Below are 72,089 nucleotides of genomic sequence, written 5' to 3'. Positions count from 1 at the left end.
CGGGCACACCACACTAGTAGTTGAGCTAGCACAGGGAAACACAAGCGAGGGGGGCGGCACAACTTCCGATGAGGAGGGAATGCCTGGCAGAAGGGGGGGGAGAAAACCCTCGAGGGGGGAAGTAGGGGGGAAAACAGGGGGGGGTAGAGGCTGAGGGAGGAAGGCCTGTAGGGATGTGGGGAGGGGAAGGGAGGAGTGCAGCAGACCCAGTGGAGAAGTTGAGGGGTGGGGAGGGGGTAGAACGCTGACTATGAAAGATCACACATGGCGACAACGGAAAATAAGGGTACAGCAAACAGCCATCTTGGAGGGCCCCCAAACAAAGGGAAACCCCGGAGTGCAGAGGCACATCCACGATGTGTACACAACAATGACGGCCATCTTGGTTGGCCCGTGGACAAAAAGAAACTGTGGATTGCAGGGACGCAGCCAGATGGTGATTATGGTTGACCCCGCAGGAGGGGAGGGGACAGAAACCCCCCATCAAAATAGTCACCTGGAATGTCAGGGGACTTAACAACCCTGTGAAACAATCCAGAGTCTTCGCCCATCTGAAAAGTCTGAGAGCCGACATAGTCCTCCTCCAGGAGACACACCTGAGGGAGAAGGACCGACTGCAGGTAAGAAGGGGCTGGGTGGGACAGACTTACCAATCGTGCTACGGCATGAGGGCTAGGGGGGTGGCCATACTGCTCAATAAGAGGACAGCATTTACAGTGACGAGGATGGCTACGGACCATGGGGGTCGCTATGTCATGGTTAGCGGCGTCCTGGAAGGGGCATCAGTGATCCGTGTAAACGTGTACGCTCCCAACAGGGACGGCACGAAATCCATGATGAAAACCACGGCGGACATCCCCGACATAAACTTGCACCGACTCATCATGGGGGGGGGACTTTAACTGCGAGCAGGACCCACGGACAGACAGATCCAACCCAAGTCGGGGAAAAGAAGAAGCATGGTGAAGGAATTGAACGCCTTCATGGAACAGATGGGGCAGTGGACCAACGGAGGTTCACACACCCAGGGGAGGAGGAGTTCTCCTTCTTCTCTGGGGATAAAGAATGGTGAATAATTTCCATAACATTCAACTTCCCAACTAGCAACCCGTTCCTGCCCCACCCCTCATCCCTTCTGTCCAGGTACATCTTTCCCTTTCTGAATAAGTTCACTTCTAAACTTAATAAAAACACAAAAAATAAATAAATCATAACTGCAGGCCTCACAAAAAATCCAGAAAAGCAACAGACCTTCCTTTGAAGTTCATTTTAATCCCAATTGTCTTTAAACACCAAACTTATGATAATATTCCTTCTTTTCCCTCTTAATGGAGCTCTGCTATCATGATATCTCCTACAAGGCCAGCAATAGTCAATTGTTAAGAATGGAATAGAATTCCTAGAGTGCTCCTACAGAAGGAGGCCATTTGGCCCATCAAGTCTGCACCGACCCTGTGAAAGAGAACCCTACCTAGGCCCACTCCCCTGCAATATCCCCATAACCTTGTAACCCGACCCAACCTGCACATTTTTGGACACTAAGGAGCAATTTAGCATGCCTAATCCACCTAACCTGCACATCTTAACTCCTCGGACATTTGCTAAAGTGTTGGGACTATGACCGTACAATAATGTTGAAAAGTTTAAATTCAATAGAACCTTCAACTATTTGAACTGTTGAGTACAAAGTGTTTGACAGTTCTCAACCATGTCATTCCACATCAGCAGATACACTTGAGCGTGCAGAGTAGGCTCACCCTGTCAAAAATTGCTCAGACTAACCACCAGAGAGATCAGGGGCGACATTCTCCGACCCCCCGCCGGGTCGGAGAATCGCCGGGGGCTGGTGTGAATCCCGCCCCCGCTGGTTGCCAAAGTCTCCGGCACCTGAGATTTGGCGGGGGCGGGAATCACGCCGCGCCGGTTGGCGGGCCCCCCAGCTCATTCTCCGGCCCGGATGGGCCGAAGTCCCGCCGATAAATTGCCTGTCCCGCCGGCTTAAATTAAACCACCTACCTTACCGGCGGGGCAAGGCGGCGTGGGCGGGCTCCGGGGTCCTGGGGGGGGGGCGCGGGGCAATCTGACCCCGGGGGGTGCCCCCACGGTGACCTGGCCCGCGATCGGGGCCCACCGATCCGCGGGCGGGCCTGTGCCGTGGGGGCACTCTTTCCCTTCCGCCTCCGCCACGGTCTCCACCATGGCGGAGGCAGAAGAGACTCCCTCCAATGCGCATGCGCGGGAATGCCGTCAGTGGCCGCTACCGCTCCCGCGCATGCGCCGCCCGGATATGTCATTTCCGCGCCAGCTGGCGGGGCACCAAAGGCCTTTTCCGCCAGCTGGCGGGGCGGAAATTCGTCCGCCGCCGGCCTAGCCCCTCAATGTTGGGGCTCGGCCCCCAAAGATGCGGAGCATTCCGCACCTTTGGGGCGGCGCGATGCCCGTCTGATTTGCGCCGTTTTGGGCGCTAGTCGGCGGACATCACACCGTTTCCGGAGAATTTCACCCCTGAATTTCACATTCAGCAAAGGGCTTGGGATCTGAGTTAAGCTGCATCACATTCAACCGGTCAAATGCTTCCTCAAATCCATTAGAGCTGAGGAAGCACTGAAATAAAACATAAAACACTTAGGAAGCTTCTTTGATCTTCTACCACTCTGTCCTTGTCCTCCAGTTGTCTGGCTGGTTGACGTGTTGGAGTCCTGGTGTCATCATATCTGAGGATTTTTAGCTGGTTTCTGATGTTTCCAGGGAGGCTCAAGCTGCAGTTCAATTATGCTGCAAATATATTGCTGACTTCCTTGCAAAAAAAGTAATGGATTATGCAGACAGAGGAAATATATTGAATAGTGTGTTGCCATGCATTAAGTATACCAATACTGCCGTAGGCCACGTTTCCAATTCTGTGACCAGTAATACCCTTCCCATTGTTTCAATTAACAAGAATGTCACTTTTAGCTTAAGTATCATGACTTTCTCCATCATAGTGTGTGTTTTGTGTGTTTCATTTTGAGATGAGCTTCAGTTGTGCGAGAATCCTGCATCATGGCTTATAAATTATAAACAACGTCTCATTGATCAGTCCATCAGTTTCCAGTATTCAGCCTCTTTCTCCTCACTTCTAAGAACCCGAGGTTCGAAAGTGTGCCTGATCGTTTCACAGGTTGCGGTGTGTGTTCATTAAAAATCTCATAGCACCCTCTGCAACTTCATGACAATCTTTTGAACCCGGATATTCAACAGCACCTCACACAGAATAGAAGAGCCAGTAAACAGCATCACAAGGTAGTGGAAACTCAGCACTGATTCTTAAAGAAAGAGTGATGGGTCAGGAAGGGCTGACGACTGCCCAATAACATTGGGTGGAATTTTATGCTGGTGGGATTTTATGCTCCCGTCGGAGTCCACTGAGCTTTGAACAGCTTGTCACATTTTAGAGCCCTGTTGCACGCACCCCCCTCCCCGCAACCCCCACCCCCCACCCACCCTGCAACAGGCCTGTAAAATTCTGCCCATTAAGTCCTAACGCAGAAAAGTAATGTGCAATTAAACATAGGAACCAAAACATCTGGGACCCTATTATATGACTGAAGATTTATTGAGCGTACCCTGCACTATTTTGTCAGTAGCAGCAAGAAATTCCGATTTTAGGCTTACAGCTGAGAGGTAACCTGTGAAGACGGTTCACAATTTATTTTGTAAGCAGCTATATCGATGAAGCAAAGTTGTTTTGTTCTTACAGGAAACCAACGGCACTTCCTGTGTTCTCCCTTGTCCACTGTAGATTAAATATTCTTGTTTGCTAATGTTTGGCTGCAGCTTTTGCATCTGTCAGGCCATTGCTCATGTCTGTGTTGTTTTGGCCGAATTACTGTTTTCATTATCTGCCGCATAAATTTCCAAAATAACATTCAAACAGTTGTACTTAGGTGGAATTCATGAACTCTTCCAACGGGGCTGTAAACATAAGTGAATACACATTCAGAAATATTGCATGAAAGGAAATGTAAAATGAAGAAACTTGTGCCTTTAACTGTCATGGCCACCAAGCATCATTTGATGGGGATAAAAGATGTGCATGAAGCTGAGACGAGTCTACGATTCACTCAACCATACAACACATAAGTGACTTCATCAACAGCATCTTGTTATGCTTCTCCCCTGCATTAAAGTTCTCTTTGTAATGTCTAAACGTTTAATTATTTAGCCATTACACAGAATTTCTACAGAAATTCAGAACAGTCAAAGTAAATCGTCTGTGCAGAATTTGTCGCTGAGTAAGGCAGGAATGGTTTGCTTCAAAAAAGCCCTACAGAAAATTGTATTCTCAAAAATGAGCTTTCAAATACAAAAAAAATTCCAGAATGCTCAAGGCTGAAATAATGAAGGTCGCCACTGAAATTGTGAAGGTCGCCACAGTAAATTGGCACTTCATATTTGCTACATTCAAAGGGAGCACAATATGTAGTTGTGTGGGTATAGCAATTTTTATAGTTCCATGGTAGTTAATATTTTGTTGAAAGCAGGGATGTAACAGTGGTTAGCACTGCTGCCTCACGGTGGCAAGGACCTGGGTTCGGTCCCGGACCCGGGTCACTCTCCATGTGGAGTTTGCACATTCCCCCCGTGTCTGTGTGGATCTCACCCCCACAAACCCAAAAGATGTGCAGGGTACGTAGATTGGCCACGCCCTTCAATTGGAAAGAAAATTAATCGGGTACTCTAAATTAAGAAAAAACATTCTTCTATTCATAGCCAAATGTTCGAAAGCTATGGAGACCAGCTGTGTTGAAAATAAAAGAAGGGTGAGGGATGGCCAGGGATGCTGCTACCAACCTGTGCCAGAGAATAACTACATTAAGGCAAGGACGGAAGGGGAGCAGTGCATTCAGAACATTACTTTGTAAATTCAATATTTACTTTTCTCAAATGGTTCAAGCTTGGAGTATAAAGCCTGAAAACTTCAAAAATATTCCAGCAGTCTCCAGGATTTTGGTGTGTATAAAAAGTGCAATCTGTGACAGGTTCCATAAGTGGAGGCTCTACTGGGAACGCCGTACTGTGATGGTTCTCTGCCCGAGCAAAATACAATTGGCACCTGCAGTGAGTTGCTCTACATATTCTATTAGGATCCTTGTACATGCAAATGAACATTTTAGTATCACTGAAAAGCTGCACTGTGCAATGATACCAAAGGTAGGGTTGATGATAAATTGAAATGATAGCGAGCCTGACTGTCTAAATCCAACACGTGGCGATGTCCCAATTATGCTGCAGCTCACAGTTTCAACAAGACCCATCTGATTTTCAGATCTGAAGGGGTGAAGTTCAGCAAAAATAAAATGGAATGGTACTCCGCAGCTGATTATCACTTCATAGTGGAGAAGGACAAGAGGCAGGATCTTCCCTTCCGTGCTCCAAGTATGGTGGCAGGTGGCAAAAGCGGCATGGTTCCTGGTTTTCACACCATTGTGTCCTGCTTCCTGCCTCTTCAAATATGCATCCAGCAGGAAACACGGCGTATCATGGGCGGGCGGCCTCTGATTTGCCTGCACTGTGAAGACCTCTGTGGATTTGGACACCATATTTAAACCACACTCGCGCCCAGCCTTCTCAGTAGCTTCATTGGCGGAGCAGGTTCAAGAGTCTGAATGGTCTACTCATGCACCAGGTTCGTAGGTTCATCCCAGGACTGCTCCAGAAGAGAGATGGCCTCCAAAGCAAAGAAGTCTTCAAGTTTAGAAATGTCTTGTTGGGCTGTCTTCAGGAGGCCAGCCGGGATGTAGTCCACCCCCGAGATGGCTGGTTAAGGTGCACAAAACTTTCCCAAATGGCCTGGGAGACGGTGTCCATGTATGAACGGTGCACAGAAGAGGTTAGGCACCCAGTATCAATGAGGATGAATGATCTCATCCGTGTCACCAGGCTGAATCAACCAGCTCATCACTCTCAATTCACACACTCACAAGTCCTTGAGCAGGATGGCACTCCATGGGGATCTTACAAGCTGCCTGATCAGGGAACAACACCATTCATTCTCTCACACACATCCTCCATCTGGCTCATATCGTCTATTGTTCGTGCCCATACTCTATGCGCGGCTCTGCTCTGCACCCACATTAGGCCTCATCGTCTCATCGTCCTGCTCTCAATCTCTCCATTCTTTATGCAAAACAAGCTCACCCATAATAGAAGAGAAAGGTCCCTGATCGCTGGAAGAATGGTATTTAATTTGAGGCGTGGGCTATTGAATAGGCCACAAAGAGGACTGGGACTGCCCACGTGGCAGTGGTGAGGTCGGTGGCACACACCCAAGTGAGGATCCTGCACCAGCTGACGATGCTCGAGCAACGAATCTGAGAACCCATTGTCCTGCTTTGGAGTCACCCACCATGCATGAATCTTCCCTGTTCTTTTTCATAGGCATCTCTGTAAAGTGCCCCCGGGGTCACCAGGACCCAAGCCCTCACCTTCAGTCCGGAAGACAGCTCAGATGATGATGCTCCAGAAACACGTGCAGAAGACCCGTCTTTACTTTGCCCCCACACTCTGCACCAGTGCAGAGACACACACCCTGGTGGGACCTAGTTTGAGAGTGGTCTTGGGGGCGAAGGTGGGGGGGTTCACAAACTGGTGAAGACAGCACACTGGTCCCCAGCAGGCAGAGGCAGGGGCATCCAAGAGAGCCAACTCTCAGCGGACTGCTGGAGGCCAGAATCTTTCTCAATCCGAGTCAGACTGATGGGTCTCAGGACTCGATCCTTACTCAGCTGGAACCACAGTCGGGAATATCAGGAAGAGTTGTCAGCTGCATTCCACAGATTTCAATGTACACTGGAGAAGTCTGTCCATGTTCAGTGGTCGCCATGCAGTGCACTGAGGTCAACGCTGGTAGAATGATGGCTGCCATGGAAACCGTGGTCCAGGACATAGCTCCTGAGCTGCTGCAGGAGTTGCACTCCATCCCTGTATGCATTGGTGGCATCCATCAGTGACTACATGAGGGGGGCAGGGGCACCTTGATCTCACTCCAGTTGAACCTTCTCCTCAAGATGTCTGGCTGAGGTCCCAGCCACCCATTCGGAGGAGAACCAACAGCTGGCCAATCCAAACAGGTGACATTGGGGTTGTCTGAACAATCCCAATCGCTTCTTCCTGTGACACCATCACCTCCAGCTCCACAGGCAGAGAAAGGTGCACCTGCAACAGAGCAGGAGACCCAATACATGTCAGGGCCCTCCAGGGCTTGGACCTCCAGAGATCATCGCACACAACAGGGCACAGCAACCAGCCTGTATGGATGCACCAAAACATGGTATTATGGTTAGGACGATAAAGAAATATTAGGAGTGCAACTCGACATGGGTGTTCACCACACGTATATGCTTCTTGCCACTGTAAATAGGATGACTCCCATTTTACATCTCTTTGTATGTCTCCTCTTTATGCTGTGCTTTGTTGTATTCAATCAGATGTAACACCATGGTTCCTCCCTTCACTTATGGCTGATGTTGCTATCATATGTCACTGTTTGATGTTGTCTGCATTGATCTCACCACAGTGAGTGTCCGTCCTCAGATCATTTCCGACAACAGTGATGCCTTGCCCGCATTCTTTCTGTAGAGGCAGCTCATTTACATGCTTTGCTGGGTCACGTCATCTTCATTCTTGGCTGCGCAAGATTGAGGCTGAGGTGTTCACCCGATTCATTCGCTTTCCTGAAAGGTGAAGGTGCATTGTAGAGGTGTGGAAACACCTGAAGAAGGGGAAATGTTCCAGGAATTCTATCATCTCGCAGGGTTTTCATTCTATGATCCCATTCTTGCTTTCCTTTCTGCCTTGTTCGTGGCAGACTCTCCGAGTACATCTGCTGAATTCATCAATAAGTGTGAGCACCTTCCTATATCAGTGTGCCTTACCCCCTCCTCATCTTGAGGTCTATTGCACAGTGACATCTGGAGATCCCCCCCCCCCCCCCCAACCCCCCCCCCCACACACACACACAGCTACTACAACAACTTGCGCACAGCATGCTGGGCACAACTGAGACTGGACTAACAAGGACTGGGACAAGGAGTCTCTGCAAACTCTGCAATGTTAACTGAAATGCTTATTCACTCTGCAAAGGTCCCAACTCGCCTATGCCCGTATGTAAGAGACTTTCTCCTCATTGCAGACCAGACAAAATTCCCCCAATACCACCCCTCCATCGACCCCAGTCATGTGTCTGAGTGCCACCTTCCCCCATATCTCCTGCCCTCAATCCCCCCCAACAACTCCCCCCTCGCTCCCTCAAAGCTTGCAGCTCATTCCCTTGTTTCTGCCTGGCCTCCCCCACTCCCGTTGAGGCCTCGCCATGCTACACTGTACAACCCTCCCCCACTTTACAGTTGGACTGATACATTGACCCTCACCCCTGAGAGAGCCCCAGGAAATAATGCGGTATTGCTCGTGAAGCCTGGCGCAGAGAGCAAAGTGTTGCGAGCATTGCACGATGCAAGGTTGAAGTCCAGGTTTAGTGAAACACTGGCGTGGCCTATTGATACAGCCCGGGGGGTATCCCAGCGAGGCTCCCACATGGCGCAGCAGGAAACGCGCGCGCACCACCATAAAGGTCTGGAGCAGACGAACGACTGCAACGTAAATCTGATTTTCCCCATCTGGCGCTACTTACCGCTCCTGCCCGCCCTGACTCCTGCCACAGGAGGGAGCGGAAAATATTAAACAACACTACTTAGTCTGCACATATTGCAATGTCATTACATCACCAGCACAGCAATGCCCATGTTGATTGGGTGTATGAGCTGTCTGTGAGAATGAGCCTAATCAGCTCATAAATAACTGATTCTTAGTTCCACCTATGAAATATGAATGAATACATAATCCCTGCAACCATAAATTTAATCCATCTAAGTGTTTACGTCAAGAATTTTCAAAATCAAGATTTTGCTAAATGTGTGAATTGTGATATTTCTGACACTGGGAACTTAACTTATTGCTGCTGAATAATAATGTGACGGTTAGGGAACAATGTTTTCTTGGCTTCGCTGCATAAAATGTACAACGGTTTTGTGAAAATGGGGAAAAGCTGCCAATGAACAGCCTGCCACTGCCTCACACATTGAAACCCATTGAGGGCCTCAAACTGATCTCTTTTATCCAATCCGCACAATTCATCCTCAAGACAGCCTGTTAAAAGCACTGGCAGGAATTTTTATCATCCAATAGCAGAATTCCCATTACCCGGATCGACCTATAGATTTGGCCTCTCCAGGTTTCATGTTTGTTAATCCAGAAGCATGCCAGAGCCAGGAAGCTGGTTTGAACTTGCATTGGTTTTTCCCGGGCTCTCTTGACTTGAGTTCAAATTTGCTAATGTTATGGAACAGAAAGGGAAGTGGAGCCTCCTCCTGGACAAATAAAGGATTCCAGCAGCTGGAAGCGATCCAGCTAGTGAGAAGGTCTTCAGCAAGGTTCCGGAGTAGCTTTGTCTTTAGTAAGGTGTATCAGTAAGCATTGGCAGCACTCTCATAGCGTATAGAGACAACTCATCAAAGTTGTTGCCTACAAGTAACTTAGACTTATCACAATTGAAGCAAGAATAATTCATCCAGTCATAATTAAATGCCAAATTTGAAAGCAAATATGGGGGGAAAAAAACCTTAGTTTTCATACTTTTTACTAACATTGGTGTCAGTTACACAATATGTCAATTACAGCGATAAGCCCTGAGAGTGCATCACCCTCCTTCTCATCATTGGCAGTCATGTCATCTAGGCCCCTTTTGCTCCAGAATTATTTCCCTAGACCCCTCTGCTTCCCTTTGAGACCTACCTTCAATTCCTAAGAGCTACCTTCAAAACCACCTTTTGACCACGTGTTTGCTCCCCGCCTCCTAATATCACTTTCGCTGAATCTAATTTTTGATGACACAACTGTGAAGCTTTTTGAGGTTTTTGTTGTATATACCCAAATTGTTGTTGATGAAATGTAAATTTAAAGAGGCATTGTCTTCAGGAATACTGTCAACAAACATTTGCTTCCCTATTTTTTTATGGACAATTGAAGAAAGGATCTGAGTTTATAATAAAGAAAAAACAGAAAGCCTTATATAGTGCCTTTCATAATTTTAGGCCCTCAGTACCTCAGTAACAGTACATTCGCGGACATCTTTAACCTGTCCCTACTCCACTCCAAGGTCCCTACCTGCTTCAAGAAGACCACCATCATACCGGTACCAAAGAAGAACCAGGCAACGTGCCTCAATGACTACCGTCCAGTGGCCCTGACTTCAGTCGTAATGAAGTGCTTCGAGAGGTTGATCATGAAGCGCATCACCTCCATACTCCCAGAATGCCTTGATCCACGGCAATTCGCATACCGCTGCAACCGGTCCACATCAGACGCCATTTCCCTGGCCCTACACTCATCCCTAGAGCATCTCGAAAACAAGGACTCCTACATCAGACTCCTATTTATTGACTACAGCTCCGCCTTCAACACAATAATCCCAGCCAAGCTCATATCAAAGCTCCAAAACCTAGGACTTGGCTCCCCACTCTGCAACTGGATCCTCGATTTTCTGACCAACAGACCACAATCAGTAAGAATGAACAATACCTCCTCCACAATAGTCCTCAACACCGGGACCCCGCAAGGCTGCGTACTTAGCCCCCTACTCTACTCTCTGTACACACACGACTGCGTGGCAAAACTTGGTTCCAATTCCATCTACAAGTTTGCTGACGATACGACCATAGTGGGCCGGATCTCGAATAACGACGAGTCCGAATACAGGCGGGAGATAGAGAACCTAGTGGAGTGGTGTAGTGACAACAATCTCTCCCTCAATGCCAGTAAAACTAAAGAACTGGTCATTGACTTCAGGAAGCAAAGTACTGTACACACCCCTGTCAGCATCAACTGGGCCGAGGTGGAGATGGTTAGCAGTTTCAAATTCCTAGGGGTGCACATCTCCAAAAATCTGTCCTGGTCCACCCACGTCGATGCTACCACCAAGAAAGCATAACAGCGCCTGTACTTCCTCAGGAAACTAAGGAAATTCGGCATGTCCACATTAACCCTTACCAACATTTACAGATGCACCACAGAAAACATCCTATCGGGCTGCATCACAGCCTGGTATGGCAATTGCTCGGCCCAGGACCGCAAGAAACTTCAGAGAGTCGTGAACACCGCCCAGTCCATCACACGAACCTGCCTCCCATCCATTGACTCCATTTACACCTCCCGCTGCCGGGGGAAAGCGGGCAGCATAATCAAAGATCCCCCCCACCCGGCTTACTCAGTCTTCCAACTTCTTCCATCGGGCAGGAGATACAGAAGTCTGAGAACATGCACGAACAGACTCAAAAACAGCTTCTTCCCCACTGTCACCAGACTCCTAAATGACCCTCTTATGGACTGACCTCATTAACTCTGCACCCTGTATGCTTCATCCGATGCCAGTGCTTATGTAGTTACATTGTATATGTTGTGTTGCCCTATTATGTATTTTCTTTTATTCCCTTTTCTTCCCATGTACTTAATTCTCTGTTGAGCTGCTCGCGGAAAAATACTTTTCACTGTACCTCGGTACACGTGACAATAAACAAATCCAATCCAATCCAATCCAATCCAAAAAGCGCCAATGGATCTTTTATGTTGACTTGAAGAGGTAGGCAGGGCCTTGGTTTAACAAGCAGCTCACCTGGAAGGCAGAGTCTTCAATAGAACAGCACTCCCTCAGGAGTGCCCTAGAGCAGGCATTGTCAAACTTGGGGGCGCGACCCCCAGGTAGGTCGTGGATGGGTGTCGGGAGGGTCGTGGAGCCGTCCGTCTTGGCGCTCCCGATCGCGCAAATCTGCGCGCAACAGCCGTAGCAGCCGGCTGTTAATAATGCCGGCTGCAAGCGGCCTTCAAAATGGCCGCGAACATGTAAACAAAAGTGGTCGTACTGCGCAGACGTGCCCGATCATCGGCACGCATGCGCAGTGCGGCTGTTTTTTTTTAAACGGTTGCAGCTTTTTGTTTTACAAATTCGGGGGGGGGGGGGGGGGTTATTCATTTTATTCATTTATTTTATTCATTTTATTTTATTATTTTTCATTTATTTCATTCATTAAAAATTTTTTTTTTTTAAAACAAGCTCGGGGTGCGGGGTGGGGGGGGCTATATTTGATAAAATTTTACAGGACAGATGGAGACTCCATGCTTTCCGACACCGGAAGGCTTCACCTTCCTCCAACAGGTTCCATTGGAGGAGAGCGTACGAGGGCCAAAGGGACCCAAAACCATTTCCTCCATTTTTGTCAGCAGCAAATAAGGTAAGAGAAAATGGTGGGTCGCGCAGGTCAGCCGGCGTAGGCTGCGAAGGTCGGCTGGTGTGGATCGCAAAGGTCGGCCGGGTTGGGTCCCGAAGGTTGGCCGCTTGGTAAAAATGGGTCCCCAGAAAAAAAGTTTGAAAAACACTGCCCTAGTGTGTCGGTCTACGATGGTGCTCAAATCTTCACAATGGGGTCTGAACTGGCCCAGCGGCAGCAGTGCTAGCCACTGTGACACCATGCCGACTTTAACTATGCTTATATACTTCATTGAGTTTACATAGCACAAAAAATATTTTGTTTGGATTCCCCTCCCATTTTCTATGAGGATTTCTGAGTGCCACCAAATGTTTTACAGACTCAGATGATCTTTAAAAGAAATTCTTTGAAGCACAAGATGATCGTATCTTGTACTGCAATCATCAGAGGTCTTCAATGCAGTGGAAAAAACTCTGCTACCAAACGCTACATTAAATGTATTGAAGATGAAATAAACAGCGAGGATCTGATAAACGTGGCAATAGTTTGGTCTGTAATTATATCCCAAAATATACGTCTGGTATTTCACTGTATGTGCTCACTGGCACCGGATGAAATTAGGGACTTAATTAAAATGTAACATCAGTTATCTTTGTTGGCTGCACCCACTACCTAACTCCTCCAGATCAAAGACACTCCCCACCCTAGACAAGATGATCAAAGGAGTACACGGGATAAGAAGGGTAAAACACTATGGAAATCCCCATAACAGATTTAAACAGTATTGCTACTTCAGAACAGAACAGCCTATTCTATTATGCTTTACAGGCTGCTAGCCATTTCAAACAACCAGACTTTCTATATTCCTTTACACCCCTTTCCAGTGGCCAGTGCAACACATTCCTTTGAGTTGTTGGGATACCTTATCCCTGTTGGACAGTGTCCTCTCTTCATTCCTTCTCGTACGACAGAATACAAGTCGAGCCGAAAATAATCTTTGCAAATGATTTAAAAGCCACTCAGAATGTAACGCTCCAACAGGATCTTACGCACATTGGCTTATTTTCCCTTAAGGACCGCTTAATGGTGAAAGATACATTACCTGAATCTTTGCTTTTTCCCTTTAAACTAAATTGAGTGAGGAAATTGGGTGAACTGACTAAGATATCATCTATAAGGTTCTTGCTATCGCCAAACTTTAGGGTGTGGCCTGTAAATGTAGGTTAATTTTTCACCCATGCAGTGATTATTTAGCCTCAGAAGAGTAAGTTTTAAAAGATTTAACCACTTTAGCTCTCCCTTTGATGTAGGGCTTCCACCATAACTGGCCTGGTTGAGGTTTAGTGGAACTCACCCAACGAAAGGGAGTTGAAAATGTGGATTGTGCGACCATGTTTGAATAGCGGCCCCTGCTGCTTCATTTTGGAACTCCATCACCAGCAGTCCAGCTGCAACCAGCTCAGTCTAGGAGAATGTCTTGAATGAGACATGATGGGGTGGGCAATAAATGCTGGCCTGGCCAGCAACACCCACATTCTGCAAATTAATGTTAAAAAAATAATACACTGCGGTGGGGAGGGGAAGGTTCAGCTTGTTATCTGCCCTGATTCCAGCACTATATGGGCGGAATAAACTAAACCTCCACAAAAGAGCAGTGTATTTACATGATAGCTGAGTTACACCCAACACTACTCACACTTGTGTTTTCCATGATCATTCATGCTGCTTCATGATGCATTTAGCTTAAATCAGGCTCCACCCACAAAGATTCTAAAGATTATGCTGGTTAGGGAACGATCTTCAAATGACGCTCATTTTCTTAAGCATATAGTTACCGGTAGTGGTGTGCTACAGTTCACACTGGGAGTCCAAGTTGCCATCACAACCAACACTTTCTTTTTAAAAAAAATATTTTTATTCTCCTCCTTTTTCACATTTTCTCCCAAATTTACACCCACCAACAATAAACAATAATCAGTAACAAATATGTCAATCCCCATATCAATAACAACGATCCCATCCTCCCACCAAACACAACCAACACTTTCAAATGCATGTTTGTCGTCGGTAGCTATGAACAGTGATGGTCAAGGCTCCAATGCCTTTCCATCACATGGCTGACAAGGAATCACTCCCACTCTTACCAGCTGCCATAAGCGTGTGTTGGAAGGATTTTGCAGGTTGCCACTCAACCTGCTTAACCATATTCCTTAGTCATCAAGTCCTGGGGTGGGACTTGAATCTGAGGCCAGTACACCCGCTGGAGAATGGTCTAATGAGAAGACATTTAGTGGCAAGCTCCTGGATTTTCCGATTTCCGATTAAAATGTAATGAATGCTTTACGGAAAATGTGCTCATCTTAATCAGAACAAGAAATTTGTCACCACATACACAATTAATTCAAATTCTTTTTGCTGCAGATTCTCTTCAAATTGATTTGAATTTGAAAGTGATTTTATGAGTGACACTGACGAGGTCAGCATTTATTGCCCATCCCTAATTGCCCTTGCAAAGGTAGCAGTATGGCCCTTTCTTCAACTGCAGCAGTCCATGTAGTGTAGGTACACCCATGATGCTGTCAGGGTTCCAGGAATGATGTTGTGTCGAGGGGTGACGTGAGTGGGGGGGGGGGCATAGCACTAGTACAAGTTATATTGCAATTTTATAGGTTAGCTTCCACAATTCCCAGTATTCGGTTCTTCCTACATATCTGGATGAAGTTGTCATTAGTAATGAAGGGCACCACTCTGTTGCATCTTCTCTATTGAATTATAACCTATGAAAGGCAAGTTCCTGAAACAAGTCTAGAGAAGTGTCCATCTGCATGTGGGGATTGCCGATTGCAGATTTCATGTGATGTAATTTCACCTGCCTGACATCCTTTCTACTTCCTCAAAATAACACATATGATGGGTTTCCCTTGGAGAAAGCTGTGGTGCTGACGTAAATGCACCAATGGAAAATGGCAGCAACAACACCCTGGATATATAATAATCCTAAACAGGTGACTTTAATTTAGTAGGCTAATGGGGTGGAAAACAAACACTGCAAAAGCACTCTGACTGTGAACACTCAACAAAGACTGACTTCCTACCAGCAGCTCACAATGTTGTATGGGTGAGCTGATTGCCCATCAGATTGCTGGCACTCAATACCAGGAATCTGTGGATGTGCTCATTTACATGTGTGTGTATAATTATTCAGTCACGGACAAAGGGCAGCTGAAGCCCAAAACAGTCACACAAACAGGTGAGCAGCTATCTGACTTTCACGCCTGCTCCATTACTCGCCACGCACCGGTCAGTTGTTCTTGTTCAATTGGTCAAGAAAACTGATGGATGGGGGTATTAAATTGTATCTTGTCTAACAGTTTGCACCAGAGTAGGGTGACTCATCATTGTTAATATCCTGCGTGTGTATACACTGGCTTATTCAGAGTGCTTGAACAATAAAATCTTTGCCGCATGTATCAACAATCCACATTGTATTCTAGTCAGCTCAACAATGCTCGAGTACATTTGCCTTTCAGCAGAGGGTCACATTGAGTGTTTTGTTAAATTATTCCTTCCATTCGCAGGCTGTGGGGTCAAAGCCACATGCCTCATTAGCTCCAGTACCTTACTAAAGCAATTGATACTCATATATGATCACCGGCCTGCAGTAACAGCTGGTTATTCAAGAAACCAGAAAAGATGACAACTCATTGACGAAGCGCGCCACAAGCCATCATTCCAGTGCATTAACCAGCATTAATTGCATCCATTCTTCTGATGCGCGAGCAGTGCGCTTCCTTAAGTTACATCTCAGTCAGTGATTGGCCTGAACACAAGCATCTCTGCAATCATAACCACTCAAAACCAGAAATCACTCCAAGTGCCACCAACAATTTAAAAATATAATTAAGTTACATTCTCTAGTAATCTTTAAAGGCAGTTATTCCAACCCTGAGGAGATATTGAACCTCCTTGCAGTTTTTTATTTTGCTTTGAACTTCAAGGTGATTTCCCTTTGCATCACAAATTGACAAAGCTTGTGATGAAAGTTTTAAGCAACGATATTAAATTTAAAAAAGATTTCGGTGATCTTCATGCTGAGTTCCCTCCTCGTTTGAAAGTGATTGCAGGGGCGGTACGGTGGCGCAGTGGTTAGCATTGCTGCTTATGCCACTGACGACCCGGCTTCGAATCCCGGCCCGGGGTCACTGTCCGTGCGGAGTTTGCACATTCTCCCCGTGTCTGAGTGGGATTCACCCCCACACCCCAAAGATTTGCAGGTTAGGTGGCTTGACCATGCTAAATTGCCCCTTAATTGGAAAAGAAAGAATTGGGTACCCTAAATTTATTTTAAAAAGTGATTGCAGGAGTTTGATGAGCAGCAAAGTGACATTATCTTTGACAAAGAATATTGCAGACTCGAAACGTTGGCTCCGTTCTCTCTCCACAGAAGCTGTCAGACCTGCTGAGATCATTCAGCAATTTTTTGTTTTTATTATTGCCTTTGCCCTGTTTGATTCAAAATGTTTTTTTTTGCATTATAGCCTTTTAAAGGCGGGAAAGGTTTCCTATAGATCTGCACTTGGTCTGTGAATTGAAGAGATTCACATACTCTCCAGCCTGACTTCCGTATCATCTATAATGATGGATTTTTTATTCTCCTCCTTTTTCACATTTTCTCCCAAATTTACACTCACCAACAATCAACAATAATCAGTATCAAATATGTCAATCCCATATCAATAACAACGATCCCATCGTCCCACCAAATCCCAAACATTCGCCCACATGTTCACATAAACAACTGACAAAAAGGAATCAGGAATCACCCACAGCCACCATTAACACCCATCGCCCCCCTCCCCCCCAACCCTCCCACCCACCCCCCCCAACTAATGTTCGATGTTATCCAGTTCTTGAAAGTGCATAGTGAATAATGCCCATGAATTGCACGACCCCTCCATCTTTCCCCTCAGTTCAAACTTAACCTTCTCAAGAGTCAAGAATTCCAACAGATCCCCCCGCCACGCCAGGGCACAGGGTGGAGAGGTTGCGTTCCAACCCATCAGGATCCGCCTTCGGGCGATCAACGAGGCGAAGGCTACAACATCTGCTTCCGCACCCGTTTCCAACCCTGGCTGGTCTGACACCCTGAATATGGCCTCCCGGGGGCCCGGGTCCAGTTTCACGTGCACCACTTTAGAAATTACCCTAAAAACCTCCTTCCAGTAATCCTCTAGCTTTGGACAGGCCCAAAACATATGAACGTGATTAATGCCCCCCCCCCCCCCCCCCCCCCGCAACGTTCACACACATCTTCTACTCCTTCAAAGAATTGGCTCATCCTCGCCCTCGTGAGTTGTGCTCTGTATACCACCTTCAGCTGTATCAGCCCCAACCTCGCGCACGAGGTGGAGGCATTCAGTCTCCGGAGCACCTCACACTAGAACCCCTCCTCCATATCCTCTCCCAACTCTTCCTCCCACTTTGCTTTGATCCCTTCCAGTGGTGCCTCCTACTCTTCCAAAATAGCTCCGTAAACTGCTGACACTACTCCCTTCTCCAATCCCCCTGTCATCAGCACCTCCTCCAGCAATGTGGAGGCCGGGTCCACCAGAGATACAGCTCTGTATCTCCTTTCTGGCACAATCTCGAACCTGTACGTATCTAAACATTTCCCCCTGCTCCAGCCCATACTTCGCTTCCAGCTCCTTCAGACCTGCAAACCGACCCCTAAGAAACAAATCTTTTAGTGTCTTTTAAAAAAAAATCTTTTTATTGGCATTTCTCATATTTATAAATAGTTGTATATTTACACATCACATTTTTCTCGCCTGCGCTAATTTCCTATATTATACAGAGAGGTTTAGTTTGTCCTTCGTTTAACTGACCCTACGTGCCTTTCATTGATCTCTGGAGCGGTCTATGGTTCCTCCCCCTTCCCCGTTCACCCCACCCGTTTGGTTATCCCGAAGTGCTGTCTCAACTGGGTCCACGTTCTCAGCGTGGCCGCTACCACTGGGCTCGTTGTGTATCTTGTTGAGGAGGATGGGAGTGCTGCTGTGGCCAGGGCCCGGAGGGTTGTTCCTTTACAGGATGCCTCCTCCATTTGTACCCAAACTGTGTCAGGTTCTTGTACCCGTCCCCTCACTCTTTCTGCCGTTGCTGCCCAGTGGTAGTATTGTAGGTTTGGTAAGGCCAAGCCCCCTTTGATTTTCCTTCTTTGCAGTGTCTGTTTTGGGATTCTTGGGTTCCCCCCCCCCCCCACACACACACACACACACAAACGCCATGATTAGACTGTCTACGTTTTGCAAAAAGGCCTTGGGGATGAAGATCGGAATGGATCTAAACAGGAAGAGGAACCTTGGCAGTACGTTCATCTTGATCGCCTGCACTCTCCCCGCCAGGGAGAGTGGGAGTGAGCCCCACCTTTGAAGGTCTATTCTTACTTCCTCCATCAGGCTGGTCAGGTTCCACTTGTAGATCTGCGTCCCGTCTCTGGCTATCTGGATCCCCAGGTAACGGAATCTGTTCTGGGCTGTTTTGAACAGGAGCCCCTCCAGCTCTCTCCCTCCCCCATTTGGGTTCACTGGGAATGCCTCGCTTTTGCCCAGGTGATGTTTGTAGCCCGAGAAGGTTCCAAACTCTTTCAGCATTTGCAGTATTGCCTTCAGTCCCTCCTGTGGGTTCGAGACATAGACGAGCAGGTCATCTGCATAGAGTGAGACTCTGTGCTCTCTCTCTCCTCTCCGGATTTCCTTCCAGCTTTTCGTGTCCCGCAGGGCTATCGCCAGGGGTTCGATGGCTAGCGCGAACAAGAGTGGGGACAGGGGGCAGCCCTGTCTTGTTCCTCTCTGCAGCTGGAAGTATTTAGAGCTGGTGGTGTTAGTTTGGACGCTCGCTTTGGGAGCGTTGTACAGGACCCTCACCCAGGCGGTGAACCCCGCTCCTAGCCCAAACCGTTCCAGTACCTCGAGGAGGTAGCTCCATTCGATTCTGTCGAAGGCCTTTTCTGCATCCAGGGAGATGATCACCTCTGGTGTTCTCTCCCCAGAGGTGGTCATTATTACGATCAGCAGCCGCCTGATGTTCGCTGTGAGCTGCCTACCCTTGACAAAGCCGGTTTGGTCCTCTGTGACCACCTCTGGTACACAGCCCTCCAGCCTTTTGGCCAGGACCTTGGCAAGTATTTTCGCATCTACGTTCAGCAGTGAAATGGGTCTGCATGATCCGCATTCCGTCAGGTCTTTATCTTTTTTGGGTATCAGTGAAATTGTGGCCTGCGCTAGCGTTGGGGGCAGGGTGCCCCTGTCCAGTGAGTCCGCGAACACGTCCCTTAGGTGTGGGGCCAGGACTGGTGCAAATTCTTTGCAGAAGTCCGCCGGGAACCCATCAGGTCCCGGTGCCTTCCCCGCCTGCATGGAGCTGATGCTCTCCATGATTTCTCCCAGGTCTATTGGTGCTTCCAGCTCCGCCTGTCTGTCTTCCCCCTCAACTGGTACTTCCAATCTGTCTAGGAACAGTTTCATCCCCGTGTCCCCGTTGGGGGGCTCGGAGGTGTACAGTCCCCGGTAGAAGGTCTCAAATGCCCGATTGACCTCCTTTGGTTCTGTTACCAGTCTGCCTCTGCTATCCTTTACCTGCGCTATTTCCCTTGTGGCTGCCTGCTTTCTCAGCTGGTGAGCCAATAGGCGGCCAGCCTTGTCTCCGTGTTCGTAGAAGGTCCCCCGTGTCTGACGGAGTTGGTACACTGCTTTCCTAGTGGATAGCAGGTTAAAGTCCATTTGCAGCTTTTTCCTCTCCGCCAGCAGCCCTACGGTCGGGGCCTCGGAGTATTTTCTGTCGACTTCCAGGATGGAGTCCACCAGTTGTTGCCTGGCCACCCTCTCTTCCCTATCTCTGCTTGCCTTGTAGGCTATGATCTCGCCTCTAATCACGGCCTTCAGTGTCTCCCAGAACATGGAGGGTGAGACCTCCCCGTTTTGGTTGTTACTAACGTAGTCGCCTATGGCCCGCGATGTTTTCTGAGAGAAGGCCTTGTCGGCCAGGAGGTCCGTGTCCAGCCTCCATGTGGGGCGCTGGGCACGGCCTGTCTCCAACCTCACATCCATATAGTGTGGAGCGTGGTCAGAGATAACGATCGCGGAGTACTCCGTTCCCGTGATCCCTGGAAGCACCGATTTCCCCACTGCAAAGAAGTCGATACGGGTGTATACCTTGTGTACTTGTGAGAAGAATGAAAATATCTTTTAGTGTCTTAATCCCCTTCTCCTCCCATTTTCTCAATGAAGCTATTATTACCGGGCTCCCTGAGTACTTCCCCTCTCCTCCATTCTGACCCACTGGGAATCAACTCCTCTGACCCAGCTCCGCACCTTCTCCACATTCGCCGCCCAGTAGTAGTACAACAGGTTCGGAAGACCCAAAGCCCCTGCCTGCCTTCCCGTCTGTAGTAGCACCTTTCTCTCTCTGGCCACCTCCCCTCCCCATATGAACAACATAATCCTTCCCTCAATCTCTCTGAAAAAAGCCTTTGGCAGAAAATCAGCAGGCATTGAAAAATAAACAGAAATCGTGGCAACACGTTCATTTTAATCGCCTGTACCCAACCTGCCAGTGACAGAGGAGACCATCCCACCTTGCCAGATCAGCTTTCACTCTCCCCACCAAACTAGAAATGCTGTACCTGCGATGCCACCCCCCCCCCCCCCCAAAGGCAATATATGCACCCCCAGGTACCTAAAGTGAGTCCCTGCCCTACGGAATGGCAGCCCCTCCCCCACCCCTGCCCCCACCCCCGGCCAGACACCACAAAATACTCACTCTTGTCTAAATTTAGTTTGTACCCCGAGAAAGACCCAAACACTCGAAGCAGCTCCAATATTCCCCCTATCGACACACTCGGTTCCGACACGTATAACAGCAAGTCATCGGCATATAAGGACACCCTATGCTCTATCTCCCCCACGCACTATTCCTTTCCATACTGCTGGATTGACGATACCGCATGCACAAAGCATATCTATTCAGTGTTGCTGTGAGTTAGCCAGCCAAGGCACTCAATGTTTCTTTTCATCACCTACAAAAGATACATTAAAGCTCCTGGTCTGAATGACATCTACCCACACACTATCACTATGATGACAGTATCATTTTGTTTGGTAAATGCAAACACTCTGTCACTTAGCAACAGAATGTTTGGCATGCAGCAAACTGCTTTATACAATCGCTATTAGGCTAGTGCAATTGCCCTATGGACTGATTCCAATCCAACATTATTACAAGCTGTGAAATAATTTTTCACATATTCACCTATGTATTTCCAGTAGAATGTTTATTTTGTCATAAAATTTACAAAAGTAAGAATCACTGTTTGATCTCCAGTGACATTTGTATAACTTGTGCTCTACGTGTAGCTTTCCATTTATCTCAATCACTATTTAATTCCTCTCTATCTCTATCTTGGCACTGAGGGTACTTTGTTTTGCTGTCACTTGTGTCTGAATCAATGTCATAATCTTTACGCAAGTCTATACTTCATCCAGCCTCCTCTATTCTCTGCATATCATCCACTTGTATGTCAAAAGCAAAATACTGTGGATGCCAGGAATCTCAAGTGAAATCAGAAAATGATGCAAATACTCCGCTAGTCTGGCAGCATCTGTGGAGAAAGAAAACAGTTAACCATCCAGATCTGGATCTTTCATTCAATTGACTGAAATGAGACTGAATGTCAGATGGTGCGTATAATGAATGGACAATTCAATATTGTTCACCTGAGCTAAATATTCTGGTTCTTTATTTCCGCATCTGTTTATGTTAGGATATATTTTTCCTTATGTGAACCTTCTATGATGTAAACCTATAATGTATTTTATTTAATCTTCATTCGTTTTCAGTTTTTATTTTTTACCTTTCAAATTTTGCAATTCTCTTTTCTGTTTAGTTTTTCACTCCGATTTCCTGCAATTCCATTTCTGGTTTGCTTTCTGATGTTCTAGTTTCCTAACCCCAGCTCAGTGACCTGTGCTTGGAGGGAGGAGAGGTATGTGTCGCATTGCAGAAGGCAGAGAATAAGCAGGCTTAGGCAACTTGGCACGCAGTGGGTTGCGAAGTTAAGGGCAAAAAGACTGCATGAGCCAATTGAGACTTAATTGTGAGGCTGGTTCAGAATGGAAGGGAGAATTGGATCAGCGCAAACACAGAAGCTACGACTTTGATGCAAAGACCAGGCTGAGGGTAGAGAAACCATCTGGCTCAGTCAGAGCAGGGAGGCTGAACAAGAAAGAAGGGGGGGGGGGATTAGAAAGCTAGAAATAATTGTAAAAATAGAACATTAAAATAAAAGTGAAACAAAAATTTATAAATGGGACAAAAGTATTGGGAAATTAAACATTTTTAAAACAACTGCCTTCCTGTTGTATCAAATAAGTTGTAGTGGTGAGTTTGAACAGTGAAGGCAACCTGATCACAGGGACCAATACTGGGTTTTTACAGACCTAACGCTCTGAATATTAATGGACCTGTAAGTCTATATTAAGTTAATGGCTTTGACAATTTGGCGAGTGAAGCAGAAGTGAAGTTGACCTCTTAACAAAAATACATTTCCTTAGAATTAAATTAGATTTTTGACGGTGAATATATTAAAGGAATGTAGCAGACATATCCAATTATAAAATGCAATCTTTACTAAAATACATGATTGGAATGTTGAGCACTGGGTCTTTGGCATTGTTTAATCTCGTGAGAGGGAAATATTCTTTACTATGGAAGATTAAAAGAGCATAATTTTCAGAATATGTATCATACAGCTGCGTATACGGCAGCGCCTGCTATCGGTCATATGTGCCCATTTTGTAAAATTTAAAATCCATTTGTAAAGCTATTTTATTTCCCCCTAGGTCCACCCTTTCCCTAACAAACATTACTGCCCCCAGGATAAGTAGCTGCTCTACTGCCCAGTCCCTCATGACATGTCTTTAATAGATTGTTCAAGTTTGTGCAAGGTCGGCTTGTTGACTTATTTTACAATTTTCCCTGTGTGGCAAGTATTTCCTCCCTCTGCCTGACACCTTCTCTAAGGATTTCATTAATATTTGGGTTATGCAATTCCTTGCAAGCTTACTCCTTGCCGTAATGTATACGTACCAGAATATTTGTGCGGCAGTATCTTTTAGAAATGTTCAATAGTTGTGGGCATGATTGGCAAAGTTGGAACTAATTGTCCTCCCCTAACTTCCCCGAGAAAGCTCCTTGATGCAACTGACTGTCTTGTTAATTCTCTTCGGAGAGCAGTTAAATGTGAACCACATTGGCGTGGAACTAGAAGGGAAGATGGTGGTGCGGTAGTAATTGCACACTTACCATATCCCCTCTCTCTCCCTCATCGACCACGGAGGCTGTTTCCCGATTTTTGAAACCATAAGTGAAACTCGCCATTGATAACTTCTGCCGGCAGAGGAGGAGCATCGTGGAAGCATCAGAGAATAATGGTATTGGAATAGGAAACAAAGGGCCCAGACTAATGTTCCAGGTACGTGGGCTCAATACAGGGGCTGATTTAGCTCAGTGGGCTAGACAGCTGGTTTGTGATGCAGATCAAGGCCAGCAGCTCAGGTTCAATTCCAGTACCAGCTGAGAATTCAGAATTCTCCCTCTGTGTACCCACAGTAACTACATTGCAGTGTTAATGTAAGCCTACTTGTGACAATAAAGATTATTTATTTAAATCTTATCATGGGGCAACTCGTGGAAAATATTTTCAATTAATAACTCACGAATATAGAGCTCTTCTCATTATTGGTGACCATAACAGCTATTATTGAGTGTTGTTTAAAAAAGAAGCATCTGGTTCTGCAATGTCCTTTAGTGAAGGAAATCTGCCATCCTTACCTGGTCTGGCCTGCGTGTGACTCCAGGTCTACAGCAATGTTGTTGACTCTTAATTGCCCTCTGCAATGGCTGAGCACTAAATGCCAATGATGCCCATGAAAGAATAAAGGAACGCATTGGCCAGACAGGGAAAGAATGACAAATTTCCTTCCCTCTAGGACATTGGCGAACCAAATTCAAGGCCATTGAAGGCTCTTGATTTATTTTTAAAGATGTATTCAAGTTTTCAAACTGGAGATGTTTCTCCTGCAGAACGTTTGAGGTGAGGGACACTGTCAGTGTCCCTGCTGATTACACCTGTGAGAAGTGCACCCATCTCCAGCTCCCCAAAAACCGCGTTGCAACTGGAGCTGGAGCTGGATGAACTTCGGATCATTCGGGAGGCAGAGGTGGTCATAGATAAAAGCTTTAGGGATGTAGTTACTCCGAAGAATGAAGATAGATGGGTGACGGTGAGAGGGGCTGGGAGGAAGCAGTCAGTACAGGGATCCCCTGTGGTTGTTCCCCTTGGTAACAAGTATACCACTTTGGATACTGGTGGGGGGCGGGAGGACTTACCAGGGGTAAGCCATGGGGTACAGGTCTCTGGCACAGAATCTGTCACTGTTGCTCAGAAGGGAAGGGGGGAGAGGAGTAGAGCATTAGTCATTGGGGACTCCATAGTTAGGGGGACAGATAGGAAATTCTGTGGGAACGAGAGAGACTCGCGGTTGTTGTGTTGCCTCCCAGGTGCCAGGGTCCGTGATATCTCGGATCGTGTTTTCGGGATCCTTAAGGGGGAGGGGGAGCAGCCCCAAGTCGTGGTCCACATAGGCACCAACGACATAGGTAGGAAAAGCGATGGGGATGTAAGCAAGTATTCAGGGAGCTAGGGTGGAATCTTAGAGCTAGGACAAACAGTTATTATATCTGGGTTGTTACCCGTGCCACGTGCTAGCGAGACAAGGAATAGGGAGAGAGAACAGTTGAACACGTGGCTACAGGGATGGTGCAGGAGGGAGGGATTCAGATACTTGGATAATTGGGGCTCATTCTGAGGTAGGTGGGACCTCTACAAACAGAATGGTCTACACCTGAACCAGAGGGGTACCAATATCCTGGAGGGGAAATTTGCAAATGCTCTTCGGGAGGGTTTAGACTAATTCAGCAGGAAGATGGGAACCTGAATTGTAGCTCCAGTGTACAGGGGGTTGAGAGTAGTGAGGTCATGAATAAGGTTTCAAGGTCGCAGGAGTGTACCAGCAGGCAGGAAGGGGGTTTGAAATGTGTCTACTTCAACGCCAGGAGCATCCGGAATAAGGTGGGTGAACTTGCAGCATGGGTTGGTACCTGGGACTTCGATGTTGTGGCCATTTCGGAGACATGGATAGAGCAGGGACAGGAATGGTTGTTGCAGATTCCGGGATTTAGATGTTTCAGTAAGCTCAGGGAAGGTGGTAAAAGAGGGGGAGGTGTGGCATTGTTAGTCAAGGACTGTATTACGGTGGCAGAACGGACGTTTGATGAGGACTCGTCTACTGAGGTAGTGGGCTGAGGTTAGAAACAGGAAAGGAGAGGTCACCCTGTTGGGATTTTCATATAGGCCTCCGAAAAGTTCCAGAGATGTAGAGGAAAGGATTGCAAAGATGATTTGGATAGGAGCGAAAGTAACTTTCCAAATATTGACTGGAAATGCTATAGATCGAGTACTTTAGATGGGTCAGTTTCTGTCCAATGTGTGCAGGAGGGTTTCCTGACACAGTATGTAGATAGGCCAACAAGAGGCGAGGACACATTGGATTTTGCACTGGGTAATGAACCAGGCCAGGTGTCAGATTTGGAGGTAGGTGAGCACTTTGGTGATAGTGACCACAATTCAGTTACGTTTACTTTAGTGATGGAAAGGGATAGGTATATACCGCAGGGCAAGAGTTATAGCTGGGGGAAAGGCAATTATGATGTGATTAGGCAAGACTAGGATGCATAGGATGGGGAAGGAAACTGCAGGGGATGGGCACAATGGGAATGTGGAGCTTGTTCAAGGAACAGCTAATGCGCATCCTCGATAAGTATGTACCTATCAAGCAGGGAGGAAGCGGTCGAGTGAGGGAACCATGGTTTACTAAAGTAGTTGAATCACTTGTCAAGAGGAAGAAGGAGGCTTATTTAAAGATGAGATGTGAAGGTTCAGTTAGGGCGCTTGAGAGTTACAAGTTAGCCAGGAAGGACCTAAAGAGAGAGCTAAGAAGAGCCAGGAGGGGACATGAGAAGTCCTTGACAGGTAGGATCAAGGAAAATCCTAAAGATTTCTATAGGTATGTCAGGAATAAAAGAATGACTAGGGTAAGAGTAGGGCCAGTCAAGGACAGTAGTGGGAAGTTGTGTGTGGAGTCTGAGGAGATAGGAGAGGCACTAAATGAATATTTTTCATCAGTATTCACACAGGAAAAAGACAATGTTGTCGAAGAGAATACTGAGATACAGGCTACTAGACTAGACGGGTTTGAGGTTCATAAGGAGGAGGGGTTAGCAATTCTGGAAAGTGTGAAAATAGATAAGTCCCCTGGGCCAGATGGGATTTATCCTAGGATTCTCTGGGAAGCTAGGGAGGAGATTGCAGAGCATTTGGCTTTGATTTTTATGTCGTCATTGTCTACAGGAATAGTGCCAGAAGACTGGATGATAGCAAATGTTGTCCACTTCTTCAAGAAGGGGAGTAGAGACAACCCGGTAACTATAGACCAGTGAGCCTTACTTCTGTTGTGGGCAAAGTCTTGGAAAGGATTATAAGAGATAGGATTTATAATCATCTAGAAAGGAATAATTTGATTAGGGATAGTCAACACGGTTTTGTGAAGGGTAGGTCGTGCCTCACAAACCTTATTGAGTTCTTTGAGAAGGTGACCAAACATGTGGACGAGGGTAAAGCAGGTGATGTGGTGTATATGGATTTCAGTAAAGCATTTGATAAGGTTCCCCATGGTAGGCTATTGCAGAAAATACGGTGGAATGGGATTGAGGGTGATTTAGTGGTTTGGATCAGAAATTGGCTAGCTGTAAGTTGACAGAGGGTGGTGGTTGATGGGAAATGTTCAGCCTGGAGTTCAGTTACTAGTGGTGTACCACAAGGATCTGTTTTGGGGCCACTGCCGTTTGTTATTTTTATAAATGACCTGGAGGAGGGCGTAGAAGGATGGGTGAGTAAATTTGCGGATGACACTAAAGTCGGTGGAGTTGTGGACAGTGCAGAATGATGGTGCAGGTTATAGAGGGACATTGGTAAGCTGAAGAGCTGGGCTGAGAAGTGGCAAATGGAGTTTAATGCAGAAAAGTGTGAGGTGATTCATTTTGGAAGGAGTAACAGGAATACAGAGTACTGGGCTAATGGTAAGATTCTTGGTAGTGTGGATGAGCAGAGAGATCTCGGTGTCCATGTACATAGATCCCTGAAAGTTGCCACCCAGGTTGAGAGGGTTGTTAAGAGGGCATACGTGTATTAGCGTTTATTGGTGGAGGGATTGAGTTTCGGAGCCATGAGGTCATGTTGCAGCTTTACAAAACTGGTGCGGCTGCATTTGGAGTATTGCGTGCGATTCTGGTCGCCGCATTATTGGAAGGATGTAGAAGCATTGCAAAGGGTGCAGAGGAGATTTATCAGGGTGTTGCCTGGTATGGAGGGAAGATCTTATGAGGAAAGGCTGAGGGACTTGAGGCTGTTTTCGTTAGAGAGAAGAAAGTTAAGTGGTGACTTAATAGAGGCATACAAGATGATCAGCGGATTAGATAGGGTGGACAGTGAGAGCCTTTTTCCTCGGATGGTGATGGCTAGCACGAGGGGACATAGCTTTAAATTGAGGGGAGATAGATATAGGACAGATCTCAGAGGTGGGTTCTTTACTCAGAGAGTAGTAAGGGCGTGGAATGCCCTGCTTGTAACAGTAGTGGACTCGCCAACATTAAGGGCGTTTAAATGATTATTGGATAAACATACGGATGATAATGGAATAGTGTAGATGGGCTTTAGATTGGTTTCACAGGTCGGCGCAACATCGAGGGCCGAAGGGCCGTACTGCGCTGTAATGTTCTATTAATGTTCTATTGTTCTATTGAGAGGTGGGATTTGAATCGCCCTTTCCTGGATTATTTGTCGAGGCTTCTGAATTACAAGTTCAGTCTATTTTATAATTTATTTAAAATCCTCATGAAATGTTCAAACTGCATATGTTATATTTTGTGGTCAATTCTTACATAGAAATAGAATTATACAGAGAAACCTCTACATTTCAAGGTATAAAGATTGCAACAAAACAGCAGACTGGAATCAATAACTGCTCACAATGCTTTCAAGAGAAATTTTCTTAGGTTGAAAGGCATGCCAAAATAAATACTAAACATATCCCATGCAGCTTTAAAGCTCCAGCATTTCCAAGCCATTTTCTACAGGCAAATGCGCAAATAGTTTTAAATCAAACATGTCTATTTGATTAGAATCCAAGAGATATTCAGCCCAGATCGCCGAGGCCCACAAGCTGAGGAAAATGCTCATAGAATCATAGAATTTACAGTGCAGAAGGAGGCCATTCGGCCCATCGAGGCTGCACGGCTCCTGGAAAGAGCATTCCACTTAAGCCCCACACCTCCACCCTATCCCCGTAACCCAGTAACCCCACCTAATCATTTTTTGGACACCAAGGGCAATTTAGTATGGCCAATCCATCTAACCTGCACATCTTTGGACTGTGGGAGGAAACCGGAGCACCCGGAGGAAATCCACGCAGACACAGGGAGAACGTGCAGACTCTGCACAGACAGTGACCCAAGCCGGAAATCGAACCTGGGACCCTGGCGCTGTGAAGCAATTGTGCTAATCACTGTGCTACTGCACTGCCCCATGTAAATTTTTTTAGAAGGATCTGGGTTCAATCTTCGTGCCGGGTCACTGTCCGTGCGGAATTTGTACATTCTCCCCGAGCCTGCGTGGGTCTCTCCCCCGCAACCCAAAAACGATGTGCAGGGTAGGTGAATTGGCCATGCTCAATTGCCCTTTAATTGGAAAAGTTGTAAATAAAATTGTTAAATTTGGAGTAACAGGAACTCTTTTTTTCTCAGTTGTACACCAGTGCCTGCTGGGATCCATTTAGGGTTATTCTAAAGTTTCTTTCATGTTAGATGATGTTCGGCAGTTCTTCCTGTTCCAGAGTGTAGTGAGCCTTTGGAATGTGTTTTTGTTTTGTGCAATGTGTACACACCCTCTGTGTGCCTCCATGGTTCTTGGCTGAGGCAGAGATCACATCATGTAGAAGGTGAGTGGATTAATAGTTAACATACATATGATCAGTGTGACCTCTTGGACTGGATTTGATTGCGTGAGGTGGAAGAAGAGGAATTTTCCTGAGTTCCTTTGGAACATAGGAGCAGGCCATTCAGCCCCTCAAGCTGATGCTGCCAATAATTTAGATCATGGCTGATCTTCCACCTCAACAACATCTTCCCGCATTACCCCCGATCCCTTAATGTCATTGATATCAAGAAATCCATCAACATCTGTTTTAGCATACTCAATGTCTGAACTTCCAAGGCCTGTGAGGGGAAAGGATGACATAGATTCACCACCCTGTGACTGAAGGAATTCCTCCTCATCTTAGTCCCAAGCCGCTTACCTCTTATTCTGAGACTGGCTTCTGGTTTTAGACTCCCCCCTAACCCAGGGGAAACAGCTCTCCTGCAGCTTGTAAAAATTTTGTACGCGTCATTTCTCGTTCTTCTAAACTCTGGAGAAAACAGGCCCAGTCTCCTCAATCTTTCCTCATCGGACAGTCCCGCCATTTCCGGGATTAGTCTGGTGAACTGTTGTAGCTGCAAAATCTCAGATACTGCGACCAGTGTATTAATTAAAAGTTTTACCCAAATTCTCTTATTTGGGAGATGAAGAAAGGACAAGACAGGTTCATGGTATAACGCAAAATTATTCACAATTCTCTCACTCAGAAAAGTATGACTCAGACTCGCAGCTGAGCTCCAGGTATTTTGCGCACTTAGTGAAGGAGGCTGTTGAGGCTACGGTCACTCGATGTGGATATCTTCTCTGGTTGTCCCTGGGGACTCCCAGGTTATCGCTAAAGATCTGTTCCGATATTCCTTCCTTTTTACTGGTCTGCTAGCATTGAGTCATAGGTACACACCCAGAACTGCTCTTTGTCCCATCCAGACCCTTTACAGACCTCAACCCGTTAATGGGGAACACAGGATGATTCAATAAAGACCCATTGTCCTCTGAAACACCCTCGTCTGACCAGCTATTAGCCCATTATGGAGTCGGGTGGCTTCTTTTGTCTGTTCTTCATCCGGCTGCAAAGTTGGTCTGGAAATTCGTTATATATTCATAACATGGTCTTATTCTTTTGTGTAAATGCGAGTGAATAGTCACAAAGTCCACAGCAGTAATGTGTTTATGTGTTCAGCTGCGTACCCTAGCAGATGGCCAGTATCAAGTCACCCAGGGCCTTATGTGGAAGTTTCTGTTCCTGGCTAATATGTATCTTCTCAGCCCGTTTACACAGAACGTTTCTTGCACTCCCTCTATGATACGTATATTCTCCCTTCATTGACCACAGGGCTATTGCCCCCCCCCCCCTCTATTTTTGCCTCTCTGAAGAGATTATTTAGCTCTGGCTGGGTGCTACGTGCTGATGGTGGGCAGTGGTGGAAATGTCAATACCTGATGCTGCGACCATTGTGAGTCTGAGCCAGGCTTGATGATCCAGTTAAACTCTTCCTGTCCATCATTGTTTAATGTTCATAAATACAAGTCCGGGATGGCACCGGCGAACCTTCTGCCCCTAATGTGTTTGGAATGGTAACCTTCTATTGTTAACTTGCCAGCAATCTGAAAGGTATTGTAGCATAAGAACTGAATTGGGCTTAACTTTGGAATGTTATGGGCACTGTGTGAATTGATATTTCAACATTCCAAATAATAATAAATCCAGAATTTGAACCAGGAAGACTTGAACCAGGCATTATACTGGTGGGCTGTCCCCCATCCTGAGAGATAGATCACATATAGTCTGAGAGTGACCCTTCTTTCTGTTTCCATACGGAATCAGCAGACCATTTTGTAAAGGCTATACTTATACTATACAGTTTCCCTTACTTTACAAAATATATTCAGGCACGACACTGAAATTGGTAAACTTTTAAGTCAATTTTCTTATAAATTAAGTGGTGTTAGGTGACCAATGTACAATTTTCATCAACATAAAGTTCCCATAAAATTGCTACTGCGTAACAATATGCCACATGAGACTGATCAATTTGACCGTAAAATGCTCGTTTTCAGAAGCCAAATGACTTTCTAATCCTGAAATATGTTGGACAAGAGACGTAAACTCATTACTATCCAGAAGTGCACTGCCTGCCATGACAGGCAAATGTTTAGACATCCACGGCCAATATGAGGATCTGGGAGGTGTTGGAACGCATTGTCCAGTTTCGTATTCAAACCAATGCTGCTGACATCTGACCTCCTCTCCTCAATCTCCGCATTCAACACCCACACTGATTGTAACTTTCACCCTCCCTGATCTCTGTTCCTAACACCCCCAACTCCGGATTGTCTCTTGCTCCACTTCGCTCCTCTCCTGAGCTCAATATTTGCCCAATTTGTACCCGTGGTTCTTAGTTGAGTATCAATTTGGCTAAAGATGTATGGTAAACCACTACAAAGTTGCAGTAGTTGTAATATTAGACTAGCAGCCACAGAGATTGGTAGTTCATAACCTAACCCAACGGTGGTAACCTGTGAACTTATTTATTGATTGATTCATGGGATGTGGGTGCTGCTGACAAAGCCAGCCATTCTTCATCCATTATTAACCCCGATAGATAATCTGTTAAGTGTCATAGACACTTTAAAAGGTGTTTCCCCAAAGTAGCCTGCAAACAACATAGTTGTCTGTATTTTGATTCAAAATAACTCAGCAGCAAAGCCTTTTGACTTAAACGTTAACGATTTAGTTTATTTCACTCTATTTCTCTGTAGGTTACTTCAGGAAAGATGAAGTTACCAACACATACACTCCAGAGAAATTAGTCACCGAGCAAGATAAAACAATGCCCAGAAAATTGAATCGACTCAGTCTATATTCGCTGTATTATGCATCCGCAAGGAGCACGGCGAATCTCATAGTGGGGCGGGCAAGAGGACGCCCCGCCCCCCCCATTCGTTACTTCATTGGGATCAAAGGTCCTCATGCCATATTTCAACAACACCTGGGCAGCCATTCAACAGCACCTGGGCAGCACGGTAGCATAGTGGTTAGCACAATTGCTTTGATTCCCGGCTTGGGTCACTGTCTGTGCGGAGTCTGCACGTTTTCCCCGTGTCTGCATGAGTTTCCTCCGGGTGCTCCGGTTTCCTCCCACAGTCCAAAGATGTGCAGGTTAGGTGGATTGGCCATGCTAAAGTGTCCAAAATTGCCCTTAGTGTTGGGTGGAGTTACTGGGTTATGGGGATGGGGTGGAGATATGGGCTTGGGTAGGGTACTCTTTCCAAGAGCCGATAGGACGAATGGCCTCCTTCTGTACTGTAAATCTAATGATTCTATGAACTTATTGCAGGCTAGGAGCTCGGCATTACTCCTCCAGGGTCACTGTGGTCTCGGCGCATACTGGAGAAACTGACAGACGTGAGCAACCACATCCTGGGAGAAATGAGAGTGCCTCCATCATTGCCTTTCACTCATTTTTGTATAACAGCACCACCTGCAATATCCCCATGGTCAGGCCAATGCATGCCATTGCAGCGTACCCTAATTGTCAGCATCTTGAACGTCTTGAGGCTCCGCTGCCTCTTGCTGCTCCGGCCCTTGTTTCTCATAGTCCTGTGCAAGCCGCCAAGGGGGTCCTTCTTTTACCCATTTGGATGAGAGCCATTAGCAAGACAGGGCTGCCTACAGTCTGCACCTTTGATGGCTCAGTGGTTGTTTGAATTAATTAAGGTGATAAATTTAGTGAGCACTTCCTTTACAGGTTTTCCTCCATTTTTTCACAGTAACTTCATTGCAGTATTAATGCAAGCCTACTTGTGACAATAATAAAGATTATCTCACGACCAGCAGGCCACTGATAAGCCCTTTGCCTGGCCTCCATTTCGACATGGCTTCCAATTAAAGGACATCCTGGAGGGCCAGTGATGGGTGTTCCTCCCGCACATACATTAATGCTATGGAGACATTGCTCTTTGACCAAGGTGATGAGAACCATATGCAAGAAGCCTGACTGTTACACTACTCTTGAGACTCCATAGAGAGCATCACCTTGGCCCATAGAATACAACTTGTCAGTTATGACCATTCACCTGGGAGGATGTAGGCTTGGAGCCACGGTTGGTTGGTGTCCACCAGTCGTGTCCCATGGAGGCATCCAGCTCCCTTCCTCCTCCGTTCATCCCTGTTTCTGACTGAAGCTGATGGCAAATGGCACAGACTGAATGGCAGCAGCACACCTTGTTGGGACCTCAATCTTATGAGGCCCATGAGCCAAGGGCAAACCTAGTACCTTATGGGCTTCCCCATGGAGAGGAGAATGCAACTGAGCACCGTTGCCATCCAGTTACCTCATAATTATTAGGGTGCCCCTTTAACCGCCCACCTTTAACTCCACCCACCCGAACAGACTGGCCTCCTGCCTCGAGGAATCTCACTTACTGAGTAACTGTGCGATTATGGACAGATTTGAAAAATGGCCCACGTCACCTTCCAACTTGCTCCACCATCTTTTACCCTCCCTATGTTACCCACCAACTCCCCCTCATGACCATTGAACCAGTGTCACCAGTCCTATCCCCTCCATCACCATTGAACCTCCTCTGTTACCCTGGACCCTACTACAATCCGCCTGCACATGCCTTCCCGCCCCTCAGAGCCAACATCTATTACTGGGTCCCCATGCCCACCCTGACCCTGACCCCCACCCTCACCTGTTTACTGAGCCTCAGTGACCTCCACTCATGAGCCTGTCACCTACAAAGCTCTCACCATGGGCAAGCCACCCCACTGCATCCCACTCCCCCTCAGATTTTGACTGTCCAATCCTATTACCAGCATCCTGGGTTCACTCTGCAGGACCCCACAGTTGACAGCACTGACCTTGCCCTCTAAGGAACTATCCACCACCTTTCCCAGGCCCTCTTCCTCCCACTTCCCCAGACTCTCTCCTCTTCCCTTCCCCGAACACTCTCCTCCCTTCCCATCTTAACCTGCCTCCCGTGTCCATCCTTCACTCCACCCTCCAGCATTCATCTGCCCTCCCATGTCCAGTCTTGGAGCAGCTTTTGCCACCGGCACTCAATATATGAGTGAAGTTATGTGAGGTCACCAAAACGTCCAGGACAGCATTGACTGATATTAAAAGACATGGAGGGAGTGAAGCTCACCAGGTGCATGGAGCTTATGCACAATTGTAAAACTGAATGTTCTAAATTCTCGCTACTGAGGAACTTAATTTGGAGGCAAAACCTAATTTCGGTGAGGTGGTCTTATTGCACGAGATGCTAATGCACGCAAATGGGATTCCCGACATTGTTCATCAGGAAGCTCGATTCACCTTTAATCCACCTTGAAATACCAGCGGGCAGCATGGTAGCATAGTGGTTAGCATCTTGGGGGGGGGGGGGGGGGGGGGGGCGCGGTGGGGGGGAGAACTCCCTTTGTCCTCTTTGAAGTAGTACCAGGAAGTATTTAATACCCACCATGGATTCCTACTTATTTCTGATTGTTTACTTACACTTCTTCATCAAACATTTTAATTCATTATTCCTGGCACCCTACGTCACTTCAACAATTTCCAGTTTCCTGGCATTGATTGCCTCCTCTCCACTATGGACATCCAGTCCCTCTATACCTTCAATCCCCGCCTGGACGGTCTGAGGGCTTTCCACTTCTTCCTTGAACAGAGCCCAAACGGACCCCACCCACCAACACTGTCTTATGTCTGGCTGAACCTGTTCTCTCTCAAACAATTTCTCCTCTACTTGTCTCACTCCCTCCAAATAAAAGGTGTGGCAATGGGTACCTGTCTGGGTCCTAGTTATGCATATCATTTTGTGAGGTATGTGGAACATTATATGTTCCAGTCCCACTCAGGCTCTCTCCCACAACTCTTCTTTTTCTTGGTACATCAATGACTGCAATGGTGCTGCTTCTTATTCTCATTCGGAACTGGAAAAATTCAATAATTTTGCTTTCAATTTCCACCCTTCCCTCACCTTTACGTGGTTTGCCTCGAAAACCTCCCTTCCCTTCCCTGCCCTGACTTCACTGTCTCAATTTCTGGGGTCAGACTGTCGACTAATATTTATTGCATACTGACTCCCTCAGCAACCACGCCTACACCTCCTCACATCCTGCACCCTGTAAGGACTCCATTCCATTATCTCGTTTTTTCTGTCTCTCTCTCCATCATATCTGTTCTGATGATACTACCCTTCCACAATGGTACTTCTGAAGTCTTCCTGTTACCTCAACTGATGATTTCACCCCCCGCCCCCAATTGTGGTTGACAGGGCCACCAATTGTGTCTGACCAATTGTATGCACTTCTGCCCTCCCCCCTTCCCTTCCCTCCCAGAACCATGACAGTGATCCTCTTGTCTTCATTTTCCACACCACCAGCCTCCATATTCAAAGGATCAACCTCCGCTATTTCCATCAACTCCTGCGTGATGCTACCACCAAACAAGTCTTCCTATCCCTTGTCAACATTCCGAAGGGACCATTCCTTCCTGGCTGGCTCCTTTAACATGCCCAACACTTCATCCCCTTCAGACAGCACCTTCCCATGCAATCATGGGAGGTGCAACACCTATACCTCCCACCTCCTCTTTTTCACTGCCTTGGCCCCAAATATTCCTCCCAGATGAAACTTGTCTGTTTTTTCATTCAGTTTATTGTGCTCTCTGCTCACAATGCTTCTCCGCTACACTGGGGAGAACAAAATGCAGACTGTGTGGCCACTTGGGGAAAACCACCACTCAGTCGACAAGCATGATCTTGACCTCCCAGTCGCTTACTATTCCAATTCACCATCTGCCCTCGGCCTGCTACGATGCTCCAGTGAAGCCAACACAAGCTGGAGTTACGGCACCTCATCTTCTGATTAGACATTTCACAGACTTCTGGAATCGACACTGAGTTCAAAACTTCAGACCGTGAATTCTGTCCTCCAGTTTGAATGATTTTTTGCCAAGTGCTGGTCTGTATCTTGTTTCGCTTTCAGACTGACCTGAGCTGACCTTTGTTCTGCTATTAACACCTACTCTTGTCCTGTGCTTTGTTTCTTTACCATCCCACTCCCTTTGCCTCTTATTCCATGACATCTTTGGTACTTAATCTCCCCCCTCCCCTAACACATTCCTAACCTTCCCTTTTGTTCCCTCTGACCCCCACCCCTTTTTCAACAGCATACACCCTAGCACAGTTCTACCTCTCCTCAGTTCCAAAGAAGAGTCAAATTTGACTGGAATCACTGGGCGAGATTCTCTGGCCTCCCCGTGACTTATTCCTCAGTGGTGGGAGGTGGGCCGCCATTGGCTGGTAGTGGGATCTCTGGTTGTGCCGCTGTCAACCTAGGGTGTCACAATGGTGCAGTGGTTAGCACTGCTACCTCATGGCGCTGAGGACCCGAGTTCAATCCCGGCCCTGGGTCACTGTCTGTGTGGAGTTTGCACATTCTCCCTGTGTTTGCGTGGGTCTCACCCCCACAACATGTGTAGGGTAGGTGGATTGGCCATGCTAAATTGCCCCTTAATTGGAAAAAAAGTCAATGGAATTTCCCATTAAATCCATCCACGTCGCCGGGAAATCTACGGTGAGGGTCTGCCGTTGGCAGGACCAGAAATTCTTGCCCCATTAACTCTGTTTCTCTCTGCTCAGATTTTCCCAGACCTGCTGAGCTTTTCCAGCACTTCCTGTATTTACTTCAATTCACCACTTGGGAGAAATGCAGCTTGAAACATTGCAATCCTTCACCCGCAGGAGGGAGACTGTTCTTATCCTTTGTCTTTACTCCAGCTGTTTTGCAATACTTTCCATTCAACATATTTATCATGAACAATCTTTCGGTTACGAGGCAGATTTTTCTGCAAAGTTTGACATTGCAATATTTTCTTTGCTGGCAGAATGCATTGTATAATGTTGCTGAGTCAATACGAAACTATAAATCACCAGACCCTGCACGTTCTTGAGGGTTATTCTATAACGCCAGCAGAACTCCAATAAAAGATATCAGAAAAAAACCCGTGTCCCTAGTTAGGCTAGATTCCTGTTGACTCCGAATTTCCAACAATCGCTATCTGTGCAAAGGCAAGATTGGAGGAAAGGTGCTCCTGATGTCCTTTTCAATATTCATCCCTCATTTATCTGGTTATTTAGCTCATTGCTATTGTTGTGTAAATTGCCTACACTTCCTCTGGAAACTGAGGAGATCCGGCATGTCCACATTGTCCAAATCTTCCCAATTTTTACAGATGCACCATAGAAAGCATCCTATCTGGCTGCATCACAGCCTGGGTATGGTAACTGCTCAGCCCAAGACTGTAAGAAACTACAGAGAACCGTGAACACTGCCCAATCCATCACACGAACCCACCTCCCATCCATTGACTCTATCTGCACCCCTCGCTGCCTTGGGAAAGCGGGCAGCATAATCAAAGATCCCTCCCACCCGGCTTACTCACTCTTCCAACTTCTTCAATCGGGCAGGAGATACAAAAGTCTGAGAACACGCACAAACATATTTAAAAACAGCTTCTTCCCCGCTGTTACCAGACTCCTAAACGACCCTCTTATGGATTGACCTGATTAATAATACACTTCTGTATGCTCCACCCGATGCTGGTGTCGAGGTATTTTTTTTTTAGAAAATATTTTATTGAAGCATTTGTAATTTTCACAGTTTTAAATAATTTAGCATTTCTTAAACAACTGAGCGGGCCAACACACACAATGACATTAAAATAACATATCCTACTATCCCCCTGCCCTTTCTCCTGATTACCCATGCATTAAGTTCCCTGTCCTTGTCTTACTTGCCTCCCATTCCCCCCCCCCACTTTTACTGCTGACGTTCAATTCTCCTTAAAGAATCGATGAATGGCTGCCACCTCCGGGCAAACCCCTGAGTTGAACCTCTCAAGGCGAACTTAATTTTTTCCAGACTGAGAAACCCTGCCATGTCGCTAACCCACACGCCTGACTTTGGAGGCTCCGAGTCCCTCCACCCCAGCAAAATCTGTCTCCGGGCTACCAGGGAGGAGAAGGCCAGGACATCGGCCATCTTCACCAGGTGGTCATAACCCGCTACGTGGGATTTACGGGGTGATGGTTGTCTTCTCCGTGTCCCTTGCGGAGTGCAAGCTCTCTCATTAAGGGGACAGGGGACACAAAATCTATATTGCATATAAGTCGGCCAATTCGGCACTGACTGTTCAGCCCCGGCTGGGGAACTACCGGGAGCTGTGTATCACAGCCTTGGAAATAAACCTACATTTCTTTGCTACAACTCGGCGTGGACCCTCCGTGTCTTCATAAAACCAGGACTTCTCATTTCCTCCATTCAGAAGAAAACTGTTTCAATACGAGTGACCAGAATGCTGAGAGAGATGAGGCAACCAAAAGTTCAATGATAGGAGGGTGTGGGGCCTTTCTAAAGAAGAGGGTGATCTTTTTTTCAAAAGGTTTTGCCTGTATTATGCACAGTGCTGAGAGGGCAGTCAATGGGGTCACTCCTGATTGTGGGAATGCATTTGATTTTCAGAATAAAGAGAACAGCCAGAGATGAAACAGCTGGAGATGGGCACAAGCCTGGCGTGGGTATCTGCCAATCCCTGTGCAAATGAACTACTTTCCCACTGAGCCTGCAACTTCCAGGGTTCTGGACAAAATCCTGGAATAATCAGATCTGCAAGGCCCACTATTACCATAAGGCATGGTTCATTGATCTTGGCAGAGGACTGGCATTGAGAGTAAACAATTCAAAGTTAAAAGCAATTAAAAATGGTCAGGATCACTTTCTAAAATGCAAGTTGCAATTCCTTGGCCTAACACCTCACTCTGCAGGAGCAAAGATGGTGAACACTATGAAAATAGTTTATTTTTATGAAATGCGGTTGTCCAGGACTGACATACAAGGTCATTATGTGTAATGCGGGGCATAAAGCTCATCTAAATGCATAATCTAGAAAGGCAACTTAGAATTAATGGGCCTGATTTTGAGTCTGTGCAAAGTGTGTAAGTTTTGACTATGTTAAAATCAGGCCCAATATTGTTCAACAACTTTCATTATATCAATATCCTCATTGTTATCTGCTCCACTGTATTTGCATCTCAAGATATTTTGTGCTAAAAATCAATGTACCATTTTTATTTTCATGTAAACTTCTTTTTACAAATCTTGAACTCGCCTCTTTGTGGGGCTGATTCTTTCCTGCAATAGAGGTCCAGAGCTTCTTGTGCCTCAGGCAAATGGTCATTATTTATTCATAGGTCTTGACAGTGAGTATTATCCTTCAGGGAACATCATGCCTGACTCTTGAGCCCAGTCCTCTCCTCGCCTCCTGTCCATACACTACTTCCAGCTATTACAGCTGAATAATAAGTGGAAATCCAGACCAATCCTTCTCCTCCTCCCTAACACAGTGAAAATGTTTCCGTAAAATCTTTACTGACCCAATCCCTACTCATGAATAAACTCACTAAGCTGTGAGGGGAGCTGTATGTTAAATTTTGTCAAGTTCTTGGAAGGTCTTAAATTTTTTTTTAAAATCTCAATAGCTGTTCAGAATAAATTCCAGTTTCCTTTCACCTGTGATAATCAGGACATTTTCCACAGCCCTGTATTTTGTTACTTTTGCTTTCTCTTCCATTTTTCCATCTCTATTTTTCTCTCTCCTTCGTTCTTGGTTTATTTTACTTTATTTTCCTCTCTACCTCCTTGTCTTAAATCCATTACTTGATACAGATGCCCAGGCAAACGTGATAAAAAATAGATAAATTGTGATATAATTTTTACACACACTTTGACTATGATTATGGTTAATGGTTGCTTTAGAAAATATCAACCACTCATTTTTGCAAATGTACTCCCCCACTCCAAAGGATATAGCAGTTACTGTTTTGTGTGCTCCTGCCGCTAACATCATTCTGTTGAGATCATCCTGGTTCAATGAACTGTATGCATTTCGACATGGGTTGTCAAATCCTTGCAAGACAACTTGAAAAATGTGATCAGATTTTTAACTTGTTCAGTGAAGGTTCAACAGACCTGTACACTCAGATGACATGCACTAAGGTTATTGGCGCACACTGTTAAGTCACATTATAGGCATTAGAAATCTGAAATGAAAACAGAAAATTCTGGAAGTGTTCATAAGATCTCTGCTTCTCTCTGTACAAATGCTGCTTGACCTGCTGAGTATTTTCAGAATCTTCTGTTTTTCCACTCAACCCACAGTATCCTCGTCTCACACACAAACAGCTGTTAAAACATTATGCTAACGCAACAGCCTTCATAAGAAAATTAGTCTTCTAAATATTACCTACAAGTTGAGTTCTGGTGGTAGGTAGAACCTTTATTAATAGATAATATCACCTCTGGACATGGACAGCATAATCTAATGAAACTGAAATTTGTGAATCTCAGATCCCCTGCTTGTCTGTGTGGGCTAAGCATGGTAATACAGTTTGCATCTGTTGAGAAAAAAGTTAAACTATGCTGTATATGCAGAAATGCAGGATACAAAATGGTTGGGGGGCGGGGGGGGGGGGGGGGGGGGTGCAGTCACTCTTGGTTTGCATTAAGTTAAATTCTCTCAGTACACTGAACCTCGCTGATGAACCTCAATTCATTCCAATCCTCAGTTTGATAAGTAAATAAACCTAGGATCGATTTCAGGGAGAAATCCAGTCAAGGGCAATAAAGTGAGTCTAAATTTATTTAAAGCTCTGTTTCATGTGTGAGTTATGCCAGACTTGGGTGCCAACAGAAATGTGGAAGAGTTCAATCATACACTCAACAGGTACCTCCCATTCATTGTTGGAAACATAAAATAAAGGTTGACAGGAATAGCCTGTCTGCTACCAATGGGCCTTGATTAATTCAATGTCACTCAGTATCTTTGTTGCAAAAATAAGCCCAAGAACTTGAATAACCATGAGAATGACACCAAATGTACCAATTGAACCTATGTTACTGGTAAGCCAGCTAGTGAGACGTGACATACAGCCACGTAGATAAATATAATCCTGCGCGGTCACTTCTTCCATGTGTAAAGCGCCAAAGCCACACTGAGAGTTCATAACCATGCCATTTTCTTGAGGATTGATGCAACATGAAGCTGGGGCTCCACAAGCATGGACACCTGGGGAGCTGCAATTGAAATACCTGCAAAAAGATAACATAAATTAAGCAGCTTCGAAACACTTTTTTTTTTTACAGAGAAAACATACATCATTTGCATTATTTTCCAATTTCTCTGCAAGACCATTTGCCCCTGTATGCCTCTCCTCTCTCAATGAAGTAGTATAAGAGGATTTTTGTTTCAAGGTGTTTCATTACAACTGTTAACACCCTGTGCTTTACATTATCAGGAAGGTAACTTGCTGGGATATGGGACAAGCAATGTCAATGAAACTGTCTACTCTTCTGAAGCATTCCATTGACTAGCTGGTTCTGAACAATGATAAGCTATCATCACTAAAGCTACAGATATGAATAGTAGCCACCAAAGTGAATCAAAAATACAGCCATCAGTAGACAGTGAGAACCTCTCCCAGTGTGACATTAAGTTAGAACCTGTAGAAAATATGATTTGAGCTTTTAAAACACTTTATGACAATGCTAACAGTTTCAAATCAACTTGTACCTTTTAAATAGTAAGATGTCTGTATACATACATGGCATATAGTTTTTAAAAATAAACTTAGAGTTCCCAATTCTTTTTTTCCCCCAATTAAAGGGCAATTTAGCGTGGCCAATCCACCTACCCTGCACATCTTTGGGTTGTGGGGGTGAGACCCACGCTGACACGGGGAGAATGTGCAAACTCCACACGGACAGTGTCCTGGGGCCGGAATCTAACCTGGGTCCTCTGCACCATGAGGCATTAGTGGTAACCACTGTGCCACCGTGCTGCCCACCAATGGCATATAGTTAGCACAAATGTCTAATTCTGTCCATGGAATTTTGAGAGGCCACCAAAATAATTAAACCGGCACCCAATGTTTAAATATACGTAAGCAATTATGAGTTTCATTTCATACAAAATGAAGCCTGTAGCATGGATGAAACACAAACCCAAAGACAAAATTACAGAATGGCATCAACAGTTTCATTATATAATCATGTAAACAGAAGGTTGGCCTGCAAGACCTTATTAACCTCATTGAAACATACAAGATCCTGAGGAGACTTAATGGTGGATGTCTCGCTTCCTTTTGTGGGGAGACTAGAACTAGGGGACACCGTTTAAGAATAGGAGGCCTCCCTTTTAAGATGGAGATGAGGAGAATTTATTTTTCTTTCAGCCATTGAATGTAATCAAGGCTGAGTTAGCTATTAGATAGATCATTGGTAGACAAGATAATCAAGGGTTATGGGGGGGGGGGGCAGGATGGCAGGAGATGCTGACAATAAAGTGGAGTTGCGACCACAATCTGATCAGCCATGATGGGTTGTGGGGGCGAAACCCACACAAACACAGGGAGGATGTGCAAGCTCCACAAGGACAGTGACCCAGAGCTGGGAACGAACCTGGGACCTCGGCGCCGTGAGGCAGCAGTGCTATCCACTGCGCCACCATGCTGCCCATATCAGCCATGATCTTATTGAATGGTGGCACTGGCTCGAAGGGCTGAATGGCCTTCTCCTGTTCCTGAGTCCCATGTTCTTAACAGAGTTATAAGTTAGGGGTAACATGTTTAATTAAAAAGAAAAGTTTTGTTTTGAGATTCATGAACCTTTCTAAAACTAGAACTTTTCATAAAATATTACATTTTATTCAGAACTGATGGAACTTTCTTTTTACCATTCCTATGACTTTTTTCTCACTGATACCAAATCAGGAGCTAATCTGAAAATAATCAAAAGGGTTAATGAAATGACCTTTATAACTAGAGGACTAGAATAAAAGGTCAAAGGTATACTGCGGCTATTCAAAGCCTTGCTTAGACAATATTTGAAGCATTTTGAGCACTGCTGGGCACCACACCTTAGGAAGGATATATTCACTTTGGAAAGAGTGCAGCATAGATTTGCCAGAATGGTTCTTGGACTCCAAGATTAAATTACAAGAAATAATTACATACAGTAGGGCTGTAATATTTGGAATTTAGAACATTAAGGGTGCTTTGTTGATGCTTTCAAGATGTCAAAGGTAACAGATGTGGTAGATAGAGAGAAACTATTTCTGCTGAATGGAAAGACTCAGTCCAGAGGGCATAGATCAAGATTAGAGCCAGACCTTTGAGGCGTAAAACATGGAAACACTTTTACACAAAAAAGGTGATAAGAGGTTTGAAAGTTTAAAAAAAAATTATGGATGTGGGCATTGCTAGCTAGGCCTGCATTTATTTAGGGGTGGCACGGTGGCACAGTGTTTAGCACTGCATCCTCACAGCTCCAGGGATCCGGGTTCAATTCCAGCCTCGGATGACTGAGTGGAGTTTGCACTTTCTCCCTATGTCTGCGTGGGTTTCCGCCGGGTGCTCCTGTTTCCTCCCACAGTCCAAAGATGTGCAGGTTAGGTGGATTGGCCATGCTAAATTGCCCCTTAGTCCAAAAGGTTAGGTGGGGTTACTGAGTTACGGGGATAGGTTGGAGTCGTGGGCTTAAGAAGGGTGCTCGTTCCAAGGGCCAGTGCAGACCCAATGGGCTGAATGGCCTCTTTCTAAAATGTAAATTCTATGATTATTGCCAATCCCTAGTTGCCCTTCAGAAGGTAGTGGTGAGCCATCTTCTTGAACCACTGCAGTACTTGAGGTGTAGGTATACTCATAGTGCTGTTAGGGAGAGAGCTCCAGGGGGCCAGTTTAGCTCAGTTGGCTGTACAACTGGTTTCTGATACAGAACAAGGCCTGCAACGCGGGTTCAATTTCCATACCAGTCGAGATAATTCATGAAGATCGCGCCTTCTCAACCTTACCCCTCACCTGAGGTATGGTGATCCTCAGGTTAAATCATCACCAGTCAGCTCTCCCCTCAAAAGCAGCCTAAGATTATCTGGGACAATGGCGACTTTCATTTAATTTCATTTCCAAGATGTTGACGCAGCAACTGTGAAGGAACAGTGATTTCCAACTCGGATTGGTGAGTGACTCGGAGGGGAACCTCCAGTTGGTGGGGTTCCCAGGTATCTGCTGCCCTTGCTCTTCTAGATGTTAGTTGTTGTGGGTTTGGAAGGTGCTGGCTAAGGAACCTTGGTGAGTTCCTGCACTGCATCTTATAGATGGTACACACTGTTGGTCGTGGTGGAGGGATTGCATGTTTGTGGAAGAGATAGCAATCAAGCGGGCTGCTTTGTTCCGGATGGTGATGCGCTTCTTGAGTGTTGCTGGAGCTGCACTCATCCAGGCAAGTGGAGAGAACTCCATTACACTCCTGCCTTGTGCATTGTAGATGGTGGGCAGGCTTTGGTGGGTCAGGACGTGAGTTACTCTCCGTAGGATTCCTCGCCTTTGACCTGCTCTGGTAGCCACAAATGGCAATTAATGCTTCATTTTAAATCAGAGACAGGACACTTTTGTTAACTAAAGGTATCAAGAATTGAGGGGGAAAATATATGAGTTCATTCACAGATCAGCTATGAACTCACTGAATGCTGGATCAGGCTGGAAGGGCTAAATGTTCCCATGATGCAGACATCACATCTGTACACGTGCAACAATAAAGTACTGAAGAATTATGTGCGTCAGTACATAGAACGGAATAAATGTATTGTAACAGCTTGTCTCAAGCAATTATCATTTTTCAAAATTCCCACTGTGGGATTAAATCATATCAATTTTTGACTGTTGAAAAAAAGGAAGGGGATCGTTTAGGACGATGGTATTTCACTTAACTAAAACATGGGTAAAACTAATAGTGTGTGTGGGGCGGGGCAGGGGGCGGAGAAGCAAATAAAAAACAATTGATGGTGAACCTTAACAGTTCTGTCGAAGCACTGTGAATCACTAACCCTTTGAGAACTCCCTCCTCAGCCAGAAATCAATGGACTTTCTAAGATTTAATACAAACACAGCTACTGACAATCCCGCCAACGTATGTATCCTTCTGCCAAAGAATTCGTCAAAACGCTTGGGCTGGTGTTAGATGTGAAAGGTAACAGCAAATTGGACTTTAAAATACTTCCAAATCTGGAAAAGTCAAATTGCTAGTTTTAAGTAGAAGATATAAAACAAATGTATTAAAAGATATATGTGTATAGCCTATATCTAAGCACAGTGGGTATTTTAAATAGTGTTGGGACCTTTTCACCAACTATTCTCACTTTTAGTGAGATTCATGAAAGAGAGATTTCACGTGGACCAGTTGTTGTGGAGGAAATGCTGCTTGGATTAATAATTTCCCTTCACGAAAAGTCATCAAGTGGACATGTCTCATTGGACATACAACTTCGAATCAAATTGTACTTTTTTGCAGAATGGAGACCCGGTTATTTTGAAGCCCAGACTAAATACGCTTAATAAAACGGGACAGAAGGTGTTGCAAATGCTGCAGTTGTCATCTACTCACAGGTTTAGCTGCCAGTCCTGATACGACTCGACTCCACAGCACTTAAACCCTTGTTGGATCTCGTTCATAATGAACCGGAGGTCCGGGTCATCCTGATACCTCTGGACACCCAGGATCATCCCATTCTGCAGGTATCCTCCTATCCTGTCCCTCAGGACATAGACCAGAATCCCAAACACTATCTCGGCCGTCGCAAGCATCAGGACACCGGCTGTGAAGAATTTCAACAAACATTGGTTCTCCCTCAGGGCGCCCACGCATCCAGAGAAAGATACGGTGCCAACAACCACCCCCACAACCGCAAACACCAGCATTGGGTCAGTACTCAGATTGCTGATCCTGTCCGAGTTCAGAGATTCCTTGTCTATGAGTCCCCAAACCCCGATCCCGAGTAGCAGATAGCCGAGGACTGTAAACATGAAATTGCTCAGGAACATGATGTACTTAATGCAGCCGTTGACTTTGTTGATTTCACAGCGCTGGCGGTGTGGCTGGCAGATCACTTGTTGGCTGTTTGGCTCCGACCGCAAATCGCTCTCCGTTTCAGCACCGTCCCCCTGGGGACAGCGACTGCACCTCGCCTGCACCATCTCACCATTGCCGAGTCTCTCTTCCTGTTGGGGCGGAGGGGCAAAAAAAACAGGAGGGGTTATTGAGAGACAGGAATCACCAGGGATCAGATATTTCCATGTGTTCCTGTCACTGGAGGATGGAAAGCAGTGGAGCTGTGACCACACGGCGCCACCAGGAGCGTAGTTCATTCAATACCTGGGGTCAGCCCGGAGCTGCTACCCCAGACCTAATCATTACAATGTTAAATAACGAGCTGAACAAAAATAGGTTTTATACGACATGTGACCTTGTTTCTAACAGTGTACCTTTAGAAACGCGCACTAAATAACAAGGCATGCCCCACTTCTTCTGTTCACTGACTCTAGGAAATTGAATTTCCACTCTCACGCACCCAGCCATCCGTTTGCTTCTGACATATTCACTCATACATGCATTCAGAGTGATATCTCCACACATACACTCTCAAACATACTCTCAAAGGGTCAAACGCATACACGTCTATAGCACAACACTTCCCACAGTGTTCCCCCATTCACTCTAGTTACTGGGCACACATGCCCGGACACAGTAGAGCAGTACATTGTATACTTGCTGTCATTCTAAAACTTACTTTCACTCTCACACTATTTCAGTTGAACACACACAAACACGGCCTCACTTCATTCCACTCCGCTCACACCTCATCGCAGTAGCAGGGCAGGGGAATTATAGGTTGAGTTTAAAAATAGCAAAAAGGATTTTATTTCATCGTTCTCGTAGAATATTATTCTTAATAAAAGTTTGTTCGCCAGAGCCATTTTATCTATCTTGACCGGACATTTAACAGCACGTAAAGCAAGAGCAAAATGCAATCCCAATAGTCTGTCGTAAAGTATAAAAAAAGTCTGATTAAAGGCATGGGTTGATAATTGTGTTAAGATTATCCTGAACAGTATTGATTTAGCTTAGAATACCTGTCATCAGCAGAAATAAATTAACAAGTGGTATATAATAATGTATATAGTCCACACACGTGAGATAATATTCAAGCGAATTCAAGTGACTTTCCCCTCAAAGGTAATATACTGATTGACTCAAACATCTGATTGATCAAATGAAAATTATATAAAGTAGGAATGAGTCAAGGACGAGAAACCACTAAATCAAATTTCTCCTTCCAGTGTCAAATGATCAGCAACCAGAATCAAATTCAAGCTATTTTCAATGGCTGCTTTGTTTCATCTTTAAAGTCAATTTAAAACAGCAAAAAATGATGGGGGAAACCCACAGCTGACCTAATGGACACACTCAACTGGTCCAGAATTGTGATGGGAGTCTGCCAGAACAGGCACAGATTTTCCAGCACTTAGGTACATTAAGTATGGATTTAGGGTAAAGTTTCCTTCATGGCTTTGTGGGGCCGAGACCAATGTTAAGAGCATTGGGTTCTTCTCCAGCAAGCCAGGATACAGACGAGAAGATTTCTGAAGAGCAAAACCTTTACCTCGGGCAATATCGACACTCACCAGAACCAATCACTAACCCTCTCACCCCCACAGGCTCCCACAAGAGTATGGATAGTATAGACGAGGAGTTGACATGTTGTGAGAAATAGTAAAAAGAAGAAAGACCAAATAAACGCTGCATCTTTTATGATCTCAGAAAATCCCAAGGAAGGTAAAGGATATAAATTTGGATGTACAGCTGAGGGTAGTTGAGCATTGACATTTCAGCTCCTGGCTGCAGATCAAGTGGATGTTGGTCTCAGGGATCCTACCATTGAGGAAAAGGATGCTGCCAAGTCAGGAAACACATAATCTGATTCAGTATGGCTGCTCCTACGATGTGTGCCAAATGGCTGGGATGCTGATGGAACCCATTGCCACATTGTGCGCCAATGCCTGGGAGGAATTCATCTCATTGCAGGATGAGAAAGAAGCACTTACAAACCTTCTTCCACTTCATGAGAGTTCTGAGACAGTCAGTCAACTCAATCTAAAGGTGCTGAGTGAAGGACTCTGAAGCTTCGACGATCAAATTGCAAACAATGCAGGGCAACATCTCAGAGGGACAAGGATATTTGATCCCACTCTCCTGGGAATTTAACAACCTTTCTAATTCTATGAGGTCCATTCTACCATTGATCACTGGACACCAGAATCCTGTTCCCAACACCAGTGGGAAACCTCATATGTGTGCTTCAGAGATTACTGCCCCGCATTGCAACAGTAGACTGGCAGTCCTTTAGCTCCCCATAGACATTTTCACCTTTGCAGGGGTGAGGACACTAAGGAATCCAGGGTACAGACAGTCTGCTCTGTGTTCATCCTGGGGTTTTGGGACCCTTACAGAAGGGCAACAGCTTTCCAAGAAGTTCATAAAATGTTTCAATAATCATCTTTTCCTCAGGTCCTCACATGACCTGTAGAAGAATTGTTGAATACAGCAGAACAAACCATCAACAGCCAATAGCCGAAATGGCTGAATTCAAATAAATGTGTACAGAATCACAAGGATATCTTGCTATGTATTGTATACTGCTTTTGATTTAATAAATACATCCCAAGCCCCTTCACAGAAGCATTATTGAGCAAACTTTGACACCAAACCACACAAATAAATATTAGGACAGATGATTAAAAGCATGGTCAGAGAGGTAGGTTCTAAGGAGCATCTTTAAGAAAGAGAGAGAGATAGAAAGGTTTAGGGAGGAAATCCTAGAGCTTACGTCCTGGATGGCTGAAAGCACATCCACCAATGGTAGATTAATGAAATGCGTAACAGGCTAGAAATGTAGATCTAGATGGTTGTTGGACCGGAGGAGGTTACAGAGATAGGGAGGGGTTACAATTTCTCAGGCAAAACTTGGCCTTTCATCACTCATCATGTTCTTCACCTGTTATTCCTGGGCACAGAGTGGTTTTTGATTATTAGATTTGATTATTAGATGAGCCCAATCTCATCTATTAGACAAATGATCACGCACCATCAGACTATGAAGTAAATTTGGCTCACGACTGATCATTAAATCTAATATAGCCTTTCCCCTTGTTAGTTTTATGATACTTTGTTGCAGAAAGGTATCCAGAACACACGCAAGAAATTTGTTACTTTTCTGACATGGGCTCATTTGCTTATAATCAATCTCATTAGAAGTTAAAGTCCCGCATTAAAATCACTCTGCCTTTGGTACATACTTGATTAATTTCTGTATTTGTAAATTCTGTCGCATCAGAGTTGCGAGAAGGGAGCCTCTACATAACGCACATTACCGTCTTAAATCGATTATGATCCTGGACCAGACCCCACAGTGGCTATACTGGACAGAATCCCCAATATTTCATTTTAATTTTGTAAGTCTGTGAGGATGGGATACCTCACTCCAGGAGTAATTTCATGCAAAATAGGGCTACAGTATATTGAAACAAACATTGCTACTAACACAGTATTAAAATATCTTTAACATCACAGAAGAAAATAGCTTATAATTACCCCTTAAATGATGCTAATCAATACAGTGACACAGTACCCTTAACTGCTATCTTTATTTCCACTCAAACAATAAAACCATCTCAGATGCCAATCCACTTTTGAATACGGTTAGCACTCAGGAATTCTTGCTGTACAAAGATGTTTTGAGTACACTTTGAGAAAAAGAGATCTTTTGAGACTGCTTTAAAGTAAGAGAAATGACCCCCTGACAGAATAATGCAGAATCTCTGGCTGTATTTCTTGAGAAAACCTTCTCATCTTTGCCTTCCAGCCACAAACTAAAACTGAACCTCAACACCTGATTGCTTCAACTCATGGTTCCTCACATTAACTATATAATTTCACTGAACTGAACACAAGGGGCGAAATTCTCCGGAAATGGCGTGATGTCCGCCGATTGGCGCCCAAAACAGCGCAAATCAGACGGGCATTGCGCCGCCCCAAAGGTGCGGAATGCTCCGCATCTTTGGGGGCCGAGCCCCAACCTTGAGGGGCTAGGTCGGCGCCGGACGAATTTCCGCCCCGCCAGCTGGCGGAAAAGGCCTTTGGTGCCCCGCCACCTGGCGCGGAAATGACATCTCCGGGCGGCGCATGCACGGGAGCATCAGCGGCCGCTGACAGCTTCCCACGCATGCGCAGTGGAGGGAGTCTCTTCTGCCTCTGCCATGGTGGAGACCGTGGCAGAGGCGGAAGGGAAAGAGTGCCCCCATGGCACAGGCCCGCCTGCAGATCGGTGGGCCCCGATCGCGGGCCAGGCCACCGTGGGGGCACCCCCCGGGGCCAGATCGCCCCGCGCCCCCCCCCCCAGGACCCCGGAGCCCGCCCGCGCCACCTTGTCCCACCGGTAAGGTAGGTGGTTTAATTTACGCCGGTGGGACAGGCATTTTAGCGGCGGGACTTCGGCCAATCCGGGCCAGAGAATCGCGCGGGGGTGCCCGCCAACCGGTGTGGCGCGATTCCCGCCCCCGCTGAATCTCCGGTGCCGGAGACTTTGGCAACCGGTGGGGGCGGGATTCACGTCAGCCCCCGGCGATTCTCCGACCCGGCGGGGGGTCGGAGAATCTCGCCCAATGTCTCTAATTAACTACTCCTCAGGGAACTGTCTTAATGTAAACAAAAAATCATTAGCCCAAACTTTTACAGTGCTTTAATTGCACCACTGGCTCCCAAAAAGCCAAGCTGTCTTGCAAACCAGGATTTTTAAAAATACTACTGCAGCAGTCCCACACACTAACCCAGGGATTGAACCCTTACTCCACCAAATATATATAATACAATATACCTGAGGTTCCTACATTCATCACAAATCCTTTCCTATTTCTCAATTTTAACCATAGAATCCCCATTGACTGCTTACCTTTCTTCCCACTGGAATCATTTCATCTTCAATCGCTGAAGCATTGCCTCCCCTTCTATCAGTCCCCCTATCTTTTCTGTAGAGCTCCTATAACTTGATATATTCTGTTACCATTGCTACAATGACATCTTTACATCAAGGCATCGAGAAGTGATGCAGTTTAATCTGAGCCCTAATATAAGAACATAAGAACTAGGAACAGGAGTAGGCCATCTGGCCCCTCGAGCCTGCTCCGCCATTCAATGAAATCATGGCTGATCTTTGTGGACTCAGCTCCACTCTCCGGCCCGTACACCATATCCCCGAATCCCTTTATTCTTTAGAAAGGTATCTATCTTTTTCTTAAAAACGTTGAAAGAAGGAGCCTCAACTGCTTCACTGGGCAAGGAATTCCAGAGATTCACAACCCTTTGGGTGAAGAAGTTCCTCCTAAACTCGGTCCTAAATCTACTTCCCCTTATTTTGAGGCTATGCCCCCTAGTTCTGCTTTCCCAGACCAGTGGAAACAACCTGCCCGCATCTCTCCTATCTATTCCCTTCATAATTTTATATGTTTCAATAAGATCCCCCCGCATCCTTCTAAACTCCAATGAGTACAGTCCCAGTCTACTCAACCTCTCGTCATAATCTAATCCCCTCAACTCTGGGATCAACCGAGTGAATCTCCTCTGCACTCCCTCCAGTGCCAATATGTCCTTTCTCAGGTAAGGAGACCAAAACTGAACACAATAATCCAGATGTGGCCTCACCAACACCTTATACAATTGCAGCATAACCTCCCTAGTCTTGAACTCCATCCCTCTAGCAATGAAAGACAAAACTCGATTAGCCTTCTTAATCACCTGTTGCACCTGCACACCAACTTTTTGCGACTCGTGCACCAGCACACCCAGGTCCCTCTGCACAGCAGCATGTTTTAACATCTTACCATTTAAATAATAATCCATTCTGCTGTTATTCCTCCCAAAATGGATAGCCTCACACTTGGCAACATTGAATTCCATCTGCCAGACCCGAGCCCATTCACCTAACCTATCCAAATCCTTCTGCAGACTTCCGGTATCCTCTGCACTTTTTGCTTTACCACTCATCTTAGTATCGTCTGCAAACTTTGCCACATTGCACTTGGTCCCCAACTCCAAATCATCTATGTAAATTGTGAACAACTGCGGGCCCAACACTGATCCTTGAGGGACCCCACTAGTTACAGATTGCCAACCAGAGAAACACCCATTTATCCCCACTCTCTGTTTTCTGTTAGTTAACCAATCCTCTACCCATGCTACCACTTTACCCTCAATGTCATGCATCTTTAGTTTATACAGCAACCTTTTGTCTGGCACCTTGTCAAAAGCTTTCTGGAAATCCAGATATACCACATCCATTGGCTCCCCGTTATCTACTGCACTGGTAACGTCCTCAAAAAATTCTACCAAATTAGTCAGACATGACTAACCCTTTATGAACCCATGCTGCATCTGCCCAATGGGACAATTTCCCTCCAGGTGCCCCGCTATTTCCTCCTTAATGATAGATTCCAGCATTTTTCCTACAACCGAAGTTAAGCTTACTGGCCTATAATTACCCGCTTTCTGCCGACCTCCTTTTTTAAACAGTGGTGTCACGTTTACTACTTTCTAATCCTCTGGGACCACCCCAGAGTCTAGTGAATTTTGATAAATTATCACTCGTGCGTTTACAATTTCCCTAGCCATCTGAAATGAAAAAAAAATGAAATGAAAATCGCTTATTGTCACAAGTAGGCTTCAAATGAAGTTACTGTGAAAAGCCCCTAGTCACCACATTCCGGCGCCTGTTCGGGGAGGCATCTCTTTTAACACTCTGGGATGCATCCCATCAGGGCCAGGAGACTTGTCTACCTTTAGCCCCATTAGCTTGCCCAATACTGCCTCCTTAGTGATTACAATCATCTCAAGGTCCTCACCTATCATATCTTTATTTCCATCAGTCACTGGCATGTTATTTGTGTCTTCCACTGTGAAGACTGACCCAAAAAACCTGTTCAGCTCCTCAGCCATTTCCCCATCTCCTATTATTAAATCTCCCTTCTCATCTTCCAAAGGACCAATATTTACCTTAGCCACTCTTTTTTGTCTTATATATTTGTAGAAGCTTTTATGTTCTGAGCAAGTTTACTTTCATAGTCTACCTTACTCTTCTTTATAGCTTTTTTAGTAGCTTTCTGTTGTCCCCTAAAGACTTCCGAGTCCTCTAGTCTCCCACTAATTTTTGCCACTTTGTATGTTTTTTCCTTCAATTTGATACTCTCCCTTATTTCCTTAGATATCCACGGTCGATTTTTCCCCTTTCTACCGTCTTTCTTTTTTGTCGGTATGAACCTTTCCTGAACACTGTGAAAGATCGCTCGGAAGGTTCTCCACTGTTCCTCAACTGCTTCACCATGAAGTCTTTGCTCCCAGTCTACCTTAGCTAGTTCTTCTTTCATCCATATCTTGCCTGTCACTTTGTGGAATCAGCCATCATATTCAGAAAGACTTAAGTGACAAATTTATCATCACATTGGTCACGCGCCACAAGGCCAATTTTCTTTTTTTCTAAAATAATTTAAAAATAATTGTTTTAGGATCTTTTCCATGTTATCCGTAAAGTGAAAGGGATCCCAAAGCCCGAAAGTCAGGTTTAATGTGAAATGAAACTGTCGGTTATCCTATTCAGCAATGAGCCACTGATAAAAGTTATAAAATGTTGATTAATGCTGAAGCAAAATGTCATATCAAGTATTTTGTCAACTCCTGTATGTGTATTGGCGTACAAAAGGTCTTTCCATTTTTGTTATTTATTTTCTTTAAAACGAATGGCAGCGGCCATGGAGTGAGCGGTCACACATTTGGTGCCTCCCGCTCGAGGTGGATTATTTTCGGTCCTTCCCCACCTGAATCGTGCATTGTTAGATGGAAGAAGATGCATTATCACGGAGGGAATGTAAAACTCCTCTGTTGGGACTGGCTTTTGGCTCATTAGGTGAGAAGTGCAACAAGAAAGAGGCAGCAACTTGACCAACATCCTCCCCGTGTGTGCGTGGGTTTCCTCCGGGTGCTCCGGTTTCCTCCCACAGTCCAAAGATGTGCAAGTTAGGTGGATTGGCCATGATAAATTGCCCTTAGTGTTCAAAATTGCCCTTAGTGTTGGGTGGGGTTACTGGGTTATGGGGATCGGTTGGAGGTGTTGACCTTGGGTAGGGTGCTCTTTCCAAGAGCCGGTGCAGTCTCGATGGGCTGAATGGCCTCCTTCTGCACTGTAAATTCTATGTTAAACAAAAAGAAAGGTTTTGTGGTGCGATACAGGAGAAGGTGGAGGAGAGCAGGGGAACTGTGCTGCCCGTCCAGTGGTCTACGGAACAGCTGGTGGAATTCCTCCAACAGCAAGTTGCAGCGGCAGAGGAAGGAGGTCTTAGAGGATCTGGCTAAGGTGGCGGAGCTGCTTAGGGTGGCGATCAGGTGTGTGGAGCAGAGGACAGCATAAGATCGATACAGGCAGGGAGCGATCTAGGGCCGGATGGGATCCCAGCAGATTTTTATAACAAGTTAGGAGTGGAACTGGGACCTCTGCTATTGGAGACGTATAATGAGGTGAGAGGAAGGGTGAAGCTTCACCCCACATTGTTGCAGGCATCCATTTCGTTGATTTTAAAAGAAAGATAAGGACCCGGCGCAATGTGGGTCGTATCTCCCGATTTTGCTGCTAAATGTGGATGGGAAGTTGTTAGCGAAGGTCGAGGATAGAGGACTGTGTGCTAGGGGTGGCAGACGGGATTTGTGAGGAGGTGGCAGGTTGCTCAATGTCATTATGATGCCCTCAAAAGGGCAGGAGGTAGAAGTAGTGGTGGCAATAGATGCAGCGAAGGTGTTTGATTGGGTGGACTGGGCGTATCTGTTGGAGGTGCTAGATGAGTTCGGGTTTGGCGAGGGTTTCGTGGCTTGGGTTTGGCTGTTGTACAGGGTGCCAATGGCTAGTGTCCGGATGAATATGGCGAGCTCGGGGTACTTCGGGCTGCACCAGGGGACGAGGCAAGGGTGCCTTCTCGCCCCTGGTGATAGAGCCGTTGGCCGTGGCACTTAGGGCTTCGAGGGCTTGGAGAGGGATTGAGTGGGGTGGGGCCGAGTACAGAGCCTCGTTGTATGTGGACAATCTTTTGTTATACTTCTGGACCCGGTGAACAGCTTCGATAGTATTATGGATATCCTGAGGGAATTTGGCCGTTTTTCAGGGTATAAATTGAATAGAGGGAAAAGCAAGGCGTTCCCGATTAATGCTAGAGGGCAGGAGAGGAGGTTGAGGGAGTTGCCGTTCCAGGTGGTGGGGGCGAGTTTTCAGTATCTAGGAATTTAGGTGGCGCGGAGCAGGGCACAGCTGCATAAATTGAATTTGGCGCGACTAGTGGAGGGAATGAAGGTGGACCATAAGAGGTGGGATGTTTTGCCACTGTCACTGGCTGGCGTGCAGGCGGTTAAAACGATGGTGCTGCCCAGGTTCCTGTTCGTGTTCCAGAACCTCCCCACCTTTTTGAGGACGGTGAACGGGATAATTTTGGGATTCGTGTGGGCAGGGAAGCCACGATGGGTGAGGAGGGTGATTTTGGAGAGGGGGCGAGGGGTAGGAGGCTGCTGTTGCCAAGTTTGATGAACTATTATTGGGCGGCAAATATCACAATAGTCAGGAACTGGGCAGTGGAGGAGGAATCGGTGTGGGGTGGATGGAGGCAACATTATGAAGGGGGACAAATTTGAGGACACTGTCGTTGGCTCCCCTTGCACTTTCATTAGTCCAGTGTTCTGTGAGCCCGGTGGTGGTCTCAGCGTTGCGAGTTTGGAACCTTTGCAGGCAACGCTTCACATTGGAGGGCATGCCTCTGTGGTTGGCGATATGTGACAATCATAGGTTTGTGCTGGCGGGATTGGATGCAAGGTTTCGGGGGTGGCGGCAGGTGGGGATAGAGTACTTCAGAGAATTGTTTGTAGAGGACAAGTTTGCAGGTCTGGAAGAGCTGGAGGAAATGTATGAGCTGCCTAAGGGGAATGGCTTCAGGTACCTGCAGGTGGGGGACTTAGTGAGGAGAGAGATGCCGTCCTTCCAGGGGCTGCCGCCTCTGGTGCTGCGAGATAAGCTATTTTCTGAGGATGACATTGGGGAGGGGAGTGTGTCGGACATTTACGGAGAGTTGATGGAGAGGGAGGGCGCTCCGGTGGAGGAGATCAAGTGCAAATGGGAGGAGGAGTTGGGTGGGAAGGTGAGGGCTGGGACGTGAAAGGAAGCCCTGCGGAGGGTGAACGTGTTCTCGTCATGTGTGAGGTTAAACCTCATGCAGTTTAATGTCCATATGTTTTGGGCATGTCCAAAGTTGAGGGGGTTCTAGCAGGGTTCTCGGATGTCATGTCCGAGATTCTGGGGGTAGAGGTGGCCCCAAGTCCGGTGGTGATATTTGGGATGTCGGAAGCTGTATAATAATCTTTATTGTCATAAGTAGGCTTACATAACACTGCAATGGAGTTACTGTGAAAAGCCCCTGTCAGTCTAGTGGGGGGGAGAGAGACCGATGTATTGGCCTTTGCCTCCCTGATAGCCCGGAGACAAATCTTGTTGTGCTGGTGGGTCGTGGAGCCGCCAAATGCAGGGGTGTGGGTGAGCGACCTAACAGAATTCCTGCATTTGGAGAAGGTCAAGTTTGACTTATGGAGGGCGGAGGAGGGGTTCACCTGGAGGTGGAAGTCATTTAGCGATTTCTTCAAGGTAAATTAAGGTGTCAGTGGGGATGGGCTTTAGAGTTGTTTTCGCTATGGGGGGGATAAGGGGGGGGGGGGATTAAGGGGGTGGGAGAGTTGTGGGTCGGTGTTCTTCGTTCCCAAGGGGTTTTGGTTTTCTGATATTTCTATGTACATATGCAAAATGCCTTTAATAAAAATACATATATTTTTGAAATAATAAACTACTTTGGGTAATTTGAAACTAAACAGTATTCAGAGATAGCATGATGATTCATTATCATTTTATACAATTGCTGTAGTTGTTCACAACATAAGTCAACAAAGCATTCTCTGTATTAGTAGTTTCTACATTATGTCTGGTGGAAAGATCATAAGATCTTGTTACATGGCCTCTTTTAATACGATTAAAGTTAATTTGCATAACTCCCAGCTGCAAGATTATTGTGATATGACACATCAAAACTGGTGCTGTTTTGCTTTAAAAGCCACAGTGCCACAGAAAATATTTTCCTATTTTCTTTGCCCGAGTTGATCTGAATCGTCGGCTCTCAGTTGTTTCCCTCCATCTCCCGCAAGTCCCCTCTCAGCAACGTACATCCATAAGGTCTACCTCCTGCTCTTTGACCCCATTTCAACTAAACTTAAGATCATTGAAGCATCTTTTCTGGTTGTCATATTTGATGGTCTCTTTCCTCAGGCATATCTTCCCTTCCTTTCCAGGTGGCCATTATTACAGCCTACTCAAAAATTCAGCCTTGAATCTTTTAATCTCACTAACTGCCACTCCATTTCAAATCTCCTTTCCACTCCATGGTCCTTATGATGTGGTATTATAATTCAATAATATCTTGGGTTTTTTTGCTGTACCAGACGCAAGGCCCCAATTGCTCATAAGGGGTTCATTTATTAAGACTAAGCGCTTGAGAACAATTATATTTAGGTATAAAACTTGGAAAACATCAGAGCTGTGGGTGTGCTCTACTCAAAGCAAAAGTGAAACTAAGACTGGATCATATGAAACATTTTCCTTCTTGTGATATCATATCCCTTAAAGGCATACAACATCCCCTTCCTTTTCAAAGATGCTTTCCCTCCTTCCAAAATATAACTATTTAAAATGCTTGTTCATGTTTAGTTATCATTACACAAGTGCATAGAACTGATGAATCTATGAGTTTCTAAAGTGTAATGGTAATCTGCAATTATGCCCAGATCTTTCGAAGGTAACCTGATCTGAAGGTTTCTTTTTTTGCTCATAACAATCTGTGGGATTGTCATTCTTTCTAGATCTTGTCCTAGCTGCAATAGGACTGTATGGTGGTTGAGGAGCTGAAATAGATCTGATTTGTCCTCAGTTATGCCTCACCATTGCGCCTTGGTGTGCAATGACTTCATAGGACCTTAGTTCTGAACAACTCCTTGTCAACTTGGCTGGTTGCCACATACCTTCTGTGGATCCTGGATGTGAACTTGTTGTCCTGATTCTAAATTTTTACCCATATTTTTATTGTGCACATTGGTGATCTTCTCTTGCAGTTTCAAAAATTAAAAATTGCTGTCTAGTTTCTGAGGGAGCAGAATGGGTACACACTGATCTCCCAAACATGATGGAATAGTTGCACTTAAGGTGTCATGCTCAGATGTAACATTGCAAGAAAAAGATCTTGCTTGGTATGTTTACATTTGAGAATTAAGGATTTCGCTGTGCGATTGGATTTAGGGTAATGAGGAGAAGCAGTGTGATAAATATTCCACTTCTCACACATATCCTGAAAAGGCATACCAATTGGTAGCATAGTGGTTAGCACAGTTGCTTCACAGCTCCAGGATCCCAGGTTTGAATCCCGGCTGGGTCACTGTCTGTGTGGAGTCTGCACGTTCTCCCTGTGTGTGCGTGGGTTTCCTCCGGCTGCTCCGGTTTCCTCCCACAGTCCAAAGACGTGTGGGTTAGGTGGGCCATGCTAAATTGCCCTTAGTGTCCAAAATATGTTAAGTGGGGGTTACTGGGTTACGGGGATAGGGTAGATACGTGGGCTTCAGTAGGGTGCCCTTTGTAAGGGCCGGCGCAGACTTGATGGGCCGAATGGCCTCCTTCTGCTCTGTAAATTCTATGATTCTATGATTATCGATAATAGTGCCTCTAGGCACACAAAATAAACTGAAAATAGCACTTAGAATATTTTTTCCTATTCATGTGGGCATCACTGGCTATCCCTAATTACCCTTGTTCAGAGGGCATTTAAGAGTCAACCACATTTCTTCGAGGCTGGAATCACATGTAGGCAAGACCAGGTAAGGATGGCAGATTTTCTTACCTAAAGGACATTAATAAACCTGAAGGGTTTATAACAAAAATTGACAATGGTTCCATGGTTAGACTTTTAATTCCAGATGTTTTTCTATTGAATTCAAATTGCGGCATCTGCTGTGGTGGGATTTGAACCCAGGTCCCCAGAGCATTATCCTGGGTCTCTAACTTACTCGTCTAATGATATTACCACTATGCCATCATCTCCCCATGTGGCAGTATGTGCTTGAGGCATTGGACAAGGAAAATGAAGTCAATGCCATGGAAATGAAAGAGCGTGGTTAAGATTTTGGACCAAAGATGTGTAGGTTTTTCATGGGGAATCAATGGTGCTTGTGTTGTCGTATGCTCTTGACATGCCTCACACGTCTTGACGATGACTTCAATGTAATTGTTCATACCCGGCCTATAGATGCTCTGTTGTATCTTCGTGTCCAATCTACACCATGTGTGAGTGATAAAATTGTTGATGAATATTAGGCCACAAAGATTCTTGTATGATGGCCTGCCCACCTTTAAAACTGACCATCTGGGAGATATAACCATGTGTGATTGACAAAGCTGTTGAAGGATATCAGGTCGCAAAGATTCCGGCATGGTGATCTGCCTGTTTTAAATGACGCCCTCTCAGGTGCCTAACTCATCCCAATACAGCCAAAATGGTCTCACATGTTTGTGGGCATGCCGAGTTGAATCAGACCACCCTTCAGTGATGATTTCCACAGTTTCTGTAGCGTAGAATAAAGAACAAAGAACGAAGAAAAGTACAGCACAGGAACAGGCCCTTCGGCCCTCCAAGCCTGTGCCGACCATGCTGCCCGACTAAACTACAATCTTCTACACTTCCTGAGTCCGTATCCCTCTATTCCCATCCTATTCATGTATTTGTCAAGATGCCCCTTAAATGTCACTATCGTCCCTGCTTCCACCACCTCCTCCGGTAGCGAGTTCCAGGCACCCACTACCTTTTGCTGTTTCTTCATGCAGCTGCTGGCATTTGCTTTGAGCAAAATGTACCAGACCAATTTTTAAAAGAATATTTAATAGGAATTAATATCAAGCATGTTTGTTGCCCATCCCTAATTACCCTTGAGAAGGTGGTGGTGAGCTGTCTTCTTAAACCGCTGCAGTTCATGTGCTGTAGGTACACACATAGTGCTGTTAGTGAGGAAGTTCCAGGATTTTGAACGAGCAACAGTGAAGAAAAGACAACATTTTTCCAAATCAGGATGATGTGTGGCTTGGAGGGGAACTTGCAGGTGGTGGTGTTCCCATGCATATAAAGTCCTAGTCCTTCTATGTGGTAAAAGGTCACAGCATTGAAAGGCAATGTTGAAGGATCCTTGGTGAGTTGCTGCAGTGCATCTTATAAATGCTACATACTGCTGCTACTTTGTATTGGTGCTTGAGGGAGTGGATGTTGAATGTGCTGGATGGTGTTCCATGGTGCAATGGGCCTACATACCATTGTAGTGTAAAGGTGCTTGGCAGAGCAAAGGTTAACATGGGACTGGAGAATAGACTGTCCACTGCATGATGTATAGAGTCACATGGTAATAGACTTAGCGAACAGTCAAAAAAGAACCTGTATGAGAGAAGTAGCACCATGTATGGCAGTAACTGGCATTGGTACATAGTTAAAGCTTATCAATAAAGTGTTCAAGTTTAAATATTTGGTCACAAAATATCAGGGGCAGGATTCTCCACCCACCAGACCCATTTTCTTGCACGGCGCGTCCTCGCCGGCAGTGGGATCCTCAATGGGGTTTCCCATTGTGGCCATCCCCATGCCATCGGGAAATCCGTGGGTGCTCTGCGGGCGAAGCGGAGGATCCTGCCGACAGAGAATCCCGCCCACTGTCCCTGAAAGGCAAATTGCAATATCTTGAACATGTTTTCATTCTCTCAGATACATGCCCATCTCTCCTGCAACTTCCTTCAATCTCTCCACTTTAGCTTCTGTCCGTCATGCAGCCCCAAATCAATCCTAATTAAAGTCACAAATGATGATCTTTAATGATAAACCATGCAATCTTGAAAGAGTAAAAAGGCATATTCATAAAGCATTTTACTGTAAATCTCAGAAATATCTCAAATTGCTTCATGCACAGTTAATTGCTTTGAAAAATAGTAACTGCTGGCAGAGGGTGAACTTTCTGCAAATAATTGCCACAGCATTTGAGATACAGACAGCACATCCGGCACTGAATGTCCTTACTCAAATACTGATTGTTATACTGGCTGATGTCCTCAAGTCCTTGAGTGGAGCTTGAACTCACAACCTTCCGATTCATTCCGATAAACAACAAAGTAAGGATCAATTATGGTGTTTTCAATTCACCGGAGTACACTCACTTGCCGACCTTCATTTCGGGACTGAGTGTATATTGAATGTACCTACCTAGGCGTCACCCTTTCTTTAGAACATTACAATAAGAAAAAGTAATTTTCAACTTTTGGAAACACTTTTTTTTTAGAAAATATTTTATTGAAGCATTTGTAATTTTCACAATTTAACATATTGACATTTCTAAAACAACCGCGCGAGTCGATGCACAAAATACCCCCTAAAATAACAACAAACAATAAACCATGTACCCCACTTCTCCCGCCCTATCCCCAATTACCCGTATGCTAAATTCCCTATCCTTATTTAACATTACCATGCCTCCTATTTTCCTCCCCCTCCTTTTTCCCTTTCCCCCCTTACTGCTGACGTTCAGTTTTTGTTAAAGAAATCGATGAACGGCCGCCAACTCCGGGTGAATCCCTGGATTGATCCTCTCAGAGCGGACTTGATTTTCTCCAGACTGAGAAACTCTACCATATCGCTGACCCACACTCCTGGTTTTGGGGGCTCCAAGTCCCTCCATCTCAGCAAGATCTGTCTCCAGGCCACCAGGGAGGAGAAGGCCAGGATATCGACCTCCCTCCCATACTTTGTCCCCGGATCTTCCGACACCCCAAATATTGCTAATTCTGGACTCGGAGTTACCTTAACTTCCAGGACTTCCCACATAACATCTGCAAATCCCTGCCAGAATTCCCTCAGTTTCGGACATGCCCAAAATATATGAACATGGTTGGCCGGGCTACCCCCACACCGCCCACATCTGTCCTCCACGTCCTCGAAGAACCTACTCATTCGAGCTACCGTCATGTGGGCCCTGTGGACTACCTTGAACTGAATCAAGCTAAGTCTAGCACAGGACAAGGATGCATTTACTCTTTTCAAGGCTTTTTCCCACAGTTCAGTTTCCAGCTCCCCTCCTAGCTCCTCTTCCCGCTTCCTCTTCACCTCTCTGATTGGGGCCCCTTCCCACTCTAACAGTTCCCTTTATATCTCCGAAAGCTTCCCACCTCCAACCCCTGTTTTTGACAGCACTTTATCCTGTAGTCCCCTCAGGGGGAGGCGAGGAAAGCTTGGGATCTGTCTCCGTACAAAGTCCCACATTTGAAGATACCGAAACCTGTTCCCACCCGGCAAATCAAACTTCTCCTCTAATGTCTCCAAGGTCAGAAAGCCCTCCTGGATGAATAGATCCCCAAACCTCTCAATCCCTGCCCGCTGCCATACCTTATAGCCCCCATCTAGCCCCCCCGGGACAAACAGGTGATTGTCACAGATCGGTGACCACACTGACGCCCCCTCCAGTCTCATATGCTGCCTCCATTGCCCCCACACCCTCAGGGCTGCCCCCACCACAGGACCTGTGGAGTACCGAGCCGGCGAGAATGGCAGGGGTGCCGTCAGTAAAGCCTCCAGACTCGTACCTTTGCAGGATGCTGCCTCCATCCCCTCCCAGACCGACCCCTCCCCCACTACCCACTTCCTGACCATCGATATGTTGGCCGCCCAGTAATAGTTAATAAAGCTTGGGAGCCCAGTAATAGTTAATAAAGCTCGGGAGAGCCAATCCCCCTTCCCCGCGGGCCCGTTCCAGGAGTATCCTCTTTACTCTTGGGGTTTTACCCGCCCAGATAAACCTCAATATCGCCACATTCATACTTCTGAAAAAAGCCTTTGGGACAAAAATCGGGAGACACTGAGGAAAGAAAAGCAGTCTCGGAAGGACCATCATCTTCACCGTCTGAACCCTACCCGCCAGTCAGTGGGAGCATGTCCCATCTACAAAAATCCCTTCTCACCTATTCCACTGCTTTGCCCAAATTTCACTTGTGAAGCTGCCCCCAATCCTTGCCCACTTGAATCCCCAGATACCTAAAACTCTTCCCAACCACTTTAAAAGGTAGCTCCTTCAGCCTCCATTCCTGTCCCCGTGCTTGAATCACAAACATCTCGGTCTTTCCCATATTTAACTTATAGCCTGAAAATCGCCCAAATTCTCCAAATACCTCCATGATTTTGGTCACCCCCCCACCGGGTCCGTGATATAAAGCAGCAAATCGTCCGCATAGAGAGAGACCTTGTGTTCCACCCTACCCCCCCCTCACTATGCCCCGCCAGGTATTTGCTGCTCTCAGAGCCATTGCTAAGGGTTCTGTGGCCATGGCAAACAGTAATGGGGAGAGCGGGCATCCCTGCCTTGTCCCCCGGCAAAGACTAAAGTATTCTGACCAAACTCAGTTAGTTCTTACATTTGCCACCGGGGCCTGGTACAATAGCCGGACCCACTCCACAAATCCCTGCCCAAACCCAAATCTGCCTAAAATATCCCATAGAAGGGCGGAACGGTGGCGCAGTGGGTTAGCCCTGCTGCCTCACGGCGCCAAGGTCCCAGGTTCGATCCTGGCTCTGGGCCACTGTCCGTGTAGAGTTTGCACATTTTCCCCGTGTTTGCGTGGGTTTCGCCCCCACAGCCCAAAAGATGTGCAGGCTAGGTGGATTGGCCACGCTAAATTGCCCCTTAATTGAAAAATGAATTGGGTATTCTAAATTTATTTAAAAAAAATATCCCTTAGATACGTCCACTCCACTCGGTCGAAAGCCTTCTTCGCGTCCATGGCAATTACCACCTCAGCCTCGCGCCCCTCCGCTGGCATCATAATTACATTAAGAAGCCATCTAATGTTGGATGTCAGGTGCCTGCCCTTTACAAATCCCGTCCGACCCTCCCCAATTATCTCCGGGACACAATCCTCTATTCGAATGGCCAGGATCTTTGCCAATAATTTGGCATCTACATTCAAGAGGGAAATTGGCCTGTAAGATCCACAGCTCTCCAGATCCTTGTCACGCTTCAGGATGAGAGAAATTGATGCCTGTGATAACGTTGGGGGGAGTACTCCCAGCTCCTTGGACTCGTTGAAAGCCTTAACCAGGAGCGGCCCCAGTAACCCAGAGAACTTCTTATAAAATTCCACTGGGAATCCGTCAGGTCCCGGGGCTTTACCCGATTGCATCGCCCCCAGTCCATCTATCACCTCCTCAAGCCCAATCGGGCCCCCCAGGCCCTCCACCAGCTCCTCATTTACCTTCAGGAACTCGAGTCTCCCCAGGAATTGATTCATGCCCACCTCCCCAACCGGGGGTTCCGACTCGTATAGCTGGCTATAAAATCTCTGGAACACTTCATTCTCCGCTCCCAGGTCCGTCACCGTCTTCCCCCTCAAATCCTTTATTTTCCCTATTTCTCTCGCTGCCTCCTCAGCTGATGCACCAGCATCCTGCTAGCTTTCTCCCCATGTTCATATATTGCCCCTTTTACCCTTCACAGCTTATCCTCCGCCTTTCCTGTGGAAAGGAGCCCAAGCTCCATTTGAAGTCTCTGATGCTCCTCATTTGGAGACTCCGAATATCTCCTGTCCACCTGTAAGATTTCTCCTACCAACCTGTCCAGCTCCGAGCGCTCAGTTTTATCTCTGTGGGCTCGAATCGAAATACATTCCCCTCTAATAACTGCTTTCAGTGCCTCCCAGACACCCCCGCTGCAGTCTCTCCTATGTCATTGACCTTTATGTACCCCCGAATGGCCTCTCTCACTTGCTCACAGATCTCCTCATCCGCTAACAGCCCTGTACCTAGTCTCCACTGTGGGCGCTGGGAAATTCCCGTGCCTGCCTGTAGGTCTATCTGACGAATGTGATATAAAATAGTTACTTTAGAGTTACTAGTTAATGTAATGTAGAAATAAGCCACTTTGATTTTTGCAGTTAGGGACAAAGGAATTTGAGACCGCATGGAAAAAGCAGGAAGAGGTGTGTCTATGAGAGTGAGACTGCATTGATAGGGGCCAGAGAAAGGGATTGGAAGTGAGCCAATCAGAATAGATCGAACAAGTCAGGAGGGACATAGGCTGACCTATGTCCGTCGAGTATGTGAAACTTGATACCATTTGAATTGATTTTGCAGAGATCTCTTTGTCTTTTAGTCAGTCGTTTTCTGGAGTGTAAGAGGCAGGATGTCCTGTTACATTTCTGTAAGATGATTCAAGCTTGCAAGCTAAATAAATAACTTCTGTTTACGTGCGAATCCGTCTCAACTTTTATTGAGGCCAGACTGACAGAGAAAGAAATTTGGAGATCAACATTTGGTGCCGAAACCCGGGAGATGCACTTAAGTTAATTAAAGGCCAAACTGAGGAAAACCCGGGTAGTATGAATCTCTTCTACCAGATTTACCACCGTCTGTATGGCCAGGGACGGGTTGTCTGCTACCCAAACCCCGCAGCGGTGTCTAGGTTATTTTCTGTTTCACCGCTTTGGGGCACTCCCCAAACGGTGGTTCATTGTCAGCGTTCCGAGCCATTGCCCGAGCAAGTCACTCTTCCTTACGATCCGGATTCAGCACCACCGGCTATTTGCCTTCCCCTTCCTCGGGATAATTCCCATTCACAGTACGATAGGCTGCGACGGTGGAGGGCGTACATACCTAGCCACTTCACTCCCAATAGGGATTCCCGGTCGTACGAGAATTGCTTCAGCAGTGAAGGATATGGCTGTTTGCTGGTAGAGGTGGACACAAATATAACATGTCTGTTTCCCACCTGTACGGACAGGAGGTGCCATATCACCCAGGCGTCTGGCCAATGCGTTTGTTATAGCACCACTTGCGTTCCATTGAACGCTGGCCTCCAGCTCCTTTGTGGCTGGGCGAATGTCTCTCATATCACTGTCGGGAATAGGGCTTTCCGCATTGCTGGGCGGCCCGAATGGGCATTTCAAAATTGGATAAACTGGGCTACTGGGAGGTCCTTACGCAACCGATATGCTGATTGTGATGCTAGTCTCCACACGGAACAAGGATACTACTTTTTATTTAATGGTACGGCGACCAACGTTTTGTCACCCCATTTCCCCGCCGAATTGCTATAGGGACTCTAGTCCCTACCACAGTCCCCTGCCCTTCGGCGTGGAACCTGCATAATCAGTTAGCACGCCGGGCAGTCTCTGCTGAATTTTGCGAGAACTGGAAAAAACCTCAGGTTCTTGCACCCAACCGGGGCCACTCAGCCGGGTGGGGCATTCTGAGCGTATTGACACTGGGAGGTGTGGGGGGTTCCTTGGCTGTTAGTGATCGGAATTATTTTATTTGCGGCCTTACCATCTTGGGAAATGAAACCTTGGGAGCCCTCGGGGCAATAACCAAGGAGTTGTCTCAGCTGCGGTTGTTTGCAATGCAGAACCGGTATGCTCTTGACTATCTTCTGGCCCGTGAGGGTGGGGTATGCGCCATAGTGCAGGGCAAGTGTATCATGGGAGTTCAAGACTTGACCGCTAACATTACTAAATTTATGGATCGCATACGGGATCACTTGGACGGGATGCAGGATCCTGACTCTTGGGGTAACTGGGGATCTGGAGGATGGAAGGACTGGTTGATAAATATGGCCATGTATCTAGTGGTAGCTATCGGCTGCATCTTTGTGGGCCTGGCCATCCTTAAATGTGTGATGGGTAGAATGCTGGGTGCACTGGATCAGATCACCGCCCCAATCACCGAGAAAAAAAATTTAACTGTTAAAATCCATGAGGGTGAAGCAGATGAAGGGGGGCTAAGACAGGAATTGGAAATGCAGCGACGAATCTTTTTAGATGAGGAACCGTAGCTATAGATTGGATAGTTCGGTTATCATGGAATGATAAAAGGAGGGAATGACGAATGTGATATAAAATAGTTACTTTAGAGTTACTAGTTAATGTAATGTAGAAATAAGCCACTTTGATTTTTGCAGTTAGGGACAAAGGAATTTGAGACCGCATGGAAAAAGCAGGAAGAGGTGTGTCTATGAGAGTGAGACTGCATTGATAGGGGCCAGAGAAAGGGATTGGAAGTGAGCCAATCAGAATAGATCGAACAAGTCAGGAGGGACATAGGCTGACCTATGTCCGTCGAGTATGTGAAACTTGATACCATTTGAATTGATTTTGCAGAGATCTCTTTGTCTTTTAGTCAGTCGTTTTCTGGAGTGTAAGAGGCAGGATGTCCTGTTACATTTCTGTAAGATGATTCAAGCTTGCAAGCTAAATAAATAACTTCTGTTTACGTGCGAATCCGTCTCAACTTTTATTGAGGCCAGACTGACAGAGAAAGAAATTTGGAGATCAACATATCCAGTGTGGTGCGTGATCTGAGACCACAATTGCTGAGTACTCAGTGTCCTCAACCCCTGCTAACACAGTGTTTTATCTATCACAAAGAAATCTATCCTGGAGTATGCCTTATGTACATGGGAGTAGAATGAATATTCCCTGCTCCTTTTCTCTCAAATCTACACGGATCCACCCTGCCCATGCGCTCCATGAAAACCCGCAGTTCCTTTGCCATTGCTGATAGCTTCCCCGACCTAGCACTCGACTGGTCCAATCTCAGGTCCAGGTCCGTATTTTTGGAAACACTCTTACAGCCAATCTTCAAATGTGTGTGTTTTTGCCGTGTCTTGTAATTCACTTCCACATTTTTAATCTGCTAAAGGCCATAAGATGCAGGAGCAAAGGTAGGTCACTCGGCTCATCGGGTTTGCTCCGATCAATACGCACTGATCGTAACAATAGACATAACTTTACTAATTGAATCCCAGCTAGTTGGATGAACTGATAATGTTGTCATACATTGCTGTTGTCCAATCAAAGATAGTCAAGTATGACCATAAAATAAAATAAAGCACATATTAAACTAAGGACACAGTATGGAATCATAGAATCCCTACTGTGCAGAAGGAGGCCATTCAGCCCATCGAGTCTGCACTGAACGTCTCTGAAAGAACACCCCAGCTATACGCACACCCCAGCCCAATCCCTGAACCCCCACTGAACTCGGACTTCCCTGGATACAAGGGGCAATTTTTATCATGGCCAGTCCACCTCACCTGAACATCTTTGGATTGTGGGAAGAAGCCGGAGAACCCGGAGGAAACCCACGCAGACACGGGGAGAAAGTGCAAACTCCACACAGACAGTCTCCCGAGGTCGGAATCGAGCACAGGTTCGTGCGCTGTGAGGCACCAGTGCTAACCACCATGTCACCATGCCTCTGAACCTTTGTTGTAAATGTCTTTTGTTCAGCTGGTTATTAGGTGGCATTTTGTTTCTAACTTTGTAGCCTGTGCACATCCTTTCATTTGTATTTATCTACTGATGATATTTACTGAAAGCACCAGAAGGGAGTTCTGATGAAGGATAATTGATTGGAAAAGTTAGCTATGTTTTTCATTCCACAGTTGCTGTCTGACCTGCTCAGTTTCTCTAGCATTTTTGTTCTTATTCCAGAAGGGATATTGCAACTGTAATAATTAAAATGCTTGTCTCGAAATGATAATCTGGATTCACACAGCAAAAGGGCACGTCATTATTAAAAAAATGCTTATTAAAGCTAGGATTATGATATTTTGAGTTGATCATTATGACCTTTACCTTGAATATCAAAGGACTGAGTTCACCCACATCTCTCTTCTTGATAAAAGGGAAACACTGGAACATTTTCATCGCCTGTTCCTCCAGAGTTCAATTCACTTGGTGGACAGTGTTATTGGAAAGTACTCACATAAAAGTCGATGCTGTTGTTTCACCAGCAACTAAGTGAAGAGAGAGACAGCATTAAAAAAAAACTTCAACCTTTACTCACGAGTTTCTGAATCATGTGAGAGTCAGTGCCAAGCGATTAGAGGGGAAGATCAAAATCTCTTTTACTGAAAGCCGGTCTTGCTTTTCCACTATGAAGTTCATTGATGGTTAGCCCCAATTCATTGCCACATGATTCCACACGTGAAACACTTCTCAAAAGAGTTACTTGATTCACAGAAGTTTTGATTCAAATGTGCTTGAGACTGGGCAAGGAGGAGCTAGGGAAATTGTGCAGGCTTGCGTTGAAATGCAATTAGAGCAACCTAAGATGTCCAAATATTTGTCTGGAAAATATGATACATGACAACGAGCAATGATTGACTTGAAGAAAGGGTACCAAACTGCTCATCTGGAAGGAGGCAGTGATGGACTCCAGGAATTGTCTTTGGGTTGAATTGATGTAAAAAAAAACACTGTAACAGGAGAGAAAATTGAAGCTTAGGAACGAAACGTTGTCAACTGGGCGATCAAGCGGCAGACTGCAGCCCTGTGTGATGATATACTGAGTACGATATTATAACTTAAACATGATCCTGAAGGATGGCTGGTTAGTTCAGTTATACTGAGCATGGAGCTATTAAGGTTATAGGTGAGGTTAGACTACACCAGCCCAAAATTTATCAGCAATAATTTGAACAAAGCACTTTCGATCAGATTGTGTGTGGATTGTTTCAAGGATGAGTGAAGTTTCTGCTAAGGGATTAAGGTAGGGCTCATACAATTCCCCACAACGAAGCCAATTTCAGGAGTTGCCTCAACCAAATTCTGAGTCATGAGAATAAGGGTTATGTGGGAGCTTGTGCAGTACGAGGCCTCACCAACACGGCCGTTAGGTCCCGGCGCTGAAAGAATCCCGCAAACACATATCTAAATGAGCCTATTGGCTCATTTAAATATGCTGATCTGGACCACACCCAGATCGCGACGTCTCACGAGACTCCGTTATATCTCGCGAGGCATTCCGAGCATTGCAAATTTCGCGAGAGATTCAACGGCCTTGTCCCAACACCAAGTCAGGCACAGCGAGGCTGTTAAATCGCGCCCTTGAGATCCGGGAGAAAGCTTTCCTGCCCAACTCCATTACCATTAACATAAGGGTTGAGAGCACAAAAGTGGGTGTTTTTCAAAATTAAATTTCACATAAAAGTTTGCATTACATTGGTCCCACTTTATTGTGTGAACATTACTGTTACTTGTTGTGACAAGCTTAGTCAGAGAGCTAAATGTACTGGCATGCCACATGATTGGCACCCATTGATGGTTACAGGGGAGGTAGGACATTTCTTTATTAATACAAAAACAATGTTATGTTTTGCAATCACACTTTATTCGATGTTCACATTAGTGTCCATTATTATACCTGACACTCTGGAGGGCATGGCTGTACTTGTAGGCTCAGCTGCCCCTCCCTTGTATGCATTGTGAAGGACATTGCCGCAATCATTTCCAGTGGGGATATATAATTGAATCATTGTAGGTGAACTCAACATTCTGTAAGGACTCTGTCAGTCAATAGCCTGATATGGACACAGAGTTGGACAGTACTAGAACTGCCCTTCAGGCCCCTCATTTTCGTAACTTGACCGACTGTTCCCATTGCTCTCACCGTACCCATGATGCCAGCCATATCTTTCTTCCACTCCTCCATGCCCCTGGCCCACCATCTGTTCTCCCTTGGATCCCTCTTCCATTCCCCCACGACCCCAGCCCCAACAACTCTGAGCCACTATGAGTCCTTAAAAAGCTGGCCCAACTCCATGAAACTTGAAGATTACGAGATGCCCGGCCCTGTAATGGAGTCAGCCAGGTTGGGTGTGCAGGGTGCAGACTCACAATCCACACCAGCCTGCACCCTTAACAAACACTGGTGATAATTGGGAGCGCTGGGAATGGGGTTGGGAATTCCAGAATCTGGTCCCAGCTGCAATTTTTACACGTCCACTGAGTCTCCCTGACTCCATGAAATTCCAGCCCCATCTCTCCACAAGTGCTGCCTGACCTGCTGAGTACTTCCAGTATGTCCTGTTGATGTGACCTGTGGATGGGATGAACAGCTGGGGTTAAGAACGTGGGCTGAATAGCACAGTGAATAGGACCCCCCCTCACCCCCCCCCCCCCCCCCCCCCCCCCCCCCACTCCCCCTATGACCTGAATACTACTTACAGAGCTTATATTTGGTCATTTTGGGGTTGGAAATTACTGTTAAGGTAGTTCTCACATGAATCCCCAGGCATTTAGTTGCAGCCATGGTTGGCCCTGTATCTAGTATCTTTTGGTCAGTAAAACACTCAAATTTCAGAGTAAAATGCATGAAGAATTTCCCTCTTCTACTAATGGAGCTAATCAATGCACTTGCCACCTTGCATTTACAGATAGACTGACAACGTCTTAATATCTGCAGACATGCCAGGAAGCCTTTCCATGCAAATTATTGTCAAATCAAAATTCCCCTGAAAGCCTCCTCAAGAAGAGGAAACACTGCCATGCCAGATTTTTATTCCAGCCCCATTGATGCACCCCCCCCCCCACGCTTTCATTTGTATGTGCCATACTTGGGTTTAACAGGGGTATGAGAATATTTTACTGTTAAAATTTGTCTCAACTGACTATATTGGCTAAAAATCGCTTATGAAATTGCAAAGGCAGCATTCCATATTTTTA

The 72,089-nt window shown here is 45.9% G+C and overlaps 1 protein-coding gene across 1 annotated transcript; it reads right to left on the bottom strand.

The window, feature by feature from the left end:
- Positions 1-41,007: 41,007 nt before the first annotated feature.
- tspan10 (tetraspanin 10) lies at positions 41,008-69,373 on the bottom strand. Its single transcript, XM_072482017.1, has 3 exons — positions 69,219-69,373; positions 45,953-46,566; positions 41,008-41,605 (listed from the first exon to the last, which is right to left on the bottom strand). Exons 1-3 carry the CDS (start codon positions 69,288-69,290, stop codon positions 41,299-41,301), a joined length of 993 nt encoding a protein of 330 aa, XP_072338118.1. The 5' UTR covers positions 69,291-69,373; the 3' UTR covers positions 41,008-41,298.
- Positions 69,374-72,089: the final 2,716 nt, after the last annotated feature.

Source organism: Scyliorhinus torazame, chromosome 18, assembly GCF_047496885.1.
Source record: "Scyliorhinus torazame isolate Kashiwa2021f chromosome 18, sScyTor2.1, whole genome shotgun sequence".
NCBI classification, from domain to species: Eukaryota; Metazoa; Chordata; class Chondrichthyes; order Carcharhiniformes; family Scyliorhinidae; genus Scyliorhinus; species Scyliorhinus torazame.
The sequence above is the reverse complement of the archived record's forward strand: the minus strand, read 5'-3'. Positions and strand labels throughout refer to the sequence as shown.

Bases quoted from the DNA above. Each gene is read 5' to 3' on its own strand.
- tspan10 (XM_072482017.1), bottom strand. From the start codon at position 69,290: ATGAAAATGTTCCAGTGTTTCCCTTTTATCAAGAAGAGAGATGTGGGT. The intron at 46,567-69,218 runs GTAAAGGTCATA...CCGCCCCAACAG, and splicing joins TCAGTCCTTTGATATTCAAG to GAAGAGAGACTCGGCAATGG. The intron at 41,606-45,952 runs GTGAGTAGATGA...ATCTTTTTGCAG, and splicing joins CAGGACTGGCAGCTAAACCT to GTATTTCAATTGCAGCTCCC.